The 71,302-nt window shown below is 34.7% G+C and overlaps 4 protein-coding genes across 12 annotated transcripts in view; 3 read left to right on the top strand and 1 right to left on the bottom strand.

The window, feature by feature from the left end:
- Window positions 1-691, top strand: part of LOC127799041 (TMV resistance protein N-like) — a 4,902-nt gene extending 4,211 nt beyond the window's left edge. For 3 of the 4 annotated variants that reach the window (XM_052332745.1, XM_052332744.1, XM_052332743.1), the window contains one exon: window positions 1-691. This exon is cut by the window's left edge and continues 94 nt beyond it. In XM_052332745.1, coding sequence (XP_052188705.1) covers window positions 1-620 — 620 coding nt within the window. In that variant the 3' untranslated portion in view covers window positions 621-691. The other variant, XM_052332746.1, reaches the window with a different exon arrangement.
- A 47,273-nt stretch (window positions 692-47,964) lies between these two features.
- On the top strand, window positions 47,965-53,146 carry LOC127799040 (disease resistance protein RPV1-like). Of its 5 annotated transcripts, none has more exons than XM_052332742.1 (5): window positions 47,965-48,619; window positions 49,094-50,198; window positions 50,601-50,876; window positions 50,985-51,672; window positions 51,765-51,992. In XM_052332742.1, exons 1-5 carry the CDS (start codon window positions 48,102-48,104, stop codon window positions 51,839-51,841), a joined length of 2,664 nt encoding a protein of 887 aa, XP_052188702.1. In that variant the 5' UTR covers window positions 47,965-48,101; the 3' UTR covers window positions 51,842-51,992. The 5 variants fall into 5 exon arrangements, with proteins under 5 accessions (XP_052188702.1, XP_052188699.1, XP_052188700.1 ...); XM_052332739.1 differs by adding an exon at window positions 52,095-52,378 and having other exon boundaries at window positions 47,966-48,619; window positions 50,985-52,043; XM_052332737.1 differs by adding an exon at window positions 52,236-53,146 and having other exon boundaries at window positions 47,968-48,619; window positions 50,985-52,043.
- Window positions 53,147-59,215: 6,069 nt separating this feature from the next.
- On the top strand, window positions 59,216-60,036 carry LOC127798931 (peamaclein-like). The gene is made up of 2 exons (XM_052332586.1): window positions 59,216-59,425; window positions 59,590-60,036. The coding sequence occupies exons 1-2, from the start codon at window positions 59,344-59,346 to the stop codon at window positions 59,772-59,774; spliced, it is 267 nt and encodes an 88-aa protein (XP_052188546.1). The 5' UTR covers window positions 59,216-59,343; the 3' UTR covers window positions 59,775-60,036.
- Window positions 60,037-63,548: 3,512 nt separating this feature from the next.
- On the bottom strand, window positions 63,549-71,084 carry LOC127800192 (pumilio homolog 12-like). 2 transcript variants are annotated; one of them, XM_052334665.1, is made up of 5 exons: window positions 70,106-71,084; window positions 69,837-69,999; window positions 65,680-65,843; window positions 65,338-65,596; window positions 63,549-64,032 (listed from the first exon to the last, which is right to left on the bottom strand). In XM_052334665.1, the coding sequence occupies exons 1-5, from the start codon at window positions 70,978-70,980 to the stop codon at window positions 63,913-63,915; spliced, it is 1,581 nt and encodes a 526-aa protein (XP_052190625.1). In that variant the 5' UTR covers window positions 70,981-71,084; the 3' UTR covers window positions 63,549-63,912. The 2 variants fall into 2 exon arrangements, with proteins under 2 accessions (XP_052190625.1, XP_052190626.1); XM_052334666.1 differs by lacking the exon at window positions 63,549-64,032 and adding an exon at window positions 64,726-64,793.
- Between the last annotated feature and the right edge of the window lie 218 nt (window positions 71,085-71,302).

Here is a 71,302-nt window from a genome sequence, read left to right as displayed (position 1 = left end):
GAATCCAACCGAAGGCAGATTGGTATCTAAGGCTCAAGGGCTTTGTTGTATGTGCTGTTTTTGAAGCAAAGGCTCCTCCAATTGAAGCCGAAGTCCGTGTGGAATGTTACGGGATGCGCAATGGTGATGTAGTCTATGCCACGGATATCCTCATTAGCCGCTTCCAATTTCAGTCCAATCACATACTTTTGGATTGCATAGCACTTGGAGAAGATATAAATCATTTGAAAGCTTGGACTGAGATCATCTTTTATTTTAAAAGTTGTAGTCCTGAAATGTTTGCCCCAGTAAAATGCGCTGTGCATATGGAATATGAGAATCACGAAAGTGTTGGATTGAGAAAGAGAAGTCATCGTGACTATGACAACAAGGCAGACACAAAAGAACAGTTGAACCCTAAAAGGCTAAGAGACGTTGCGGGCCAACGGAGAGACTCTCAGTTTGAGCTATCAGAAATTTCAATTCAAAATATACGAGATTCAGCAACTGAGTTGGGCATCATTCGCGATGTTTCAAGATCCAATCCTGAACTAGGGAGAAATTCATTCTGGCCAGTCTGGACTGATGGGAGGATGGAAGCTGTAGCATTCGATCATCCATGTTGTCGTACCATTTATTAAGTTGTATTTTGTATGCTTTATGTTTTGATAAAATATAATAATTATACAATCTTTTTAACATTTTAAATTAATATTTAACTCGAAAAAAAGAAGTTAAAACAATCACTAAATTCACATTTATTTTAATAAAAAATTTCATAAAACAAAACAATAACAATTTATAACATTTGACTTAATTTTTCTAATACAAAGTTATATCAAAATAATTTTATTGCCTAATGATAAATGAGAAATAATTAATATTATCTTTATTAATTATTAATATTTATAATTATTGTAAAAAATAAAATAAATGATATATAGTGAATTATAAGAGTTGGTTGAATTCTCATCGCCATGGCTTTCTAGTCCAAAATCTCCCTAGCCGAGTACATGGTCTATGTTGGTGTGACAATTTTTTAATTTTATTAAGAAAATTTTGTATAATTTTACAAAATAAAAATGAACAAAAATATTTATGCATAATATAATGAAAAATGTCATACAATATCAAATAGTTTGGTAGGAACATCAAACTATCATTATAAAATATAAAAGAAATAAAATTTTTATTTAATTATAATATAATTCATATTGTAATAAAAAATTATTTTTTATTTCTTAAAAATATTTGATAAATATTTTTAAATATATATATATATATAAGATGATTGAATATCAAAGTAGATATAATTGAAGCTAAGTGAAATACAAACAACAATGCAAGTGCGAGACAGCTAGAACTCCCTTGCACAACCTCAAGTGCAAGTGTTATAGTAGCAGTAACAATATCACTGCCTCTATCGAATATTTAATCTTGGAATGATTTCGAATTAAATCAAATTAAAATAGTTAGCGTCTCTCAATAGACTATGGACCACTCGTCTGATCAAAATTTAAATATTCTTACTTTCTATGTTTTGTTTTCATGTGAAAATAATTTTTTTACATATAAATTCCATAATTAGGAAATCAAGTAAAATGTGATATAATAATCATAATAAAATAGAGAGACTTGGAAAGTAACACATGTAAATGGAGATTGTAGAACTTAACCCCACAATGATGATTATGGTTGGAGTCAATCACCACTAATTTGTCCAAAATCGAGTGTCCACTTATTGTTCTTAAAGTCAAGCTTGTGCAAGACTTGCTTGACCTACAAGCACAATACTTGATTTCTCGATATATGGCTCGACGAAGTACTAAAGGTAGAGCAAAATAATTATATGAAAATGATGGCATACTTGTCTCTTAAAATTCGTGTATTTAGATAGTTGGATTTTGATATGAATATCTAGAACATGTGCTGAATCTAAAGAGCTTTAAGAAAGGGTATTTTTGTAATTTTTCCATAGTCACAATAGTCCTCATCATATAATTTATATTTTTAGGTAACGTTTGTTAAAATGAATAAGATAAGGTTGTATTTTGTTTGAGATTATTATTTTGACGTTAAAATCCATATTGATTGAGTTATATCTTTGAATTATGCTTTACTTATGAATGAAATAATTTGAAACCTATTCAATCTCTTATGCATTTCACAACATTTTTCTTCTACCACTATTTACAAATTCAAATTGTCAATATATTGTGTAGAATCAATGATTAGTTTTTTGATAAACCAAAACTTTGTACAACCACCAAATTTGTCTTACAATTTTCCATCAAGTATAAAAGAATTTTATATATTATTTTATATGAAATATTTGTTAATGATTGCTTGCATTTTTTATATAAATAAGAATTGCATTAAAAGAAAATATTACAAAAGCGTCTACTATTGTCTCATATTTTTTGATATATGAGAAAATGTGTTTGATGCAAAACCTATCTAAGAATGAAATATCTTGATTGTGAAAATTATATTTCAAAATAATCTTTGGCGCGAATGCTTAAGGATGCGTTCTCTTTACTTTTCAATTTTTAGTTTTGAGTTTTGAATTCATTTTCAGTTTTTTATTTTGGTAGTCTGTTTTTAGAAAATTGAAAACGCGTTCTCTTTGTCATTTTGAAAAAATATTTCTTAAAATAGAAAATTAGAAAACGCGTTCTCTTTAAAATTTTGAAAATAATTTTTTAATAATATTTTATTCAATAAATTTGATTATTCAGTAAATTAGAAATATTTAATGTTAATATATTATTAAAAAATATATACATTTTAAAGTTAATGAATTTTATAATATTTTTTTCATTACAATAATAAAATATGAATAAATAAATAAATAAATGTATTTTGAGTTTAGAGTTTGTTTTGGATGAAAACACTTAAAATAATTTCTTGTTGTTTTGAGTTTTCTTTACAATTTTTTTTTTTGTTTTCAAAAATACATTTTTAAAAACAACAAAAAGAACGCATTTTCATTATTTTAGAAAATCGAAAACTAAAAATGACTTGAAAACAACAAAGAGAATGCAGCCTAAATGTTTGAAAAAATCCAAGTTCATGTAATATGTTTCAAAACCAAGGTTCTATGTTTCAAAACACTGTTCTACTATGTTTCTATATATGTTTCGAAATACACCTTGTCTAAGCTTCAATGTTTGCTAAATCTGCATATCATATTTCGAAACCTATCTTGAGTTTAAGTAATATGTTTCGAAACCTGTCTTTGTTTGCAGAATATTTAAATGTTTTGAGTTGCATATGTTTTGAAAAATATTTTTGAAGTATGTTTCGAAACCTCATATCCATGTTTCGAAACCTCTGACTTTGTGATTAGTGGTTAATTTTGTAAAAATTTTGTTATAATTATACCCTTCTTTCGATCTTAAATATGGTTTAAATTAGATATTAATATATATTTTATGGTTATATGCAAGTTTAAATTGAAAGATAAATGAAATGAAGTTCTAAAGTAAATAATAATAATATATAAAATTATATATAATACATATACATCATTATATGCATGCATGTACTATATATATAATATAATCTAATATATATGTGTGCTATGTGTAATACATATATATAATATATAATTTATTAATAATATTAAATTATTTTTTTTATTTTTAGCCATAAAGCATTCAAGCCCATGAAGAATTCAAGTCCATGAAGAAATCAAATCCATGAAGAATTCAAATCCATGAAGAAATCAAACCCATGAAGAAATCAAGCCCATGAAAAATTAAAGTCCATGAAGAATTCAAATCCATGAAGAAATCAAACCCATGAAGAAATCAAGTCCATGAAGAATTCAAGCCCATGAAGAATTAAGGCCCAATTTGAGCAACCCATGGAAAATATTATTTGGAGAAGGCCCAAGGATTATTTTTAATCCTAATGAAGATTAAAAACCAATTTATAGAAATCTATTTTTATTTTTTATGTGAGAGCTTTATTAGGTGTGTTTTTTAGCTAAAATCCATTTAACTATTAGGTGGATATTATAGCTAAAATCCATTTAACTTTATGAGTGCTTTATTAGGTATGTATTTTAGCTAAAATCCATTTAATATTAGGTGTGTATTATAGCTAAAATCCATTTAACTTTAAGTGTGTGAGTGCCCATTAGATATAATTATGTCTAGTTGAATAATTGAAATTGTGTGGTTTGTATTGCATCTTGTGGCCTATAAATAGATCACTTGATTGCATTTGTAAGTGTGATTATTATTCTTGAATCAAAGTTTAGTTATTTCCTTAGAATTCTCTCTTTGAGAATTGCTTTTGTTCTCTCTCATTTTCTTTAGTATTTTCTCTTGTGATCTTACTTTCTTCCTTTCTTCCTTTCTTCTTTTAAATTCTTATGTCATTTATTATTACTTTATTATTCACCGCCTAAATGGACGGTTAGTTTATGCCTTTAAATTCTTGCAATTTTAATTCTTGTCATTTAATTGTTCACCGCCTAAATGGACGGTTAGTTTATGCCTTTAAATTCTTGCAATTTTAATTCTTGTATTTTAATTATCTACCGCCTAAATGGCCGGTTAGTTTCTTCTATTTTAATTCCTGTCATTTAAATTCTGTTATTTAAATTATGTCATTTAAATTGTTGTCAATTAATTTAATAGAGATGAGTAACTAAATCTAATCTTGGGTTAAGGCAAGGACAGTGTCTAACGCTAATGATTCCCAAAGAAAGCTACGCTTTAAATGAGTAACATTGGTTTAAACTTCAATATGAGTTTGTTTTGATTATTGAAAAATCACTAGGTTTGGATTGGAGCGTAAACCTAACTTAGAGCTTTCATGTCACGCATGAGAGTTATTAGAACTGGAAACGCTATCATACCCAAACTCGGATGATTAATTTAGTTGTTTTGTGTATTAATTGTAATTAAATTTATGGTAGTTTCTTAAATTAGAATCCCGCATATCATGTATGGGGATTGCTTAAACTAAAGCTATCATTATCTTTAATTGCACTTAATAACAAATCCTCATATCTGAAATTAAATTAATGTTGCTAATCTTTTATGCTAATATTTGGGAATCAACGGGTTGGCACTGAAATTGTCTTAACTCAAGTACTTTCCAATTTCATATTCTCACGTTTAGTATTTATTTCAACTTCTGTCTTGCTTTATTTTCTAGTATTTGTTATCTAAAAAAATTATAAAAAATCATGTTATCAATCCATCTAAATGCGTGTGCGTGTGTGTGACATTCTTTTTTTTCTTTTGCCATAAATAAATCTCTCAGTGGACGACCTGGACTTATCCAGAAAGTATAAATTTAAATTTGAACTACAACTGCACTCGTACACTGACGAGTATAAACCTCTCGCCTAAATAAATAAATAAAATATAAAATTTTTATTGTGTTTTGTTTTGTGTTTTAATTGCAGGGTGAGAGTGCAGTCAAATTTTGGCGCCGTTGCCGGGGAGATTGAGGCAAAAACAAAAAGGAAAAAAAAAATATGAGAATAAGCATCTCCTGATAAATTCGGTAACTCTGTTTCTTTTTACTTTATTTTTATTTGTGCATAGTGTATGATACTTAGGTCAGGTAAAACTGTAGAAAATCAGTCACTCATGTCTCAACATAATGAGAACATGCCACTTCCACAGAACATGTCTGCACGTGGTAGTGACCACGGTGACCCTGATCCCATTGATCAGGAGATGATCAGACCCCTTAGGGAGTATCTTCATCCTCCTAGGCAGACAACCCCCTCATGCATTATTCTTCCCATCAACCATCATAGGTTTAACTTCAAACCTGGCACAATCCAATTGTTACCAACTTTTCATGGCATGGATTCTGAAAATCCATATACTCATATGAAAGAATTTGAGGAAGTATGTAGCACTTGCATGGACCATACAGCAAATGAGGATGTCATAAGATTAAAACTCTTTCCATTCTCACTGAAAGATAAGGCAAAAATATGGTTAAGCACTCTCCCACCTAGATCTATAGGAACTTGGAGAGAAATGCAAACAACTTTCTTAAAAAAATACTTCCCTGCCAACAGAACTGCTACTCTTCAAAGACAAATCATGAACTTTGCCTGTAAACCAAATGAGAATTTTGCTCAAGCGTGGGAAAGGTTTAAAGACCTTCTTCACACTTGTCCGCACCATGCTTTTGAGCAATGGAGAGTGGTCAGTTTCTTTCATGATTCACTCACTCCCCAATTGAAAATGCTAGTTTCTACAATGTGCAATGGAGAATTCTATGAGAAGACTCCAGAAGAAGCTTTCCACTTCTTTGACACATTGGCTGAGAATACAAGGAACTGGGAAGTTGGTCCAACATCTGCTCTTGATTCAAGAGAAAATCCACAACCTAGAGGGAGATACCAACTGAGTGAGAGTGATGATTTAAATGCAAGACTAACTGCTTTAACAAAGAAAGTTGAAAACATGCAACCCAAAAAGGTGCAATCTGTTAATCAAGTGGAAGTAAAGTGTGTTGTGTGTGATGCAACAGATCATTCAACTGAAGAATGTCCTACCCTACCTGCTTTCAAGGAGGTATTGTATGGGCAGACTAATAATAATCATTCACACAACTTTGAGGGGAGACCAAATCAAAATCAGAGTGGAGCCTATTATGGGAATAATCAGAATTACAATTCATACCATCCCAATAATAGAAATCACCCCAATTTTTCTTGGAGAAATGATTCTGGAAATCATCCTCAACCTCCCTTCCCTACACAACAACACACCTTTCAACAAAATCAAGGTTCTTCATCCAATACTTACCAACCTCCTCATAGGAGATCTTTGGAAGATACCTTGCACCAGTTCATCCAAAGTCAAACAGGTATCAACAATCAGGTTGCTCAGCTTGTCAAAAATCAAGACCAAACAAATAGAGCCATAGAAGACATTAGGAGCCAGTTGACCAAGATAACACAAACATTGAGTGTGAGAGAACCCGGAAGGTTTCCATCCCAAACTAATCCTAACCCAATTAGGCAAACCAACCAGGTAGAAGCTTCAAATAGTGAAACCAACACTCATGAACAAGTGCAAGCAGTGACTGCCCTAAGAAGTGGAAGAATAATTGAGAAACCAACTGATCCTAGGATAAACCAACATGTTGATGAAGAAAAAGAACCAAAAGATCATGAATCCACCGTGGAGAAAAATGAAAAAAATGAGAAAAATGAAAAAAATAAAAAAAAATGAGAAAAATGAAAAACAAAAAGAAGATGAGAAAGAAATTCAATACAGGCCCAAACCACCTTTTCCACAAAGGTTGAATCATTTGAAAAAAGGGCAACAAAATGCAGATATATATGAAGTGTTTAAGCAAGTGAGAATCAACATCCCGCTGTTGGATGCAATCAAACAAACACCTTCATATGCAAAGTTTTTGAAAGATCTGTGCACTGTAAAAAGGAAAACAAATGTGCATGAAAAGGCATTCTTAACTGAACAAGTCAGCGCCATTCTCCAATTGAAAACTCCTCCCAAATACAAAGATCCAGGCTGTCCAACCATTACATGCATCATAGGAAGTCAAAAGGTTGATCGGGCACTCTTGGATTTAGGAGCTAGTGTCAATTTGTTGCCATACAGTGTGTATCAACAGTTGGGATTAGGTGAGCTTAAACCCACTAGAGTGACCCTTCAGCTGGCTGATCGATCAGTCAAAGTTCCACGAGGAATTGTGGAGGATGTTCTGGTACAAATCGATAAGTTCTACTTTCCAGTAGACTTCATCGTTTTGGACACCCAGCCACATCAGGGGCCTCAACCTCCTGTGCCAGTCATCTTAGGTCGACCATTCCTTGCCACATCAAATGCCATCATCAACTGTAGGAATGGTGTGTTAAAGCTATCTTTTGGGAACATGACTGTAGAAATGAATATCTTCAGGGTAGCCAAACATCAGGACACTGAGAGTGAAGTTGAGGAGGTAGACTTGATCCAAACACTGACCAATGACTGTTTTGAAGAGTTCATGAGAAGACCCAAAGAAGGAAATCAAGATCTTGAAGAAATAAAAGAAGTGGAAGTCATAAGCAAAGAAAGTGAGAAGCCTACATGGATGCCTGGTTTAGAGCCATTAAGAAACTTGGACAGTAAGCTCATGGCTCCTGATAGCCATCAGTCCACGCCTGAGAGAAAGCCATTGCCCAGTGATTTGAAGTATGTCTTTCTAGGAGAAGGGGAAGCATTCCCAGTGGTGATCTCTTCAAGTTTGACACCTCAGCAAGAGCAACAATTGATAGAAGTTCTAAAAGCACACAGGAAGTCATTAGGATGGACCATTTCAGATTTGCAAGGTATTAGCCCTTTGATATGTACTCATAAGATATTCTTGGAAGAAGGAGCAAAACCAGTTAGGCAAATGCAAAGGAGATTAAATCCCAACATGAAAGAAGTTGTCAGAAAAGAAGTGCTTAAGCTATTGGATGCTGGAATAATTTACCCAATCTCTGATTCTAAGTGGGTAAGTCCAACACAGGTAGTACCCAAAAAGTCTGGAGTCACTGTTGTAAAAAATGAGAACAATGAACTGATTCCCACGCGCATCCAGACAGGATGGCGTATGTGCATTGATTATAGAAAGCTCAATTCTGTGACAAGGAAAGATCATTTTCCTTTGCCTTTCTTGGATCAAGTTCTGGAGAGAATAGCAGGCCAAGCCTACTATTGTTTCTTAGATGGGTACTCAGGGTACAATCAGATAGAAATTGCACTAGAAGATCAAGAGAAGACAACTTTCACATGTCCATTTGGGACATTTGCATACAGGCGCATGCCATTTGGGTTATGCAATGCTCCAGCCACCTTTCAAAGGTGTATGATGAGCATTTTCAGTGAAATGGTTGAGCAAATTGTTGAAGTGTTTATGGATGACTTTTCTGTTTATGGAAGTAACTTTGAGGCCTGTTTGGAGAATCTGAAAAAGGTTTTAGCAAGATGTGAGGAAACAAATCTGATACTCAATTGGGAAAAATGTCACTTCATGGTGAAACAGGGCATAGTCTTGGGGCACATCGTTTCATCTAGGGGGATGGAGGTAGATAGGTCAAAAATTGAAACAATTCAAAAACTCCCCATCCTTAGGAATGTGAAAGACATCAGAAGTTTTTTGGGACATGCAGGGTTTTATAGGAGATTCATTGCTTCCTTTAGCACCATAACAAGACCCTTGTGCCATTTGTTGTCTCAAGATGTTCCGTTTGAATGGAGTCCTGCCTGTCAAAATGCTTTTGATAAATTGAAAGATGCACTCATTTCAGCACCTATCATTCAGTCCCCTGATTGGTCCCTCCCGTTTGAACTTATGTGTGATGCTAGTGATTATGCGGTAGGAGCTGTGTTAGGGCAGATGAAGGATAAAAAACCTCATGTGATATATTATGCTAGCAAAACTCTTAATGAGGCACAAAAGAATTACACCACTACAGAGAAAGAGTTACTAGCAGTTGTATTTGCCCTGGACAAGTTTCGATCTTACCTCGTAGGGTCACTAGTGATCATTTTTACTGATCACGCTGCTCTGAAGTATTTGTTCACAAAGCAAGATGCAAAACCCCGTCTGCTCCGATGGATCTTACTCCTGCAAGAGTTCAACATTGAAATCAGAGACAAGAAGGGAGTAGAAAATGTGGTGGCTGACCATTTGTCAAGGATTCCAAGTCAAGATCTCACACAATTTGATGAACCAATTCATGACAATTTCCCTGATGAGCAACTGTTTAAAGTGAATGTTATTCGTGCATCATCTGTTGTCCCTTGGTATGCCGACATTGCGAACTACCTGGCAACTGGTCTGATCCCAGACCATTGGAGTAAGCAAGATAGGCATAAATTCTTCAGAAAAGTCAGAACCTTCTTTTGGGATGAGCCCTACCTCTTCAAGTATTGTCCTGACCAAATCATCCGTAGATGCATACCCGATCATGAGCAACAAAGTGTTATCAATTTCAGTCATACTCTTGCATGTGGAGGCCATTTTTCTGTCAAGAAAACAGTTGCAAAAATTTTTCAGAGTGGATTTTATTGGCCGACACTGTTCAAGGATGTGTACAAGTTCTGTTCAAATTGTGATCGATGTCAAAGGTTAGGAAGTCTGTCAAGGAGAAACATGATGCCATTACATCCGATCCAAGTGTTAGAAGTTTTTGACTGTTGGGGTATGGATTTTATGGGCCCATTTGTCAATTCATTTGGTCATGAATACATCTTACTTGCTGTTGACTATGTGTCCAAATGGGTAGAAGCAATCCCGGCCAGAACAAATGACCATAGGACTGTCGTGAAATTTTTGAAAGAAAATATATTCAGTCGATTTGGGATGCCACGAGCAATCATCAGTGATGGGGGTTCCCATTTTTGTAATAAAGTTGTGGCAGGATTAATGAAGAAATATGGTGTACTGCATAAGGTTGCAACACCATACCATCCCCAAACCAATGGTCAAGCCGAGCTAGCCAATAGGGAGATTAAGCGCATATTGGAAAAGACTGTTGCTGCTAATCGTAAGGATTGGTCCTTAAGACTAGTAGACGCTCTTTGGGCGTACAGGACAGCTTACAAAACAATTTTGGGAATGTCTCCCTATAGGCTAGTATACGGTAAATCTTGTCATCTGCCGGTGGAAATTGAGCATAAAGCATATTGGGCAATTCATAAGATCAACAAGAGTCTAACTGAAGCAGGCTTATCCAGGAAGCTCCAATTGAATGAACTTGAAGAAATTCGGAATGAAGCATTTGAAAATGCAAGATTGGCCAAGGTTCGCATGAAAGAGTTACATGATCGGCACATCATTCGAAAAAGCTTTCAGGTAGGGCAACGGGTACTCTTGTATGATTCTCGATTGCATCTATTCCCAGGAAAATTGAAGTCTCGATGGGTCGGCCCCTTTGTAATCAAGTCCATCTCAGGATATGGGGCATTTGAGATAGAAAATCTGGAGTCAGGACAGCTTCTAACAGTCAATGGTCATAGGTTGAAACCATACCAGGGTAGTGTTGAGGAGAATGAAGGAGTTGTGGATTTAGATGATCCATCATCATCTGATGAGTAGGGAAAGTTTCCTATCGTCTGAGAATCTGACGTTAAAAGACCACCTTTCCATTTAGGTTAAATGGATGTTTATAGATCTAAAAAAAAAAAAAAAAAATTAAAAAAAAAAAAATAAAAAAAATAAATAAAAAAGAAAAAAAATAAAATAAAATAAAATAATAAAGAATTATATATATAAGTTGTTCATTTTCTGCATTACTTAATTAACTTTGATTCAAAGAGTGTTTCTCTGTGTGCAGTCTAAATAAAATTTTTTTGCATACAAGTTCATGCATTGAAGACCACCAGGTATGCCTATCTTCTATCCTTTTATTGTCGATCGAGGACAATGCGCAATTTAAGTTGGGGGGTAAGGTGTACTTGATTTTATTGGTGTTTGAAACTGATCCATTGTGCAAAAAAAAAAAAAAAAAAAAAAAATCAAAAAAAAAAATAATTAATAATAATAATAAGAATAAGAATAAAAAAATTAAAAAAAAAAACAATAAAATAATAATATAAAAAAAAAAAAATTTGAATTGAGAGACAGAATTGACGCTGGTGATAGCTATCTTTTCTTGGGCAGTGCAATCACACTGCCCTATAAAGGATAAGGCACACTGTCAAATGTTGAAAAATGAGGCACCAAGCGTTGAAAAAGAGACGCCAAGCCTGATCCTGTAATTATGGCATGCCTCGAGCCGAGTGTAAAATAGTGATGGTCATTGCTCTATAAGAGACTCCATATCTGTATAAGGCAAGCCACCCTTCTTGAGCTCAGTCTTCTCTCCTTTGTGTTATTCTCCGATCAGGTACTCTCATCCCTTTTGTAAAGTTTATAGTTCTTTACTTTCTTCTTAGTATAATTTTTTTTTTTTAAAAAAAAATGGATCTTTATCTCTCAAAAATTCACAAGTACTATCCATCTCTCCCGCAGAATGATTTGAAAAAAATTTATGTTGCTAGGTGTGAAAGACTTAGGTTGTTGATGCTTAATAACATCCCTGAAGATATTCGTTGGCTGATCGAAGCAAAAGTTCGATTAGCTGGTGAAACTTCACCTAGTTTTAAGCATTTTCCAGGCTTAGGGAAGAGTAGTTTTGCGAAGAAAAAGAAGAGCGAAAAGAGTGAATGGTTGTTACAAATGTGCTCGATGGACCTGTAACACACGATGCAAATCTGTGGGGTTTACGTCCATAAATCGAGAAGATAAAATTAGTTTCATAAAGGATGGACTGAGTAAGGAGTCTCTGGATGATATCCGATTGACTCTTGAGACGCATCCATGTGGAATAGTGCAAAGAGAACTTCTTGCTTTATAGACCCAGTTTAGAAGTGACCACCAACGCTATAGTCTTGGGAATCTGACTAAAAACGACCCTGTTTGCCAATCTATAAGAAAATTGGATGAGAAGCTTATCCCCGCTTCATAGAAAGTGTTTAAGCCGTTTCTGGACGTAAAACCAGAGGAAGATGTGAGCCACAATCACAACTACTTATACATACGCATGATTTTTGTTTGTATTTATTTCTTGTTGAATTGTTGTATAGCTACTTTTGATCGCCAAACTTCTTTTCAGGACATACAAAAGGAACAAACATGGAAGGCCAGTTAGTTCGTCGAATCAATACCATATGTGTACTTTGTGGCTCTCAACTTGGGAGCGATATTTGTTACGCACTTGCAGCGAGCGAACTTGGTAAAAAATTAGGAGAGAAAAAAATTAATTTGGTATATGGGGGGGGAGTCGTGGATTGAATGGTTCTGTTTCACAAGCTGTACATCTTGGAAATTCATCTGTGGTAGGTGTAATGCCAATCCCTTTAGCTAAACCACATATTTCCGGGATTACACGCGGTCAACTTATAGAAACGACTTCTATGTCTGAGCGCATGGCTTGTAAGATTTATCAGTCAGATGCCTTCATTGCTTTACCAGGAGGTTTTGGAACACTTGAAGAAATCTTTTGTATAATCTCCTGGGCCAAGAGTAATCTCCATACCAAACCCATTGGACTTTTAAATGTTAACCATTTTTTCGATGGGTTACTCTCTTTTCTTGATCAGGCTGTGGACCAACAGTTCATTTCTCGTTCAGCAAGAAAGATTCTCATTTCTGCATCCACCATTGATAAGCTGCTAGAGAAATTATATGCTTATGTTCCACAGTACGATCCTCATGAGCCTCGGATAGACTGGTCTAAGGCAATTAGTAACAAGCGCCAAAGGGGTCCGATTAATTTAGATTTATCACTGTGAGAAATGCTCTTTATTAAGATGGCTGAGTAAGGAGTACTTTTTGTACTCTTGAGACGCATCTAGTTATTGTACACCTTGCAGGATTTTTCTTAGTTGTTTCCTTAAAAAAAAAAAAAAAAAAAAAAAAAAAAACTGTGGAATGTTGTTAGCAAAGTCTTTGATAAGGTGGCTGAGTAAGGAGTATTTTTTGTACTCTTGAGATGCATTTTTTTATCTCATGACTTGCATCAATTTTTATTTTGGTATGAAAATATAAATATATATATATGGTGTGCTCATTTGTTGTTTAAGTTTTAGCAGTTCACAGCAAAATGAACTTGTGGAGTTACAGGTATTCCTAACAACCCTAATTTATTATTGCAATTCAAGTTGGGGGTGTAAGGTTTAGTTATGAATTATCTGGTTCATATTTAACTGTGAGTTTGCTATTGCTAGTTTGTAGTCTTGTGTGAATTGATTATCTTTATCTGCTCTTATTAAAAAAAAAAAAAAAATTGTGTTTCAAATAACGCTATTCCTAAAGTTTTGAAGTTATGCATTGATAGCCGGCTAAGTTTGCAATACGAAACATGGATGCATTGATTTCTTATTTGAAAACGTATGTGCATTAGAATAAGTAATTTGCATTCATCGGGGATTCAAAATTTAAAAATTGGTTATCGGTCATAAAGTCAAAGGTAGCAGTAATTAGCTGATTAGTACATTGTATGATCCCTCAACAGAAGTGGAGACTATTACCCAAGTGAGTGTTTGAGCCTAATAACCGTTAATTCTGAGTGAAATAACACTTACTCTAAATATGTTTTATTGTTTATCTTATCTTTTCAATGGCTTCAAAATATCAATTCGTTTTGAATGTCTAGTATGATAATGGATAAGTTTGACTGGTTTCAAACTCTGAATTAGATGACTGAGTATCATCGTTTTGTAGAAGCATGATAGAGGGATCAATTTCTTTCATTTTGAGCTTATTAAACCTTTTTCTTTCTTTAAATTAACCTCCTTTGCTATCCCATTTAAGCCATTTGTAGTACAATTTCTTTCGTTACCCTCGTTTGGTGTGATTTTGGGAATTAGTTTGTTTATCTATTTTCATATTTAAAGAGAAAAAAAAAGAAAAAAAAGAAAAAAAGAAAAAAAAAAGAAGAAAAAAAAAAGTGAAAAAAAGGGGAAAAATTTTCTTAGTTATTCAGCATAACTGTTTCAAAAGAAATGGTAAAAAAAAAAAAAAAAATCCTGACACACCCTTTGCACACTCTACCTTTTCTTTGACAACCCGTATTAACCTTATAGCCCCATTACAACCCATTCTGGTCCCTTTTTGATGCTATAAATCATGTGATCTCAGAATTCGAGTTTGGAGTAGGGAATCATGTTTAAATTCAGAAGTTACTCATCTAGAGCATTATTCCAATCATGAAGCTATGTCAATTTCCTTGTTCTTTCATGAAAATACGTTCCTTGTATTTGGGATGGCACCGAGTTTTGAACTTGTTCTGCATTTACTCTTATAAACGGTGCACCCCCTTGTGTGTACACCTGAGGAATCCTTTTTATTGGAGAGAAAATTCATAGTGAGATTTGAAGTCAAAACTTTAAGGGAGTAAGTCTGTGTGTTGGTTATCCTAATTTCTATTCCTGAGATTGTATGACCTTTAACCAAAAATCTGATTTAGAATGCTAAATTACTTATTCGATTTTATGCATTTTGGTTTCGAATTTGAAATTTTTACATTCATATAGTTATTGTGAATAAAGTTTGGCAGGTGTATAGTCTGATTGCTAAGGGACTAGCAATGTTTAAGTTGGGGGGTATGATTAGTGGTTAATTTTGTAAAAATTTTGTTATAATTATACCCTTCTTTCGATCTTAAATATGGTTTAAATTAGATATTAATATATATTTTATGGTTATATGCAAGTTTAAATTGAAAGATAAATGAAATGAAGTTCTAAAGTAAATAATAATAATATATAAAATTATATATAATACATATACATCATTATATGCATGCATGTACTATATATATAATATAATCTAATATATATGTGTGCTATGTGTAATACATATATATAATATATAATTTATTAATAATATTAAATTATTTTTTTTATTTTTAGCCATGAAGCATTCAAGCCCATGAAGAATTCAAGTCCATGAAGAAATCAAATCCATGAAGAATTCAAATCCATGAAGAAATCAAACCCATGAAGAAATCAAGCCCATGAAAAATTAAAGTCCATGAAGAATTCAAATCCATGAAGAAATCAAACCCATGAAGAAATCAAGTCCATGAAGAATTCAAGCCCATGAAGAATTAAGGCCCAATTTGAGCAACCCATGGAAAATATTATTTGGAGAAGGCCCAAGGATTATTTTTAATCCTAATGAAGATTAAAAACCAATTTATAGAAATCTATTTTTATTTTTTATGTGAGAGCTTTATTAGGTGTGTTTTTTAGCTAAAATCCATTTAACTATTAGGTGGATATTATAGCTAAAATCCATTTAACTTTATGAGTGCTTTATTAGGTATGTATTTTAGCTAAAATCCATTTAATATTAGGTGTGTATTATAGCTAAAATCCATTTAACTTTAAGTGTGTGAGTGCCCATTAGATATAATTATGTCTAGTTGAATAATTGAAATTGTGTGGTTTGTATTGCATCTTGTGGCCTATAAATAGATCACTTGATTGCATTTGTAAGTGTGATTATTATTCTTGAATCAAAGTTTAGTTATTTCCTTAGAATTCTCTCTTTGAGAATTGCTTTTGTTCTCTCTCATTTTCTTTAGTATTTTCTCTTGTGATCTTACTTTCTTCCTTTCTTCCTTTCTTCTTTTAAATTCTTATGTCATTTATTATTACTTTATTATTCACCGCCTAAATGGACGGTTAGTTTATGCCTTTAAATTCTTGCAATTTTAATTCTTGTCATTTAATTGTTCACCGCCTAAATGGACGGTTAGTTTATGCCTTTAAATTCTTGCAATTTTAATTCTTGTATTTTAATTATCTACCGCCTAAATGGCCGGTTAGTTTCTTCTATTTTAATTCCTGTCATTTAAATTCTGTTATTTAAATTATGTCATTTAAATTGTTGTCAATTAATTTAATAGAGATGAGTAGCTAAATCTAATCTTGGGTTAAGGCAAGGACAGTGTCTAACGCCAATGATTCCCAAAGAAAGCTACGCTTTAAATGAGTAACATTGGTTTAAACTTCAATATGAGTTTGTTTTGATTATTGAAAAATCACTAGGTTTGGATTGGAGCATAAACCTAACTTAGAGCTTTCATGTCACGCATGAGAGTTACTAGAACTGGAAACGCTATCATACCCAAACTCGGATGATTAATTTAGTTGTTTTGTGTATTAATTGTAATTAAATTTATGGTAGTTTCTTAAATTAGAATCCCGCATATCATGTATGGGGATTGCTTAAACTAAAGCTATCATTATCTTTAATTGCATTTAATAACAAATCCTCATATCTGAAATTAAATTAATGTTGCTAATCTTTTATGCTAATATTTGGGAATCAACGGGTTGGCACTGAAATTGTCTTAACTCAAGTACTTTCCAATTTCATATTCTCACGTTTAGTATTTATTTCAACTTCTGTCTTGCTTTATTTTCTAGTATTTGTTATCTAAAAAAATTATAAAAAATCATGTTATCAATCCATCTAAATGCGTGTGCGTGTGTGTGACATTCTTTTTTTTCTTTTGCCATAAATAAATCTCTCAGTGGACGACCTGGACTTATCCAGAAAGTATAAATTTAAATTTGAACTACAACTGCACTCGTACACTGACGAGTATAAACCTCTCGCCTAAATAAATAAATAAAATATAAAATTTTTATTGTGTTTTGTTTTGTGTTTTAATTGCAGGGTGAGAGTGCAGTCACTTTGTCAAAAGAATATTTTCAAAACCAATAAGCATGGGAGCTGAATGTTTGTTTAATCTAAAAATCTTTTAAAATCATTTTAAGAATGATTTAGCCATGCACTGCAAACTCATTTCTTAAATGGTTAAGTGGAGACCAATTTTTTATCTTAATGGTCATGCGATTCCTTAAGACTTTGTCTCCCACTTGTTTGTGTCTCTAAGTGCTAAGTCCAGCTGGAAGCCTAGATGTTTCGAAACCTGATGTGTATCTTTCGAAACCCTGGTCTATTCCTATGATGTTTTGAAACACAGTTTGCATGTTTCGAAACCTAGTTTTTCGATTCTGTCTCTAATGGCTATTTTCAGTCAGATCTTTGTTTCTTGATATATATAGCAGGTCTTTGAAAGTAAAACGACAACCACACATATACACAAGAACAAGAGAGAACAAGCACTTACTTGCGTATACATTCTCAAGAGACACAAGATACACTCAGAAACACGTGAAAGAAAACAGTTGACAAAACATTCAAAGAAGATCCATTTTATCCATTCCTAAGTGTGCAATGTGGTGTGAAAAAGGAGAAGCAAACTAAAGCATTCAAAGTCTCCTTCAACTGAGCTCTCTTATTCCCAAACCAAAGAGGTTTGTACAGCTATATTGGTAAGACGTTTTCATTACGTTAAATCTATTGGGCTGTAAAAGATAAACTTTATTTATCTTGTTTAAGTTGTAATGTTTGAGTTGAGCCTAAAACTCATTGTGGAAAGGTTTGAGTTGAACTTAAAACTCACATGTTTAAGGTTCAAGTTTAGCCCCAAAAACTCATTTGGTAAAGGTTTGAGTTAAGCCATAAAAACTCATTATGTAAGGTTTTAGGGTGAACCGTGGTAAAACACTTAATGTGTTTGATCACTAGTGAAAGTGATTGTGGTTGAAAATCCTTCAAGTGGGTAAGTTTGAAGGTAGTGGAGTAGGCGAGTGCCGAACCATTATAAATTTTTCTAGTTATTTTACTTGCTCTCTATTGTTGCCTATGCTTTCAAAAGAATCGTTTTTCAAAAGTTAAAGGAATTTCGAAATAAGCAATTCAGTGAGTAAGGTTTCGAAACATACTATAGTAGATTTCGAAACATACCTGACAATAAGTTTCATTTCGAAACATACTCGTCTATATTTCGTAACATACTTAACAGAAAAATTAATTTTGAAACATACTCCTTCAGGTTTCGAAACCTAGTGTCCTGCAAGCAAAAGTTTTTTAAGCTATCAAAAATTTACCCAAATCCCAATTCACCCATTCTTGGGATATATTTTCCATTATATAAAACTAACATCTACATATTAAAGTTAGGATATATCTTGAGCTTCACAATAAAAAGAATTAAGGTAGAAGATCTAAAAAAGAAATACTTGTATAGAACTTTTAATAGAAGAAAATATATATATATATATACATGTGTCAAGAGAAATCTTTAATCACACTATTGGATAGCCAATCAGCGAAAAGGCATATGCCTTAACCATAAATGCATAAATTGCAAAAATCTCTCAAGAATCAAACCACCGAAAAACAAAGAAAGCAACCCAAAGCAACAGAGATCGCTTGCATCTCTAATTTGGACCTCTTTATCTTAGAGGTTCCTTCGTGAGTTACTTCAAGCTTGTCCTAGATTTCCTTGGCGGTTTCATAGGCTAAAATTCGATTATACTCCTCTAGGCTGAGTGCACACTCTAGCATATTTTTGGCTAATGCATTTAACTTTATCTACTTTATGTCTTGCTCAGTCTAGTCTTTCTCTGGCTTTATGATGGTGTTGTTTCTCACTGTCGTTGTAGGCATTTGGAAGTTGGTAACTATAATCCTCCAAGCCTCCATGTCTCTTGAGTATGAAGGTCTTCATTCTGTTCTTCCAATAAGCATAGTTATTTCCATCAAAGAATGGTGGTTTGTTGCAGGATAGGCTTTCATGGAAAACATTGTTGGATGTGTTGGCCATTTAATCTTTTCTCCAATGTGGTTAAACCTACTTAAAAGAGACATGCTTTGATACCACTTGATACAAATATTAGCTTAAAATGGGGGTGGATTAAACCTTTTCACCTTTTTTTAAAATTGAACTTAAATAAATAGAATTCAAATAAGAATGCAGTAAATGAAAGAACAAAAACAGAATGCAGGGTATAAAGTGGTTTAGCCTCAATTGCTTAGTCCACTAGATTGGTTCACAATCAAGAATTTGGCAAACACACACAAAGTGTATTATATTACCTTGTAGTTTTTACAGGGTCAACTGTAAACTTTTACAGTTGGCCTTTTACAAATAGGCTTAGGCACAACCATTGTCTTTCAAGGATCAGGCGTAATCTATCATACTTTGGTTTTTTCATAAATAAGCTCAGCCACAACCACTGTCTTTCAAAGAATCAAGCATAATTTTTTTCAAGTTTCATATGCAGTATTTGTGAAATGATTTCTCAAAAGAAAAATATGAAATAGTGATTACAAGTATTCTCTTGAGCAAAAGAAAATTACAAGATATGAATGTAAAAGTACTCTGTTTGAGAATCTCACTAAAGATAGTATGTGTAAACTAGTGAGAAACAGGAAGTATTTGAAAAAAGATCACTTGATACTCTAGAAGTTTGTTTATGTATGCGTGTATAGTTCTTCTAACCTTCTTGAGGCAACTTCATCTCCTATTTATAGATTTTCTACATTGAATATTAGCTGACATAGTAGAATACAAATGGAATATTTCAATTGTCTCACAACTCCCACTTTTTATCTCTATAATTATTAAACAATAGATATAAATTCATAAAAGAATGCCCATGTTGTCTAAAATGCATTAAATAATCTAAAAAGTTGAAACCGTCAAGCATTCAATGTGTCCAATGGCTATATTTTTCAAAGTCTGATAAAAGTTACTCGACTAATATATGAGCTTACTCAACTGATATAGTACCTTACTCAATTGGACTTTTTATGTAATCGATTATGTAGAGATCTTACTTGAGTGTGATCAAGTCATTACTCGACTAATTCAGAAACTACAAAAAATTGCATTACTTACTCAATTACTAGGGTAAGATTACTTAACTAATATAAAACTTCACTAAGTATCAACATTGATTACTCGATTGCATTTAGATCCAGAGACTTAGTCAGAAACCAATCTATCTTCACTCGACTAATACATATATTTACTTGATTAATAAAATACTTTAGTCAATTGAGAAATAAGCTTCACTCGAGTAAAAAGATGCTTAGATTTATATAGCTTTAGAGATACTCAATTTTCATAAAAGCTCATTTGATTGATGAAAAGATCCTTACTCGATTTTTAAAAGCACTTTACCCGATTTGTCTTTATGAAAGCATAACTTTGCATAACATAATCGAGTAGGAACCTAAGATAGTCGATTGAATCAATTTATACACTCGATTGTTTTTGAAAGCATGCTGAGTAATACTCGATTGAGTTTTATGAAAAGGCTTTTTCATACTTAGTTGATTTTTCATAAGATTTTCTCACAAGCTTTATAACATACTCAACTAATACAAAAGTATAATCGATTATTTTGAAAAGATATATGAGTTTGAAATTATTAAACTCAAGAGAATTATAAAATGTTTTGAAAATCATCAATAAACCAAATTTGCTGAAAATATATTTTTCAAAAACTATTTTCTCAATAAATTAAAATACAAATTTCTCAACAAGTAGCTAGCATTAATCTGATGGAGTATGACCTATGATAAGGTTCTTTCATAGATAACTCATTACCATGATGACCTCTATTGGCTACTAGTCACAATTTGAAGGTCAATACATTTCCATCAAAAGTACCAATCTTCCTCTCATAAATCTATATACAACCTTTAGAAACCTTTCCTTAAGACAGATCCATTAAAGTATATACTAGTATGCAAAACTACTTGCCTTATCTTGGAACTGATATCACATATTGCTTACTTAAAACTGATAAGGTCATCAAAAGACCACTATCTCCATACAAAAACTCTTCCTATAGCTCCTCCATAATAGATCAACATCTTTCCAGAAGATGAGATATTTTACCAAAATTATAAGGACCTTGTGGGATGATTTAACTAGGACTAACGAATTTGTGATTGGCTTTTGATTAGGTTTGGTCTATGGTTATGAGGACACTTCCTCAAACTTTAGCTTCTCATCGCCATCATGTTCCTGAATAAACTCTTTTACCAAGAATATGTCATCTCTTTTGATCAAACTATTTGATCCATAAGAAAGTAGAAGTGGTGCCCTAAATTGGCTTTAGGATACTCCACAAACTTATCTTTGAGACACTTTGGTTCCAACTTAACTATCTCAACAACTCCAAATTTTAACTTGTTTAAGAATAGGTTGTCGTTTATACCATATCTCATATGACATCATCATGACAGATTCAGTTAGTGGCCTAAACAAGAGATATATATATATCATTAGAAGAGAGCATATTCCACATGGAAATGAGCAGATCGATTTAATCAATCATCAAGCGTACAATGTCAAACATGATATAGTCTTTACATTAGAAACCCCATTAAATTGTGGTTTAGTAGAAAACGACAACTCAGATATTACGCTATTGAGCTAGGGTAGTCATTAAACCCAGTACTCAAGTGTTCATCACCTAAATTTCATCAATGGATTTTAACACTTTTTCTAGTCTGGTTTCCTACTCTTGTCTTAACCTCCTTGAACTCTTTAGAGCTTCAAACTCGTACTTCAACAAGTACACACAACCACGTTTCGATATAACATCGGTAAAGGTTATGGAATAGTTATAACCACCTCAAAATATAATATTGAACGGCTCACATATATTACGTGAATTAATCCTGACAGTTTTGTAGTTGTCTCACTTTGTCCAACAAAGGGTAATTCTGTCATTTTTTGAGAAGGCATGACTCACTAATCAGCCCGGGGTCAAATCCCAAAGCATAAAAAATCCAAGACAATTCAACTTGCCAATCCTTCTCTCGTTAATATGACCTATTTTTGAGTGCCACAATTTGTTTTGGATTAATGTAACTACGAGAACACTTCTCACTAACAGTGGCTATAATACTTACATTAATATCTCATAAACCATCATGTAATTAAAGAGTGTAAAGACCATCCACTTGTACACCCATGCTAACAAATTCATTACAATAATAAATATTGCACATATTCCTTATAAAAGAAGATTCATAATCATCCATTACAATTTCCAAAGTAGACACTCCATTCCAAATGGCATTTGATACATATAAATGGTCCTAAAATTTATTACTTGCCTGGATAAGAATAGTACAAAAGTAATTCCTATAGCTAATGTGTCAACTCTTGGTCCATTTTCCACTGTGAAAAAACTCCTTGCTTCTCAAGCAATTACTATTCTCAAGATATTGTGTGCAAACACATACGTGAGATGCAACACACTAATAATTCATCCAAGAAATGTGGGAACAACCAATCATATTGATCATCTCTACAATGAACAAGGAAGAAGCATCTATGCCCTAAGACCCTATTCGCTTGACTTTTAGGCTTTGGAGACATTCGGGTCAATTCTTCTTCTAGTGTCCATCTCCTTAGACCCTAATATCTTCTAATAAGATTTAGATGAGTAGAGAATGGCTAGAACTCCTTGTTCACCTTTGCCTTCCCACTAGGCCTGTGCTATTGTTAACAAACTAGATAACGCATATTAAATTTCATTCATGTGGAAGTCCTCAACAATTGAGAAAAGTAATCTAGCAATAACAACAGAATAAAGACAATCTGGGGTTCACAGTCAATACAGGAATCAAATATTTCTATCTAATCAGTCAAATTGATCATTATCCCTAATGTTCGATCCTTCTACCATTTCAGTCCTAAATCGTTTTGATGTCTCATATCTAAGCAGTTTCACTTTGCACACCATTTAACCATCGTAGATTCACAATGTGTAGGCAATGTCAGCACTGTGGCCCTTTTTGACAAGACAAGCAATTGAATTGCACTTGCAATTTGTAAATTGCGTAGTGCCAATGTACAAAATTATAAGCTCAAATTCTTAGTAAATCTTACTTTACATGTGATGCTAAATTATCAAAATGTATATTGTGAGAATTGTGTATAATGTGAATAGTTTTATTATTTTAAAACTGATATTTGTCCCCAATATCTAGAATTGTTTTAAGTTACAAGATTGATCAAAATTAGGAAATCTACGTTGATGAAGCTGAAAATTCTTTTATATATAAAGCAATTTAGTGTTTAGAAAAAGAAAGCAAAGCTAAGTGTGTCTATCATTTTATTAGTTCTACTTTAACATCTATGTATAGTAGAATAATAGCTAGGTCTAGGAAACATTTTTTAGTGTTATTGATCATTTAAAAAAAATCAATAGAAAATTGCATCTCTTTCAAAAGTTATTTATATTTACATTTACTAGCGGCCAATAATAAAGTGTAAGATCTAAAAATTTTATCTTTTCTAAGATAGTGCCAAACATGGGTGAAGTTTTCAGACAACATAATTAAAATTTTTATTTTTATATTATTTAATAATACAAATTATCTAATAATCAGTAGTCAAAATTAGTATTTCTTTAGTATTTTTCTATGATTAAATTATCTGCATTAAGTATAATTACTTCAAATCTCATACGGCCAAACAGTCAATATTCTTTGACCTAATCAAGTAATTAATTAAGAAGTAAAATGAAAAATAAAAGAATTAAATATATTTTAATCAATAAAATGGATACTACTCTTAGATCAAAGGAGAATAAAAAAATAAATTCTCTCACTTGTTTGCCTATCTATATATATATATATATATATTATAACAAAAGAGCCGCCAAATCCTTTTCCCGATCATTTTTAGTTTCTATTTTGATATTTTATTATTTTTTTTATTTTTTTCTCACCCGAAATAGAATTTTTATAGGTCATTAATTAAGCCTAAATTTATGAAAAATGTGTAGTTCTTGAAACTTGTAGATAATTTTTTTCATGACTGAATAGTATTTGGAGAATGTGTAAACATGGTATATGAAAAGATAAGATCTAATCCATATTATTAATTCTTAAATTTTAACATAAAATTTTAATTGAAATAAATTACAAAAAAAATGAGACTTTTTTAAATTGAGAGAAATCTTGAGATATCAGGTATATACCAATTGCCAAGTATTTTTTTTTTTAAAAATAAATTTATTTTTCTATTTTATTTTCATAATTTATCTCTCATTCTCTCTCAATAAAGCCACCACTCAAAACTCTAAAACCCTTAATTAGTTTCAAAACCATGCAAAAAAAGTAAAAATCTTATATATGTTTATGTTATTACTTAATTTTGAAAAATAATTAATTTGTAGGTTATGTTAAATTAGTTATTTAGGTAAAATTAGATTATTTTAAATAAGTCACTTAAGTTATTTTGATAAAATTAGTATTTTGTATAGGTTATTTATATTTATCATATGTTGTCATATTTCTTTTGAAAATTTTATTATGTTTTATATTTTTATTATTTTTTATGTTACTAATTTATCATATGTTGTCGTATTATTTGTTATTTTATATAGACTATTTATATTTATCATATGTTATCACGTTTCTATTTCTATATATACTATAAGAAAATAGTCGCCAAATCCTTTTTCCGACCATTTTTAGTTTCTATTTCGATATTTTATTATTTTTTTTTTTTTTTGCTTACTTTTGTAGGTCATTAATTAAATCTATATTTGTAAAAAAAATGTAGTTCTTGGATCCTGTAGATGGTTTTTTTTATGGCTGAATAGTGCTTGGAGAATGTGTAAACATGTTGGTATATGAAGAGGCTTAATTAATAAATAGCATGCAGCTACCTTTTCAATTTTTACTGCACATTTGATTGTGCAGTGGGTTATCTCAAGTACTGCAATGATTAATAGTTGTCATATCTTGAAAATTTTATATAAATACCTAAAACATTTTAATAGTATTTCTTTTAATAGTATTTCTTTTGTCTACCTAAAACATTTTTGAAGATCATTGTGTTTACATTGTATTTATGTAATTTTTTTTTTCTTATCTACCTTTTCTCCAATTTTTCAAAATTTATAATTTTCTCGATATATATTAACTTTTTAAACAAATGTATCACATTACTATATTCATTTATTAAATTTTCATTATTATTGTGTTTATTTACACATATAAAAATTATGGTTATCAACTTTAAATAAATTCATAAGCTTTCGTACATCGCAGGGAGATGATCTAAGGGTGCGTTTGATTGAAGAATGAAAAATGGGGTGGAATTTCAATTCTATGGAATTCTAATTCTCACCCCACCCCCTAGGAATTACAATTCCTTGATTTCAAGGAAAATCTCCACTTTTTGAATTAAAATGGAATTCGAATTCCATGAAAAAAAAAATTATTAGATAGAATTTCTTGAAATTTCGGTGAAAAATAAATTCTACCCTCATTTTCTATGCCTATTAAACGCACCCTAATTTATTGTAAAAACCCCTCGATTCCGACCGACTCAGTGCACCATCGCTATTTTAAGGTAATTCACAGCTGCCGACGAGCGAATCCCTCGCCCGTTTGGCTGCCAAAATTTAGAAAATTGGTTTTCTTAATAAAATTACATTTCTATTTTTGACTAAAGAAATATATAAATATTAAAAGAATTGTTAGATAATTTAGTCAAACGTAAAATTATATTTAAGTAATTATTTTAAAATAAATATTTCATAACAACATCACATCACGCCACGTCCAGTGTACTATTACTTACAGAATTTGAAGGCGGCGTGGGGTAGGGTGATGCGGATTCCCGACCATGCCCCTTTGTACTGACAATTGTGTCACGTGACTTGCCACCTCTCCATGCGTCTTCACGTGCCTTGGCCAAAGTTCGTTGCTTTCCGGGTTGTAACGCAATAATATATTCCCTTTTAAGGTAGCTTGTCCCGGCGGAACATCAGGCTTTTGTCTTTAAATTTATACATTTTTCTCAGTTTTTTAGTATTTTTTTAATTATTATCTATGATATGTAAATTAAAAATATTATTAATTATGAAAACGTAATAAAAGATTATTGTTGCCTTTGACATCTTCGTAGAAGAGAAAATTTAAAATATTATTTATAAGTTTTTAAATATTATAAATTTAATTTTTATCTTTAATGTAACTTAGATAGTTTTACTATCAGATTTATCCAAAATTGAATATGCCCAATAGCAATTCTCGACCTTGAGTCTATTGAAGGTTTTCTCAATCTAAAAGGGCAGGACTTGATTCCCCAATATATTTTCTGACGATTGGGTTAGTTTCAATACCAAATATCGAGTAAAATAATTATATAAAAATGATGATCTCTATATCTCTTGAAATTCATACTTTTACGTAGTTTAGACATTGGTTTCAACATCCTGGGACATGTATTGACTCTAAAGATCTTCAAGAAAGATATTTTTTTTTTATTTTTTTCATAATTACAGTACTCTTCACCATATAATTATACTTTTAGTACATATAATTGGTAATTATGATTTAGAAAATATAATATATGTATAATTAAAAATTATATTTTCTTTTATATATTTTTAGTTTATATTTATATTTCTAAAAATATTAAATATATATAATAGAAAATGTAAATAGAAATTAAATAAAAAAATTAAAACAAAATCCCCACACTATAAATTTGAATTTTTTTTAAGCTTCATATCGAATCTAGAAATTGTGAAACTTTTCGTAGTTCATGCAATAAGTATAAAACTATTATATCTAATATTTATTTTTTGATAAAATTGTAATAAATCTGTTGATATTTGAGAAACCTTAGTAATTACCATTGCTATTAAAAAAGTATTAAATACCATTTTACTTTTTTTTTCTCTTGCTCATTATTCTCATTTAATTTTAAAAAGTAAAAATAAAAATAAAATAAAAATAATAAACAATCAATGACTGGCTAGTAGCCAATCGTCGAAGACTATTATAAGAGAGAAAAGATGATTCCAGACCAAATTTGGGTTCCATCACGATGAACCTAAATTAATTAGGTATAGAGAAAGATAATGAATGAATGTAGATAGTTTGTATAGAGAGAAAAAGAAAGTAATAAAAAATAAAAAAGAACATTAAGATAACATTAGATAAAAAGAGAAAAATGAGAACAAATTAATGAAAGAAAGAGAGAGGAAGAAGAAGAAGAAAAAGAAGAAGAAATAAAAAAAAGAGATGGTGAAATATTTCATCTCAAACTTAGATTTGGATTCAAAGGAAAGAGAGAGAAAGTGAAACCCAGGGTTGGATCCAATGAGCAGATGGGTTGTGGGTTATGTGGGGGTGGGCAGAGGGCAAAGAGTTGAAAATGGTGGGCAAAGAGCTACGGTGCATATATTTGTGTGTGTGTGTGTATTGATGTTTGGTCTAAGACTGGCACGGGCTAAAGCCCAGTCTAGCCTTTTCTTGGATCCGCTCTTAATGAAACCCTTTATCTAGAACCCAGATTTGGGTTTGAATAAAAGAAAGAAAGAAACGAGAAAAAGAAGAAGTCAACAAAAGAAAGAAAGAAAGTAAATGCTTTTACTTTAATTGTCACCAGATCATTGTGAACAAATATCATTGTTGTCGTTTGCCACCATCGTCGTTTCTCTCTTGATTCTAGTAAAATTGCAAGAACACTCTTTGTTAAGCTCAAAGGTCAATAAATAAGATTTAGATGATAACTCTTGTTGTCAAAATACAACAATCTATTTTTTTTTTTTTTATGGGAGATTACAATTGGTGTCCATGGTTGATCGCAGGAGTTTCGTTCAGGCATTGTGAGCGTTTTAAGAGTCTTGTCATCATTGTGCGCAGATAGTCTCACCACCAACATGCACTGAGATTCTTGTCACCACCGTGCGCTGAGAGTCTCTTTACTCACGTGCGTTGAGAGTCTCGTCACCAATGTGTGCTGAGAGCCTTAATGATCAGGTGGGTCTGATGATCTGGTGGGTTTGGATGATCGAGTGCCCTTTGATGACTGAGTGCCCTTGATAACCAAGCGCCCTTGATGACCGAGTGACTCATGATGACCGAGTGCCCTTGAGACCGAGTAGGTCTGATGAACAAGTGGCCCTTGATGATCGAGAGACCCTTAATAATCGAGTGGGTCTTGATAAGCGAGAGACCTAGAAGACGAACACACGGTTAGGGGCGCAAGTGGGTGTCCCCGTGAAGACCCTTCGATGCTTAAGTTAGTCCTTGAGAGCCAGAGCCCAAAAATGTATTCAAAGTGTGAGTGTGAGCATACATGAGGTAAGAGGTGTGGCCTTCTATTTATAGAGGATGGAGAGGGGGACACGTTGTAGCCATCCCAAGAGTCTCGCGGCCCATTCCGAGAGTTGTGGCCCATCCTGAGAGTCTCGCAGCCCATTTTGGACTCTCATCACATTTTGGACTCTAGGCACATTTTGGACTCTCGACGCATTTTGGAGTCTCAGGGCCATGAAGTACCTGCCCACTCTGTCATTTGATCGAGTGACTTGGTTTTTGCATGCATTTGGAGGATAAGAAAGAAAGAGAGGGGGATGAGACCCTTACCCACTCGGTCACTCATTCATATAACTGAGTGGGTCATACTCACTCGGTCATATAACTGAGTGAGTCTTCACTCGAGCAGTTCCCATGCCTTAACGTCAATAACGCATGTACCTCAAGTTCAAGCCAAATTTTTACCTTGATTCAGTCTGTATCTCTCAAAACTCAAAACATAAAAGTTATAGATAATTCTCTTAGATTTCCATAGGATGTTTAATCACCTCAATCGGACCTCGGACGAGAGGGTTATGTCCAAAAAACTAAAGGAGTATCGCACCCACTCGGTCATGATCGAATGGGTAAAAAGAGAGGGGGAATTGGTCCCCCACCTACTCGGTCATGACCGAGTGGGTCTTCATCCACTTGGCTTTGAGTGTCCCTTTTTCCTTTTGTCTTGCTTCGGACCCATCTTCGCTCCAATGCTTGACTATGCTCCTTAATAGTGCGGGTGCATCAACTTTGAGCCCAATTTCAACCTTGATTCAGCTAGTATCTCTCAAAACTCAAAACACAAAAGTTGTAGATAATTCTCTTGAATTTCTATAGAATTTTGAATCACCTCAATCAAAGCTCATACGAGAGAGTTATGCCCAAAAAACTAAAGTAGTGTCACACTCACTTGGTCATGACCGAGTGAGTCCTCCCCACTTGGTCCTAGCTCGACCTTTTGCTCCTTCAGCTTATTTTCTTGATCTCTTGCAACCCGTTTTCCCTTTGGGCTTCATGTCCATGTCTCGCTACTCTTTTACGTCCCGTGACTCTCCAATTTTGCAGGGCATATCAATTGTTCCCTACTCTTTCGACCGGGAGTTCCGAGTGGAAGAGTATCTTGTCCTGTAAATTTTTTAACATTATTTCTCTTTTAACCGCTTCATCTTCTACACATCCTTTCGAGTTTGTTCGCACACCGTGCCTTTGAATTTCTGGGCTCTTGTGCTTTTCCATTCATTTGTGAAAGTATGAGGTAGATATACTAATAAGTTCACTTTCCATAGATGTCGAACTATGCACCAAACAATGAGTTTGATTCTGCTCCCAGTTATTGCGTTATGTGTAGGACAATAGGCTTGCATTTGTTTTTTCCTTGTTGTTAGGCTGTGAGCAGGATAATGGGCTTGAGTTTATTTTCCCTCGTTGTTGAGCCATAAGCGAGATAATGGGCTTGTGTTGGGTTTTTCCCTCGTTGCCGAGATGTAAGCGAGACAACATGCTTGAATTTTTTTTCCCTCATTGTCGAGTTGTAAGTGAGACAATGGGTTTTAGATTTATCGTTCATTACCGGGCCATACGCGGGGCAATGAATATGGATTTTTCCCCCAGTTGTCGTGCTATGAGTAAGAAAACAAGATTGGTCTTATGCTTTCCCCGTTGTCTGGCTTTGAGTGGGATAAGGGGCCCAAGATCCTTTTTCCCTCATTGCTGGGCTATATGAGGGGCAATGGGCTTGAATATGTTTTTTTCTCGTTATCAGGCCATGAATGAGGCAATGAGCTTGAATTTATTTTTCCCTCGTTAACAGGCTGTAAGCGAGGCAACGGGCTTGAGTTTATTTTTCCCTCGTTGCCAAGTTGTAAGCGGGCCAACGAGTTTGAGTTCATTTTTCCCTCGTTGTCAGGTTGTAAGAGTGACAACAAGCTTGAGTTTGTTTTTCCCTCGTTGTCGGGCTGTAAGTGGGACAACGGGTTTGAGTTCATATTTCCCTCGTTATCGGGCTGTAAGTGGGACAACGGGCTTGAGTTTGTTTTTCCCTTATTGCTAGGCTGTAAGCGGGCAACGGGTTTGAGTTCTTTTTTCCCTCGTTGTCGGGCTGTAAGCGGGACAACACAACCCGACAATGGGCTTGAGGTTGTTTTTCCCTTGTTGTCGGGTTATAAGCAAAGCAACGAGTTTGAGTTTGTTTTTCCCTTGTTGTCAGGCTATAAGCGGGACAACGGGCTTGACTTTGTTTTTTCCTCATTGTCGGGCTATAAGTGGGGTAACGGGTTTGAGTTTGTTTTTCCCTCACTATTCGGCTATAAGCGGGATAACGGGCTTGAGTTTGTTTTTCCCTCGTTGTCAGGTTGTAAGAGGGATAATAGGGTTGAGTTTGTTTTTCTCTCGTTGTCGGGCTTTAAGCAGGACAACGGGCTTGCATTGACTTAGTTTTCTTTTCTGCAAGTGAGTTATGCAAGTATATACCTAACAAAATAAGAGCGTAAGTAGTGAACACATAACTATTTTTTAAGTAGTTCAGTCAATTGTGCTTGCGTCCACGACCCTAATTAAGGCTTATGTTATTTCAATATGATTTTTCAATTCTCTATAATGATCCGTAAAATGTCCTCGAGTCTTGTGGTACCTGTAATACTCTTCTTGATTTTTTTTTTCCCATGGGTTAATCAACTCTTCGAGACAAATTGAGAAGACCTGCCCCCTCTATTACTGTGAGTATGGCTGATCGAGGCTGTAGAAGCTTGGTGTAGTGATTAAACTAGGGTCTAGGTGCATCTACCTGTTAGAAAACATTGATCTGATCATACGCAGCGGAAAATAAAATCTGATTTTATTGGTATCACGTTTTTCAAACCTTACGGTTAAATCGAAGACATAAAACGAAAAGTTACCTCGAAGCGAAATCTGATTTCGTTGCCGATAACCCGCCTGATATCTCCCACGCGTGAGATACCGAGTCGGTCCACCCGAAATCGTCAAGACTTCAATAGACTTGAGAGAAAAAAAGGGACTCGGAAATTTTCTCTAAAATTTCCGTTTTGATTCAACTAATTGATTGATTGGATTTTGGGTTTAATGTTATATTTATAAACAAGAAACCCTAAAACCCTAAATGCTATTGGGCCGGGCTTTAGGTGCTAGCAAAAGGCCCAAACCAAATTAATAATTAAATAAATAATCATATTACTTATTTAATTATTCTTATTTCTTAAATAATTGCATTTATAATTTAGTAATTCCATAATTACTAAATTTGCCCCCTTTTTCTTTTAAAAACGATTTCTATTGGGTGGGACTTTCTGGGTTCACAATTAAACTGGCAACGAGAATTAATCAATTATTAATTCTCGTAAATCACGAGTGACATCTAGCAATATGTCATGATTACCCAATTTAATGTGAAGCGGGAATGTGAACCTTACATTACGGTGTCCTGCAATACAGTCCCTCTATCATACTATATCCCGACGAGATATGAGATCACGGTCAGTAGGTCAAATCTCTCGATCTCGTCGTATGACCAAATCCAATAATCACACTTGACTAATATGACACAACCTCTACGGAATCCAAATTCCGCCGTCATATTACCTCGGCCAAGGATTTATTGTCAAGTGACCACTGGATCGCATAGGATATCTTCCTCGTATATCTCGAGATGATAGATTCCATGTCTGATGCACACATACCTCGTGTGTCACTGAACTAGGCACATAGATACGTACGGTTATCCCTGATTAGGACAACCATATAATATCGCTGATATCCTAATCCACTAACACACAGATATCCATGTCATCTCAGGTCTAAGGACTAATGCAAATCCGTAGTTAATATTAAATCATTGACCCGTGAGATAAAACCCATGTGATTCAATATTAATAGTCCCGTTCAGTGAACTCGTTCCTATAACGAGCACCCACTCGTCTTTCTTCTGTATTTTATACAGAGTGGTACGAGACCCACCAATCTTGTCTTTTGGCATCTTATACCGAACAAGGAGGAAGACGATGTGCCAGCCTTTGCGAGTTACTAATTATCCAAGTTAGAAACTCTATGGCCAGGAACATATTTATAGTATAACGTATTGTGGATTAACCGTCTCGATTATTCTTAACAATTAAGAATGGTATCCACTCCTTATTATACTAAAGGATATTTGTATGTTCAATTTAAATCATATTGCAATTTCAATCAAACATAAAACTTGCCATTAAATAAGGTTTAAAGAATTACAAGATCAAGCCCTATTGTGTCACTAGAACTGGTCTTAAGGGCTTATATCTAACAATCTCCCACTAGCCCTAAGACCATTCTGAATGGTATCTCATACCCCATCTATCTAGATGAGAATCTAGTTGCTTCTGGTTCATGGCCTTGGTCAGCGGATCTGCTGCATTCTCTGATGTATCTACTCTCTGCACATTGACATCTCCTCTCCCAACAATCTCTCGAATGAGATGAAAGCGTCTCTCAATGTGTTTGGACTTTTGGTGAGACCTTGGTTCCTTGGCTTGCGCTATGGCCCCATTGTTGTCGCAAAACAAGGGCACGACAGACTCTATTGAGGGAACCACTCCAAGTTCTGTCACAAACTTCTTGATCCAGACAGCTTCCTTCGCAGCATCGGATGCCGCGATATACTCGGCTTCTGTAGTAGAATCGGCGGTAGTATCTTGTTTGGAACTTTTCCAACTAAATACTCCACCATTGCAAGTAAACACATAGCCTGAGATAGACTTTCTATCATCAATATCTGATTGGAAATCAGAATCTGTATAACCTTCCACTTTAAGTTCTCCCGTTCCATATGTGAGAATCAAATCCTTAGTTCTTCTCAAGTACTTAAGGATGTTCTTAACAGCAATCCAGTGTTGCTCACCTGGATTAGATTGATATCTGCTTGTAACACTTACAGCATGAGCGATATCAGGCCTAGTACATAACATTGCATACATTAGGCTTCCTATTGCCGAAGCATAAGGAATTCTAGACATGCGATCTCTCTCTTCTTGTGTTTTGGGACACATATCTCGAGAGAGGTGGATTCCATGTCTGAAGGGCAACAGGCCTCTCTTGGAATCCTCCATGTTGAACCTCTTCAACACTCTTTCTATGTACTTGGTTTGGGAGAGCCCTATCAATCTCTTGGTTCTATCCCTATAGATCCGAATGCCGAGAATGTAGGCAGCTTCTCCCAAATCTTTCATGGAGAACGTACTTGACAACCATGCTTTTATTTTTGATAGCAATCCTACATCATTCCCAATGAGTAGGATGTCATCAACATATAAGACCAAAAACGCAATCGCGCTCCCACTAACCTTTTTGTATACACAGGGCTCGTCAATGTTTTGAATGAACCCAAACAATTTGACTTCATTATCAAAACGAATGTTCCAACTCCTGGATGCTTGCTTAAGACCATAAATGGATCTCTTAAGCTTGCATACCTTTCCTGTTTGATCCTTGGGTGTGAAGCCTTCAGGTTGTTCCATATAGATATCTTGATCTATATAACCATTTAGAAAAGCTGTCTTCACATCCATTTGCCAAATCTCATAATCATAATGAGCGGCAATGGCTAGTAGAATCCTAATGGATTTAAGCATGACAACTGGAGAAAAGGTTTCCTCATAGTCAACACCTTGCCTTTGACGATAACCTTTTGCCACTAGTCTTGCTTTGTAGGTCTCTACCTTTCCATCCAAACCTATCTTCTTCTTGAAGACCCATTTACATCCAATAGGTACTATACCTCTTGGTGGATCTACAAGAGTCCAGACCTGGTTCGAATACATGGAATCCATTTCAGATTTCATAGCCTCTAGCCATCTTTGTGAGTCGATGTCTGACATCGCCTCTCGGTAAGTGGTAGGGTCATCTGAGTGATCATGGTCTCCTACTAAGAACAACTCTTGTTCACTTAGGAAACCATATCTCTCAGGTGGCCGAGGTATCCTCTCACTCCTCCTATTGGGAGGTGTAAGACTCAGCCTTGTCTCTTCACTTGGTAATTGGTCATCTTGTGGGATAGATTCAGGTTCGGCGAACTCTTCACCAAGTTCTATCTTCCTTTTTGTTCCACCTTCTTGAATAAACTCTTTTTCAAGAAAAATTGCGTTTCTGCTAACAACTACTTGTTGCAACTCAGGAATATAGAATTCATATCCTAAGGTATCCTTAGGATAACCTATGAAACTACCCTTTAAAGATCGAGTTTCAAGTTTTTCTGATTTAAGCTTTTTCACAAAAGCTGTACATCCCCAAATCTTAACATGTTTAAGACTTGGTTTCCTACCAAACCATATCTCATGTGGTGTTGTAGGAACTGACTTGGAAGGTACTCTATTTAGAAGGTATATTGCAGTAAGAAGGGCATGACCCCATAGGAACAATGGTAAGTCAGAATAACTTAACATGCTTCGGACCATATCTAATAGAGTCCGATTCCTCCTTTCTGAAACCCCGTTCAGTTGAGGTGTTCCTGGTGGAGTGCGTTGTGAAATAATACCCGAGACTTTAAGAAAATCTTCAAACTCGTGACTCAGATATTCGCCTCCACGATCTGATCGTAAGGCTTTTATCTTTTTACCAGTTTGATTTTCTACTTCAGCTTTAAAATCTTTAAACATTTCAAAAGATTCAGATTTATGTCTCATAAGATAAACATATCCGTATCTAGACATATCATCTGTAAAAGTTATGAAATATTGATAACCCCCTCGGGCCATTACATTAATTGGCCCACATACATCAGAATGTATGAGTCCCAACAATTCTGTAACTCTAACCCCTTGTCCAACAAAGGGTGATTTGGTCATTTTGCCTAGGATACAAGATTCACATGTTGGATAAGGTTCAGAACCCAATGGGCCAAGAAGCCCATCTTTCTCCAACCTAGTGATTCTATCATCCCCTATATGACCTAATCGATGATGCCACAGAATTTTGGGATTTGGGTTATCCCTTTGTCTCTTGTTATTATTCAATACACGCAGATTTTTATCATTATCAACAGTTACATTCAAAATGTATAGACCATTGACAAAATTACCAGAAGCAATCAATTTATTTCCAAAATAAATCTCACAAACATTATTTTTAAAAGAAAATTCATAATTCTCTTTCACTAAAGCAGGAATAGAAATAATGTTCTTAAAAGCTCCAGGTACACATAAACAATTGTTTAAAACTAAACTATGTCCATGCAATAAAGATAAAGTAACAGTGCCAATAGCCGTGGCTGCAACTCTTGCCCCGTTTGCCACCTTCAGCACGATCTCATCATCTGCGAGCCTTCTACTTTGCTCCAGATCCTGTACAGAAGCACAAACATGAGTTGTCGCTCCAGAATCTAGAATCCATAAAGTAGAACAATGAGCAATGGAAAAATACTCGTGAACTATCATCATACCTTCCGCTTCCTTCTTCAAGGAACTGAGGTAGTCTTTGCAGTTCCTCTTCCAGTGCCCGTCCTTGCCACAGTGGAAACATTTTCCTTTGGCAACAGCTTTTCCCTTCTTCTTACTTATTGTCTTGGCCCCCTGTGGTACTTGTGTGGCCTTTTTCTTGCCTTTCCCCTTCCTAGTCTTACTGGAAGAGGTAACAGCCATCACAGTACCCGTTTTCATGTTGTTTTGTGCCGTAATAAGCATGTTCATCAACTCAGCCGGAGTACACTCTATTTTATTCATATAGAAATTCGATATGAAATTTCCATACGAATCTGGCAAAGACTGAAGGATCAAATCAATTTGGAGGTGAGGATTCAACTCATCCCCCAAACCCTTCAACTTCTCTAACAGGGAGATCATTTTGAGAACGTGTTCTCCCACTGATCCTCCCAGAGACATCTTTGCCCTAAATAGTGCCTTAGATATCTCATATCTTGCACTCCGACTTTGTTCACCATACAACTCTTGTAGGCGTGTGATGATAGAGTACGCGTCAGGCATATTCGCATGTTGACGCTGTAATTCACTACTCATTGAAACAAGCATATAACTCCTAGCGGTGAGATCATCATCTCGCCACTTGGTAAGAGTATCTTGCTCCTCTTGAGTAATGTTTTGAGGAACACTTTCCCCTCCATCATCATTAGCAGGCACGGGTACAGGAGCATCCAATACATAAGTAATTTTTTCCAAGTTCAAAATCAGTTTCAAGTTTAAGAGCCAATCATTGAAATTTGGTCCAGTTAATTGGTGCTTGTCAAGATTTCTTGTAAGTGGGTGCAATGAAGCCATTTGATGTATCTGCAGAAAATAAATAGATTATTAGATATCTTGTTTTCCTTAACTATTTGACTTTGGTCTTTAAATCAAACAGTGCCTCCCACTAAGTTTATCAGATTCCTTACTCCCAATGAAGGAAAATGTGAATTCACGTTGGCATGAATTCCAGTGGGTATTTGGATTCTTATTAAACTTATTATTCCTCACATAATAGATTCTTGGAATAATAAATTCAATAAGTGGACAACTCTTGTCCAGTACATCTCATGTACGGCCCAAATATTATTTTGGCTCCCAGTCCAATGTACCTCACATAATAGTTTCTTGGCAATTGAACATGGTTAAATTATACCATCACGCTGACAAGTCTGCACAGTTGAATATCGATCCCCTCACATAATAGGTTCTTGGGTCTCAATATTTGTGCATTCCCGTCTCATCAAATGATAAATAGAAATTAAAAACATTTTAACCAGTGTGCAACCCCTATGTATCCATAGCCGGTCAACACACGAATCAAAATGCCCTAATCTCTACCGTGATGGAGAGCCCCGATTAAATTGCCTTAACTCTTAAGGTCTAATCGGTTACAATTTAATTTTATAAATATGGGAGATTTTCGGTCTAATTTTTAGGTCTCACTTTACACATGCAACGTTTTAATCATCATACATCAACTATGTAAAATAAACATTGCATAATATAGTCGATATAGTCATGGACTCAAACATGCATACTAAGCACGATTCCAGCCATTGGAAACGTGCAGTGCATACGTGGGTGCATAAAAGGAAAACTGCTTATAACTATTACAAGCATAACCCATTTACATAGGGTCTTCGTTTCTTCGATTGTTTCACCCTTGATGACTCCATTCCATGTCGTGCCTCCATTGATTGAATCATCGCTTTTACATTTACTATAAACTACTTTTACAATGGAATAAAAGCGAAAATAAAATTAAATAATTAATTTTACAACCGTTATCCAAAAACGGCAAATCTCGGCACGCAGGCCATCAAATAAAATAATCCATACATCCACACAACACATACATCATCTATGTAGTGTCCTAAGTCCATGACCAATACCGATATGCGACAAAGCATTCACAACATGCTATTTAACAATTAAAAGCATATTATAAAATTTATCTGATTGTCGGACATGTGTATAACATTTATACCTTAAGTGCTTTGAAAAATAATAATTTAAATTTTTTTTTTTTTAAATTAAATTTGCTGGAAAATATTTAAAATAAATTAAAAAAAAAAAACAAAAATGGAAAAGGGGGGTGGGGGCGCCGCACACGCGCGTGCAAGCGCGGCCGCGCGCCATGGGCGCACGCGCGTGCCCGCCCGCGCAAGGCACGCGGCCATGCAGGCCGCGTGCACGAGGCCAGTGGCCGGGCCCTTGGCCCAGCCCATGAGCGCGGCCAAGGCCGCGCTCGCGGGCCAGGCCCGCAGCCCAGCTAAGGGGACGCGGGCCCAGCCCACGTCGAGGGGGCACACGCCGCCCTAGGCGGCCGCGGGGCATGCCCGCGTCGTGCACCCCTCGCCACCGCCTTTAGGCGGTGGCCCCTCTTTCAGGTGGCTGCCCAGCAGCCACCTCCCACCCCTGCGGCCACCGTCGCCGACAGCGACGGCGGTCGCAGCAGCAGCCATGGCCGCGCTGCCCAGCAGCGCGGCCTTCGGCCATGGGCGCCGCTGGCGGCGCCGATCGCAGCATCTGGCGCCGACCAGCCTGCCGGCACAGCCCAGCGGTGCCGCGGCCATCAGCGCCGCCCAACGGCGGCGGCGGATCGAATCCGCCGCTTCCCTTTGCTGTTTCCTTCTTTGGTTTTCTGCAAGTATATAATATATATATATATATAGTTTGACGTCCCAGCAAACATTTTTAATAGAACATTTAAATAAAATAATCTTTGTTTTGTTCTTCCAGCAACATATACATATGTATATCTCATATACATAAGTTTATTTTTGATTCAAAACACAAAATAATATCCGACAAACAAATAAATTAAAACCATAAGTTTGGAAAAACGATGGCTCTGATACCACTGTTAGAAAACATTGATCTGATCATACGCAGCGAAAAATAAAATCTGATTTTATTGGTATCACGTTTTTCAAACCTTACGGTTAAATCGAAGACATAAAACGAAAAGTTACCTCGAAGCGAAATCTGATTTCGTTGCCGATAACCCGCCTGATATCTCCCACGCGTGAGATACCGAGTCGGTCCACCCGAAATCGTCAAGACTTCAATAGACTTGAGAGAAAAAAAGGGACTCGGAAATTTTCTCTAAAATTTCCGTTTTGATTCAACTAATTGATTGATTGGATTTTGGGTTTAATGTTATATTTATAAACAAGAAACCCTAAAACCCTAAATGCTATTGGGCCGGGCTTTAGGTGCTAGCAAAAGGCCCAAACCAAATTAATAATTAAATAAATAATCATATTACTTATTTAATTATTCTTATTTCTTAAATAATTGCATTTATAATTTAGTAATTCCATAATTACTAAATTTGCCCCCTTTTTCTTTTAAAAACGATTTCTATTGGGTGGGACTTTCTGGGTTCACAATTAAACTGGCAACGAGAATTAATCAATTATTAATTCTCGTAAATCACGAGTGACATCTAGCAATATGTCATGATTACCCAATTTAATGTGAAGCGGGAATGTGAACCTTACATTACGGTGTCCTGCAATACAGTCCCTCTATCATACTATATCCCGACGAGATATGAGATCACGGTCAGTAGGTCAAATCTCTCGATCTCGTCGTATGACCAAATCCAATAATCACACTTGACTAATATGACACAACCTCTACGGAATCCAAATTCCGCCGTCATATTACCTCGGCCAAGGATTTATCGTCAAGTGACCACTGGATCGCATAGGATATCTTCCTCGTATATCTCGAGATGATAGATTCCATGTCTGATGCACACATACCTCGTGTGTCACTGAACTAGGCACATAGATACGTACGGTTATCCCTGATTAGGACAACCATATAATATCGCTGATATCCTAATCCACTAACACACAGATATCCATGTCATCTCAGGTCTAAGGACTAATGCAAATCCGTAGTTAATATTAAATCATTGACCCGTGAGATAAAACCCATGTGATTCAATATTAATAGTCCCGTTCAGTGAACTCGTTCCTATAACGAGCACCCACTCGTCTTTCTTCTGTATTTTATACAGAGTGGTACGAGACCCACCAATCTTGTCTTTTGGCATCTTATACCGAACAAGGAGGAAGACGATGTGCCAGCCTTTGCGAGTTACTAATTATCCAAGTTAGAAACTCTATGGCCAGGAACATATTTATAGTATAACGTATTGTGGATTAACCGTCTCGATTATTCTTAACAATTAAGAATGGTATCCACTCCTTATTATACTAAAGGATATTTGTATGTTCAATTTAAATCATATTGCAATTTCAATCAAACATAAAACTTGCCATTAAATAAGGTTTAAAGAATTACAAGATCAAGCCATATTGTGTCACTAGAACTGGTCTTAAGGGCTTATATCTAACACTACCCTCCTAACCCTCTTCTATCATTGGACAGAGTCTTCTTTTCCTTTGCCTTCCTTTCTCTTTTGCTCCCTGTTTTCCTTTCTCCCCACATTTCTCATGATCTCCGTGTGGAGGATATATCTATCTACTCTGACAAACAAGTCTGCCAGGGACGCTGGAGGATCTAGGGAGAGCAACTCTTGGAGTGAGGCAAGTCATGTCCCTTGGAGCATGGCAGACACTATCACCCGGGCTAGCAAATCGGGAACTTCGAGAGTGGCGTTCTGAAATCTGTCCATGAACTAACGTAGAGTTTCTTTATTCCCCTGCCGAATACTAAGTATGTATGTGGCGTCCTTTTTCCTTCGACTATCAATCACAAATGTCTTAACAAATTTCGTTTTAAGCTGCCCAAATAAAGAGATAGTGTAAGACCTCATTTTGGCATAAGGCTGCCACGTAATTTTAGTGAGATTAAAATATCAAAAAGTGGGTTTAATAGTAAAATAAATTTTCGAATCAATTGCAGGGAATGCCCCGAAGTGTAATTGGTTATGGAAAATGATATAGTCTCGATGAGCGATCCAAAATATGATTTATGGATGTAAAAGAAATTTGAATTGAGATGATTTTTAGTACAGCTAAAATACAGTTTTGTATTAGGCTGAAATACCGAATTATCGTAGGAGACTTCCGAAAAATCAACAGAACCCTAGGGGGGCTTTGGTTTTTCATAACGATCAACCCTGAAGTAGTTTTAGGATGAAACAAAGGTCCAATGATGACGCATGGACGAAATTGTCCTTATCGAGTAAGTTTGAAATTATTAATTTAGAATTTAATGTATCGTGACGCAAATTAATTTATAATTTGAGGATATAATTGCAATTAGAAAATTGCTATGTGAAATAGAGCAGAAAAGTGAGATTTAGATGTATAATCTTTTTATAATGCAATTATATATATATATATGTACGCATTGTGTGTGTGTTGTGTGCGTGCTGTATGTGCGCAATAGGCATGCGAATGGAGGCAGGGGCAGCCGATGCTGTCTGCGTGCGTGTGTGCGGGTGGAATCCGTAAGAGATTTGGTAGGAGATTGATGTATAATTAATATATATATATATATATATATGGAAATGAAGAAGAAATGAAAACAGAGAGTTGCAGAGGGAGAGCCGTGAGGCTTGGCCGAGCGAAAGAATGGAAAAGGGAAATGCGAGAAAGAGAGCTTGGGCTGAGCCCAAAGAGAGCAAGATCAAGAGAGAGAGAGAGAGAGAACGGGCAATGGAGGACGGCCGAACTCGGCCATGGCTGCTCGGCCGCGAGCTGGTGGGCGAGGAGGAGGCGCGGGCTGCTCACGGTGGCGCTGTGCGTGCGTGCGGCGATAGCGGGAAGGCTCACGAGGTTGTCGGCATGGCCGGTAGCTTGAGATGCAGAAGCTGGGCATGGCGGGTGAATAGTAGCCATGCGTTGCAGTGAAGAAGAAGAAGAAGAAGAAGAAGAATAAGAAGAAGAAGAGAAGGAGGAGAAGAAGAAGAAGAAGAAGAAGAAGAAGAAAGAAGAAAAAGAAAGGAAAGAAAGAAGAAAAGGAATGCTGGGCATGTGCGTAGGAGTTGCAGGAAGAAAGCAGGGGAGGAAGAAGGTAAATAGTAGAAGAGAGAAAAGAAATAAAAGAAAAAGAAAAGAAAAGGAGAAAAAGGAAAAGAGATGGAGAAAAATTTCGAAAAATGTCAGAAAAATAGCAAAATGTAGATTTATGATTATTCTGAAGATTTTGGTGAGAAAAATGGTTCAATCACGCATTTCGAGATCGGGGTATGCATATCGAGGAAGCTTGAGAGGCTAAGATAAGGTAAGTAAAATTTTCTAAAAAATTCAAATAAATTAGGAAAGTTATTTTATGAATTGTTATAGTAAAATAATTGAGAAATATTTAGTTTGGATTTATTGAGAAAAAATAGAAAGAAATAGGAAAAAGACAAAGAAAATGCAAGAAATTATGAAAAATAGGTTTTAATACTTATTTAAATAAATATGATGATTAGGATGTTTTGAGGCTTAAGTTGAAGTGACTTGTGCGAATTTTGAGGTTGACACGCAAATCGAGATGATGCACATAAATCGAGGCAGTTACACACTTGAGGTTCAAAGCGCACTTCTCGAGGTTTAAGCAAGATTTTAAAGGTAAGCTAGTTTTCTCAAAACTTAATTTATTTATGAAAAGTATTTTCTGAAAACGTGCCCTATTGTTTGAAATGAAATGCCTATATGTTGAAATGATGTATGTTTCAAAGTATGTTTTGACATGTTGGCATGTTATGTTATGATGTGTTTGCACGTAGGTGCATTAACATGTTTCTGATAAGATGCATACATACATAAACGTTACCATCCATCATGCATTGCATATATTTGAGAGTACGAACAAGCAACATCGGCTCAGGCCAGTATGAAAGTTGTTAAAGGCTTGTCGGCTCAAACGGCCAAGTGGAAAGGACATTGTTGCATTTTGCATTCATGCATGTAAATTTTTAAATGAATGCTTACTTAGATGATTCATCATCTAACTTGGGCTTTGCCTCTGGAATATTCAAACGTTTCAAATGGAGATTGTAGTAGAAACGAAGATGAATAAAGCATGAAATGACACTTGGCAAAGTGCATGATGAAATGAATGTGAATGAAATGTATGATATGTAGCCCATGTATTTAAGTTCTGCTACTTTGTTCTCTGAATGTTTTGAAAGTCCATGATGTAAGATATGATTTATGATTGAAGTTTAAGGAATGATAATGTATAACCCTATTTAGGGTTAATGTTAGTTGAGAACTTATGTTATGTATTAAGTTATGTTGAGAACTTATGTCCCATTGATGAATAGCCTTGTATTGAGGATTGAGTTCGAAAAGCGATGATGTAAGAGTTGATTTATGATTATTGTTAAGATGTTAGGTTCGATTTTAACTTCCGCATTTGATGTATATGATGATTCTCTTTAAGATAAATGTATGAAAATTTTAGAATAGATAAGAGCAATTATATGGTTTAGTCGTAATTTTAAATAGAAAAAAAAATTATTATCCCAGAATTGTCCCAGTTTATAACGCGTCCGAAAAAGCGGGGCGTTACAGATAGAGGCCTCAAGTAAACTGTTGAACCATGTTCGGGCGTGTCTCGATAGAGTTAGGGAGAAGGCCCGGCATATTATGTCATTGTCCCATCCATACAATATCATCAACAATTCGTAGTTTTGAATATGATCATAAGGATCATTTTTGCCGGAATATAGGGTAATTTAGGGTATCTTGAATTTTTTGGGTAGTGGATTCTCTAATATATCTACAGTAAAGGGATATTTTTATGCGTTGTTGTTCATTTACGGCGGGGATTAGTTTCTTTCGTTCAAGTACTTCTTCGACTACCATTTTTATATCATCCCATATATTTGTTGTTGTTTGGTTATCCTGTCTTGTTGGTATACTGGCTGCATTTTCATGCTACCTCTGTCTTTGTGGGCTCCTAGCCTTGTTTTCCACTCCTGTGTTGAGAGTCTTGTCACCATCGTGGGCTGAGAGTCTCGTTACCAATGTGCGTTGAGAGTCTTGATGATCAGGTGGGTCTTGATGATTTAGTGGGTTTGGATGACCGAGTGACCCTTAATGACCGAGTGGCCCTTGATGACCGAGTGACCCTTGATGACCGAGTGGGTCTGATGAACGAATGGCCCTTGATAACCAAAAGGCCCTTAATGACCGAGTGGGTCTTGATGAGCGAGAGACCTGGAAAACAAACACACGGTTAGCGACGCGGGTGGGTGTCCCTGCGCAAACCCTCCGATACTTAAGTTAGTTCTCGAGAGCGAGAACACAAAAATGTATTCAAAGTGTAAGTGTGAGCATACCTGAGGTAAAGGGCGTGGCCTCTTATTTATAAAAGAGGGAGAGGGGGACACGTGGAAGCCATCCCAAGAGTCTTGCGGCCCATTTCGAGAGCTGCGGCCTATCTTGAGAGTCTCACGGCCCATTTTGGACTCTGGTCACAATTTGGACTCTCGGCGCAATTTGAACCCTCGACGCATTTTGGATTCTCGGCGCATTTTGGAATCTCGGCGTATGTTGGACTCTTGGCGTATTTTGGAGTCTCGGGGCCGTAAAATACCTGCCCACTCTGTCATTTGACTGAGTGACTTGGTTTTTGCATGCATTTGGAGGATAAGAGAGAGAGAAAGAGAGAGAGCGAGAATGGGGGGATAAGACCCCTACCCACTCGGTCATGACCGAGTGAGTTTTCACTTGAGCGGTTCCTATGCCTTAACGTCAACAACACATGTGCCTCAAGTTCAAGCCAAATTTTTACTTTGATGCAGATCGTATCTCTTAAAACGCAAAACAGAAAAGTTGTAGATAATTTTTTTAGCTTTCCATAGGATGTTTAATCATCTCAATTGGACCTTGGACAAGAGAGTTATGCTAAAAAAATCAAAGTAGTGTCGCACCCACTCGGTCATGATCGAGTGAGTGGGGACCAATTCCCCCTCTCTTTTTACCCACTCGGTCATGACCGATTGGGTCTTATCCACTTGGCTTTGAGTGCCCCTTTTGCCTTTTTGTCTTGGTTCGGATCCATTTTCGCTCCAATGCTTTACTCTGCTCCTTAATAGTGCGGGTGCATCAATTTTGAGCCTAATTTCAACCTTGATTTAGCTAGTATCTTTCAAAACTCAAAACACGAAAGTTGTAGATAATTCTCTTGGATTTCTATAGGATTTTAAATCCCCTTAATCGGAGCTTAGACTAGAGAGTTATACCCGAAAAACCAAAGTAGTGTCACACTCACTCGGTCATAACCAAGTGAGTCCTCCCCACTTGGTCCCGGCTCAACCTCTTGCTCCTTCAACTTGTTTCCTTGATCTCTTGCGACCCGTTTGACCTTTGGGTTTCATGTCCATGTCTCGTGACTCTTTTAGGTCCCGTGACTTTCCAAGTTTGCAAGGCATATCAATAACAAAAATAGTTTTATCAAATAAATATTTGTTATTAGTCTCTTGTGATATATTAGATTTATTTCTCATGTCTATATATCTTAAGTTGACTTTAAGTATAACAGAATAGTTATATCTTGTTGTATGCATCTTAAGTTGACTGAAGTTTTTCTTGAGTCAATCGAGGTGGGCCAGTATGGTTGGTCTGCATCTTAAGTTGACTAAAGTTTATCTTCGCTCGACCTAAGTTGGCCAGAATGTTTGGCATTTGTCTTAAGTCGAGTGATCCTTCAACTAAAGTTATGAATAAGGTTGCTAGACAATTTCAATCAACCGAAGTTGTGAGTTCAATCAACTGAAGTTCAACGGTTGTTTTTGTTTTTGCATCACTTTTTGTTGCACGCCCATAGATAGTTTTTTATATATGTTGTCACCTTGTTCCTCATTTTATGGCCTAGTTTTCTCATGCAAAAGTTATATTTGAATTAAAAGTAATTTGTCTTTAGATATGTCTCCTTATTTTAATCCTTTGTCTCAAAGAGCTTATGTTTAAATTTTCATATATTGATAAATGTATTTTGCTCGTGCAAATTTTTTTAATTAAAGATGGGTTGTTGGTTGACATATCTCTTTGTTTTGTTCCTTGTTATTTGTAAACAACCTAAAGATTCTTTGAATTTTAAACTTCATATTGACCATCTCTATAATAACTAGTTTTTGGAAGATGTATATATATATATATATGTGGTAAGTATGAAGGCCATAGTAGAACAAACTTAATAGAGCATTCAAACAAGAGTGAAAAGATTCAAAGTGCTGGAAGTGTGTTGGCTGGTGAAACTCTCAATCATTGGTGACTTGTTTGTAATTGTCTTTGGTTGTAAGTTTGTTGTTTTTATTCACTTGTTGTGTGAGAGATTTTATTTGCTAGCAATGTGATAGTGGTTCTTGCTTAGGCAAATGATTGTATATTAGTTCTACCTCCAATTGAAAATTAGTATTAATTCTACTTAGTGGAACCTCATGTTAAGTGTTGAGAGTCTCAGACTTAGTCTAAGTCTTGAGAGTTTTAGACTAAGTTTTAAGAGAGAGCATTAAACTCTTTAGACCTAAACCTCTATAAATATTCTCTTATTTTTTGTGGTTGTTTGATTTTATTGTGATTATCTATATTGCAATAACTTATTATTAAGATCACAAATTCAAAGGTTTTCAACAAAAGTTAAAATTATTAATTTTTGAAAAACTTAATTCACCACTCTCTTGGTTATTTTTTTGGGCAACACTCTTAAAATTTAGTAAAATTATAATAAATCCCTTGACATTTGAGAGATTACAATAATTACCCTTGTTATTAAAAAAACATAAATGACCATTTTACCTTTCTTCTATTTTTTCACTCATTTTATTTGATTTTAAAAATTAAAAATAAAAAAAACAAGTAATTTGTAACTAGCAACATTGTCAAAGACTATTTGAAGAGAGAGAAATGATGAGCTTAGATCATATTTGAGTTCATCATGATGACCTAGATTCATTATGTAGAGAGAGAGAGGCAGATGATAAACTTAGTCTATGTAGAGAGAAAAAGAAAGCAATAAGATGAATAAGAATAATAATGAGAAAAAAATTAGAGAGAGAAAGAAGAATAAGAAGAAAATGTTAGGGAGAGAGAAAGAAGAAAAAGAAGAAGGAGAAAGAGAGGGAGAAAAAGAAGAAAAAGATGTTGGAAAAAAAATTAGATAGAGAGAGATAGTGAAATCTTTCGAATTTAGATTCGAGAGAGAGAAAAAAAAATAAGAAGAAATCAAAAAGAGAGAAAAGGAATGTAACCCTTTATGTGAAGCTTATATTTGGGTTAAAAAAAACGAGACACGAAGAGAGGAAGGGGAGACGAAAAATAAATCAAAGAGAGAAAGAAAGAAAGAAAGAATATGCCTTTACTTTTATTGTCGTTGTAATCAACAAACCTCGATGTTGTTGTTTCTCTCTTGATTCTAGTCATTGTCATCATTCGTTCATTGTAGATAGATAGAGAAAACAAGAGATGAGATATAAAAGAGAGAGAAATGATAAGAAAATAGGAGAATAAATTTAAATATAAGTATATTTTTTGTTTTTTATAAAATTTAACAATAATTAATTGACAGTATAAGAGAATTAAACTTTAGGTATTCTTTTATATATTTTCAAACACCAAAAATATTTTTTACAATTACTCTAAACTTGAGTGCGTTCTCCATTCTTGTTCCTATGAATTGAATATATTTTTAAAATATTTGTTGAATTAAAAATATGAATTTATTTTGTATTCTAAGTTCATTATGTTTTTAATAAAAAACAAAATTTTGATGAAATGAGTTTTTAAATTTAAAAAATTCAACAACGATGGTTAAATTTATTACGTTGACAGTGATCTATTCAGTTTATATATTTTTTAAAATTGTATTAAAATTAATATAATAAATATATAATAAGTGATATATTTAATCTATTGACAGTGAGTTTTTGTTTGGTAAAAAGAATATGATTGTAATTTATAAGTTTGTTTATTCACACGTATTAATATCTATAATTTTATTATAATTAATTCAAATACTTTGAATGAAATTTCGAGAGATATCCATAGTGGAAGGGGTTCGCTTCTAGTTCACAGCCCACCGCCAATCCCATTTTTTTTAGTCCACAACGCAGTCGGACCTCATGGACTGGGCCCACCGCGTTTATGCTTTCGGGGTACATTCACTGAACCGGTGTCCCTTCGGCCTCTGTTGCTTCGCATAGACGATAGGTCGATCTGAGGGTTTCCGAGCAGCTGAACAATGGCTTCCACCAGAACCCAATTGCAGGACGCAGCTTTTCTCCCTTCTGGGTCTAGTTCCTGGAAATACGACGTCTTCTTGAGCTTCAGAGGCTCAGACACCCGCCACGGCTTCGTTGAACATCTCTATTCGGCTCTGCGTGAGATGGTCATTTTCCCGTACCAGGATGACCCGAAGTTGGAGAAAGGTGAATCGATTTCTACTGCGCTCCTGAAAGCCATCGAAGAGTCGAGGCTTGCCGTCGTTATTTTCTCCGAGAACTACGCTTCTTCCAAGTGGTGCTTGGAGGAACTCGTTAAGATCCTCGACTGCCAGAAGACGAGGGGACTCACCGTTTTACCCGTGTTCTATAAAGTAAATCCCTCGGATTTACAGAAACAAAGAGGAAGCGTTGGAGAAGCATTCGCCAGACACGAGCGAGATTCCAGTGAAGAGGAGGAGAAGCAGAAGGTGCGGAGATGGAGGAATGCTCTAATGGAAGCGGCCAGCATTTCTGGGTGGGATTCAAATACACACGGGTAACAACTACCTCTCAACAAGTCAAAATAGTTAAATTCCTTGTTAAAATAGTTAATACCATATTGGATTTGGTAATATCTAAGTGAAATTCAATAATAAATGGATCTTTTGCATTTGGCCCCTATTAGATCTAGATGGAATCTAAATACCAGGTAGTCGTTATTGAGGCTTCAAGGTTTGGCTTCAATTCCCTAGCAGAGGAGTCCCTTCTGTTTTAGCATTTTTAATTTGACAGATCTTTCCTATTTGCTGGCAGCTGGACTTTGCATGGATATTTCTATTCAATATTAATTCATTATAATGTGTTACTTCTGCTGCAATTACCTCACGTTAAAGAAAGAAAACTAAAAATAAAGGTTAAATTGAACCAAAACAATTGGATTATGTCTAGGTACATATTTTCTCAATCAATATGTTTCTGAGTCACCTAACTAAGATCTGTCTTTGGTTTCTTAAACTCATCTAATGGGCAGGCCTGAAGCAAAGCTTGTCCACGACATTGTCATTCATATTCTAAGTATACTGGGATATAATGGTTCAAGCATTCTTGAAGATGTTGTTGGATTGTATCCTCGTGTAGCAAAAGTGATATCACTATTAGAAATGGGATTGGAGTTGGATGATCCACGTATAGTAGGGATATGGGGAATGGGTGGTATAGGAAAGACTACTATTGCCAAGGCTGTCTATCACCAAATTCGTTCTCAGTTTCATGCCAGTTGCTACCTTCCGAATGTCAGAGAAGCTGCTGGTGTGCATGGCTTGGAGTCATTGCAAAAATCTCTTTTTAAAGACCTCTCGGTCTCAGACAATGATATAAAAATAAGAAATATTGATGAGCCTAGGACAATAATGAACAGGGTACGGTGTAAGAGGGTTCTTGTAGTCCTGGATGATGTAGACCATTCAGATCAGCTGGATGCCCTTGTTGGAAGACTTGATCGGTTTGATCCGGGAAGCAGAATTATAATAACAACCAGAGACCGTCATTTACTTGCCAGATATGGGAAGAGTAGTAGTGTCTACAGCGTTGAGGGACTAAATGATGAGGAAGCTTTTAAGCTATTTTGTTGTAAAGCATTCAGGAACAACCAGCCAACACCAGGTTTTGAGCATCTCATCAAACGTGCAGTTGATTACGCCAAAGGAGTTCCACTAGCTCTTAAAGTTTTGGGCTGTTTTCTAATTGGCAGAAAGGTAAACGAATGGCAGAGTGCAATCCATAGATTGGGACAAGAGCCTAATCCAGATATTCAGAAAGCGCTCATATTAAGCTATGAAGGACTGGCGCATGAGGAGCAGGAAATTTTCCTCGACATTGCCTGCTTCTTTAAACGGTATAGCGAGTACTACACAGTTGTGAATATACTGGATGCTTGTGGTTTTCACACGGATATTGGAATAAGGATTCTTGAAGACAAGGCACTTGTAACTATAAGAGACAATAAGATAGATGTGCATGATCTGATACAAGAAATGGGACGGCATATTGTTTATAAAGAATCCTCAAAAGAGCCTGGTAGAAGAAGCAGGTTGTGGAAGTACGAAGACATCTACGATACACTCACAAAAAAAACCGTAAGTGCAAGTGCTCTCATTTGAGAATGTGTTAAATTTGTCAATTATCTTCTCATCTAAGAGCCTAGGTTAGTCCAGTGAGGGGTATCTTTATTTTTTATATTTTTGTTTTTACTCTCAACAATTTCTTCTCATGCATGCTTGGCCAAACTTCATTATGTAATTGGACCAACAAAATCTTTGCCTGTTAAGTCATGAATCATCATGTCATCACAAAACTTAAACTAGTACATAGAAATATATATCTTGAACTTGTATAATATTATTTTTTGCTCCTAGTAGAATGGAACATATTTAAATAGATTATTTTGCACAGCATTCACTTTGTTTGATTAAGGATAAAAAAGCTGCATTTCCCTTTCGTTAAGATTCGGTTTCTTATTTTTACCGCTTGTTTGTTAGGGGACAAAAGCAGTGGAGACTATAGTTTTTGATTCTCATGAAACAAAAGAGGTATTCTTGAGTCCTGATACGTTTTCAAAGATGAGCAGATTGCGACTGCTCAAGCTTAGTAATGTTCAGCTTCCTGATGGTCTTGACTACCTCTCCAATGATTTACGCCTTCTTGATTGGCACGAATACCCTTTAAAATACCTGCCATCAAATTTTCAACCACACAGCCTTGTCAAACTAAAAATGTCGAGTAGCTGCCTGGAACGACCTTGGAATGGAACAATGGTACGAGTAAATTAAATCCTATTGCTTTTTTTTTTTTAAACTATACATGCTTGCGTTACTGAAATCCTATTTATTCTAATAAACTTTGTCTATTAATATCTATGGCAGTGCCTAGACAAGTTGAAATATGTTGACCTCAGTTATTCACTGTGCATGCCGAAGAATCTAGATTTTACACAGGTAACAAATCTTAAGGAATTAATTCTTGAAGGTGCGAACTTAGTTGAGATCGACCCATCCATTGAAGCCATAAAAAGGCTTACGTTCTTAAATTTGAGGGGCTGCAAATATCTTAAGGTTCTTCCTATGGGCTGGCAGCTTAAATCCCTTAAACAACTTGTTCTTTCTGGTTGTTCAGAACTAAAAAATGTTTCCAAAGTCTTAGCGTCTACAGAATGCTTAATTAAGCTTGATTTGGATGGGACTTGTGTAAAGGAACTGCCAGTTAAACATCTCAGCAATCTTCAATTTATTAGTCTGCGGGATTGCCAAGAACTTACAAGTCTTCCAAGTGGCATTTGTGGGTTGAAACTTCTTGCAAGTTTGAATGTTTCTGGCTGCTCAAAACTTAGCAAGTTGCCTAAGAACCTAGGAGGATTGGAGAGATTGCAGGAACTTCGTGCTGATTTTACTGCTATCAAGCAACCACCATTCTCAATTATACACCTGAAGGAACTTAGGGTTTTGTCATTTTTGGGATGCAAGGGAGGAGTAACATCAACACAATGGAAGTCACTGTTCTCATCATTTCAAATTCATCAAGATCCCATGGGTTTTGAGCTACCTGCTCTATCAGGCTTGCACTCTTTGCTTTTACTAGATCTCCGTAACTGCCACTTCTCAGAAGGATTTCTCCCAGATGACCTAGGCTCCTTATCCTCATTGCAGTGTTTATACCTGAGTGGTGCCAACATTATCACTTTGCCAACAAGCATCAGAGGTCTTTCTCAGCTTACCACTCTTGAATTGATGGATTGCAAGGAGCTTAAAAGGTTGCCCAATCTCCCGAAAAATATCGTTTCCATTAATGCAAGTGGATGCACATCATTAGAAACATTTCCTACTATATTGCCTAGAAAGCTTGCGGGGGTCAGTTTAATGCATTGTCATACACTATTAAAGAATAGGCCCAGCCTCCCCCTTGAACTTTTAAGAAATTATCTTGAGGTCCATCTCTCTCTCTCTCTCTCTCTCTCATGTCTTCATTTGTTGTAGCAGGGTTTTAATGATTTCCCAGAATTCGCTATTGTTGTTCCTGGAAGAGAGATTCCTCTCTCATGTCTTCATTTGTTGTAGCAGGGTTTTATTGATTTCCCAGTCTCACTCTCTCTCTCTCTCTCATGTCTTCATTTGTTGTAGCAGGGTTTTAATGATTTCCCAGAATTCACTATTATTGTTCCTGGAAGAGAGATTCCAAAGTGTTTCAGGTATCAAAATAATATGGGGCATCATGTTCGAATCCAGCTGCTGCCAGATTGGTATCAAAGGCTCAGGGGTTTTGTTGTATGTGCTGTTTTTGAAGCAAAGGCTCCTCCAATTGATGCCCAAGTCCATGTGGAATGCTACGGGATGCGCAATGATGATGTAATCTATGCCACGGATATCCTCATTGGCAGCTTTCAATTTCAGTCCGATCACTTACTTTTTGATTGCATGGCACTTGGTGAAGGTAGTTGGAAGGTGGGGGGATATGATTTGAAAACTTGGACTGAGATCATCTTTTATTTTAGTAGTTATAGTCCTGAAATGTTTGTCCCAGATAAATGTGCTGTTCATATAGTATATGAGAATGACAAAGAATGGCCAGATCCACATGCAAGTGTTCAACAATGGATGCAAGGTATTGTATTGAAAAAGGGAAGTCGACATATCTTTGACTACAAGATAGAGATAGGAGAACAGTCGAATCCTAAAAGACTGAGAGACACTGCTGACTCTCAGTCTGAGCTATCAGAAATTTCATTTCAAAGTATTGGTGATTCAGCAGCTGAGCTATCAGAAATTTCAATTCCAATTATTGGTGATTCAGGAGCTGAGCTACCAGAAATTTCAGTTCACAGTATTCGTGATTCAGCGGCTGAGTTGGACATCATCCATCGTGTTTCAAGAGGCAAATTTGAACCAGGTAGAAATTCATTCTGGCCCAGGTGGACCGATGGGAGGATTGAAGCAGTAGGATTCGATCATCCATGTTTCGGGGGTGGCATATGGTTCTCAGTGGCTAAGTCTCCGTGAATTTGTGAATTATATTGACGAGTGTTGTTATATCATTTGTTAAGTTATATATTTAATGTATTTTATTTTTAAATAAAATACAATAATTATACAATCTTTTTAACATTCTAAATTAATATTTAACTCTATAAAATAAATTAAACCATCACTAAATTCACATTTATTTTAATATTAAATGTCATAAAATAATACAATAACAATTTATAACATTCAACTTAATTTTTACTGTACAAACTTATATAAAAATAATTTTATTGACTAGATCCGTGCAAGGTTGCTGCTGATTTTCATGGATTACATATACTAGGTTGCTGTGTGATCCCCCGACAATAGGATAACCCAACCTTTTATGTTCATTAACTAACTCATATTTGCAGCACTCTGAAGTCCCAACCAAAATTCGACCTATTTTGGAGGGGTTAGGTTTGTTTAGTTCTTGTTATGATTGAGCTGGTTTTATGTTAAAATGATTGAATTTTACAATCACATTTAAAATAATTTTTGTTCACTAATATATGTACAGTAAGTATTATTAGTAAATTACGTTTGATGAAAAGTGGACAAACAAAGCATGAAAAGAAATATAATTGCGTATAAACTATGCATGGTAAATAGTTGCTACTTATTTTTAAGCTTGATGAAAAATAAAATTATATTTAAAAATGTAATTGTCGTTTTATCTAAATGTGATTATTTTTTAATAGTACTATAATCTGTCTCCAAGAAAATGTTTGGTTATGCTTTTTTGTCCATGTGTTAATAATTTAAGCACACTATTTAAATATGACAAATTTACTAATAATTATAATTTTAATTAACTATTTTAAATATTAATATAGTGACTCATATAAGTATGGTGGTCACTAAGAGTTTTTCACATTTCTCGTGTATGTTACTAATATACAAAATAGGATCATTTTCTTGTGTAATTAAATAAATATAATTATATATAATATTTCTTGATCCTTATTAAAAAGGAAACAAAGAATGCCTCTAATAATTTAAGATTTCTCTAAAATTTTTAATTTATAATATTTTTAAGTCGATAAATATTTGGATAAGATATGTTTAAAATACATTAGTTATATAATATGTGTTTGGTAAATAAAAAACTTATAAATTGTGAAAGTTATAAAATGAATAAATCTATTACTTACTTATTTTTATAAACAAATATATAAAAATAATTTTTAGGTAAAAAACTTAAGTATCTGTTGTGACAAAGGGAAATATACCATCAATTGTTAAACAATAAATTTGATATTTTATTAATAAATATCATTTAAACCTAAAAATATATTTTTATATACTGTAATTTAAACCTATTTTAATTTTAATAAAATAATATATAAAAATCTAAAAATATAGTTTTATACTATAGTTTGTGATATATATATATATATATGTAAAGAGAGAGAGAAGAGATAATGATCAGTAAATGATGGACGATGAATGATAAACAATAACAGTTGTGATCGTAGTTGTGAACGGCGACAACGGTGGCTGACACTATTATCAATTAAAAAATTAAAGAAATAACAAATGAATTTTAGGAAAGAAAGGTTGGGAAAGAAATGAATTTAGGAATTTAAACACTGCAAAAGAAAAAATTGGTCTCGAAGTAGCTTTTCAAAAATAATAAATCTATTTGGATAGATTATAACTTTTGAATTTTTTATAAGGTTAATTATCTTTTTGTTTTGTTAAATATTATTAAAATAATATAAAACAAAAATTAAATAACTTTTTATCTGAATAGATTTTAGTCATTTAGCAAAATTCAAAAACAATAAATCTTTCAAAAATACGAATGATGGCATTTAAGCTACACGCAATCAAACCTCGCAGCGGAAGACTTTTAACTGAAAAACAAGGAAATAAAATAGCCTTGTCAATAACCTTCAAAATTGAATCCATTTACCGTTTGTCGGTTGGGCAGTGCATTTTATTTTAGGCTATGTTTGGGAGTTTTGAAGGATCAAAAATGAAGAGTTTATAAAAGAAAAGAAAAGAAAAGAAAAGGAGGAGGAAGAAAAAGTAATTAGTTTTATTTTGTGTCCCATCCTATACCTTTCCCCTTTCTTTTCAAATTTCTTTTAAATTGTCTTCTTTTTTTCTTTTAAATTTATATTGGTGATATCTTAACAAAAATAAATTTAAATTTAAAAATATTTTTATCTTTTGTAATAATAAATTCTCCTCATAACCTTTAAAGATGAAAATGGGGAGGGTATGGGTTACCTTTTGTTCGTCTTTTCGTATCTTTATTCTCATATTATTTAATTTTTTTTTCATTTTTATTTTTCAACTCTACACTTATAAAGTAACGGATACTTGATGAGTATAATAAATTAAGGTGATATGCAAGCGAGATTATAATTAGATTAGTTTTCAAGTTTGAGAGGACATGTTTGATTTTTTTTTTAATCTATTTATGTATTATAATATATAATTAGATAAGATAATCTACATATATGTATGTGTGTATATATATATATGTATGCATATATTAAGTAAGTTAGGATATGGATAAACACTATTTTTATTTATTTGAATTATATTAAAAGAAAATATCGTAAAACATCTACAACTTATAAGCTATGCCATAGTCTGAGCCCATAACGAATACAAAGAAGATAAAACAACCAAACAACTAAAAAAACCCTTTGAACTAAGGTACAATAAACAAATCTTATGTATAATAATATATAATTGTCAGAAGAGACTTCAAAAGATTAACATCAAGAAGGCACGATCCCCACACCTGGTGACGAGCACTAGTAGGGAACCAACAAATAGGAAAAAATTGTTAACTCATAAATTTGTACCTTTGCACGAGATGTTGGTGTAGGAACATTCTATCAACCCCCAATCATTCTCCAGACAATGAGGTAATTGCCATTTTATTTGAAGGTTAATGCAAGAATATGTCCAATATACTAAGAAGCACGATTCAATAGAGCAAGGACGATTAGTTTGTTAGAAACGGTGCGACTCTAAAGAGTATGGGAGAAGGGGATGGTGATCAACTGTGTTCTGTGCTCAAATAACACACTGAATTTGATGTGCTAATTGAGAGACGAGTAACACCCTTTATCTTGAAAGTACTTATTATTCTACTCTCTCCAAATAAAATAGACCATTGCCTGCAAAACCAAACAATTAGTTATTTGCTAAGAATTCTTATCATTCCATCTAATTGCAACTCATATACCTTACTTAGGCTATTCTTATGATTCTTTTCTTAATACTTAAATCTTTCTCACTAAAAGGATAATTTTAATAAATATTCACAAAATAAAATATCCATTATCATTTGTACTCGCTCCTACAACTTTTTGGGAGTACAATCACCACTAGGAGATGCCACTGATAATCAACCATATGGCACAATCATATTTGGGCTTGGTTGGGTCAATAAGTTGTTCAATCCATTATTTAAGAAAAACTAAAATGGTCATTCACATGTAAAGTTTTTAAAATATTAGGAGAAACTCATATTAAGTTTCATTCAAGACAATGTCATTAGATTTTTTTACCTTTAAACATAAAAATCACATTACAAGCAGTCATTTAAATAGTTGAGGAATTCATTACTGGAACTTGAAATTTCAAGTTTTAACAGTATAATTAAGTAATACAAAGGTATTCTATTTCTTTTTTTTTAGAGCACATTCTCATTTTTACATTGGTTTATTTTGGGGGTTATTTTTTAACCATTACATTTAGCAATATTTATGAGTTCAGATAAATTTATAATCCAAACCAAACTAATTAAGGTAATTTTGAGGTGGTTTAATTATTTAATTTACTCTATAAAATTGGTCCTGATTTAAGTCTAAAGAGACAAACTCGATAGAATTAGTTTGATTTAGTTTTGACACTTGAATTTATGGGAATGAACTCGCCCAATGAGGATGCGTAAAAGTAAACCTATAATAAAAAACACAAAACATCTTTACCTTTTTCAATGAACTCGCCCAATGAGTATGTTTACTAATAATAATAATGAACCCTAGATAATTAAATAATACATGATTTTATTACACTTTTTCATTATTTCTGTTACTTGATTTTTTGAGTTGCATTTTCTTTTCTTTTTTTATTAAAATATCTAATTTCTTTCCTTTTTACCTTTTTTTCACTTTTTTTTTTTGGTTCAAAACATCTCTGAAAGCGTATATATGTTTTTTTTTTTGTTGCTAAAATGGAAGTGTATATTTTAACCTAGGAAAAACACAAAAAAAAAAGAGTATATTTTTTGACCCTAAGACTCACTCTTTATTTCAAGTTTTTTAAATAAAAATAATTATCAATGTTCATAATAAAAAGTTAAAATTCATAGTCTCATGTTTGTCAGCAAATATTAATTAATACTTAAGTTAATGTCCAACCAAAACTTTCAATATCATTTACTTATCTTTGGACAAAAGATTCAACCAAATTGGGTTGACTTTAATCAGGCTTTTTTTTGTTCTATTTTTGTTATGATTGGATTGATATTAAGTTTAAAATTATGAACTTTTGATTGGGTTGGACTTAAATTTTAATTAAACTTAAAATAAGCTAATTCATGAACATTTTTAATGATGTTGTCATTTTCTTACACATAATTTTTATTATCATTAATTTTTGTTTAATTTTGAAAGGTGCATTCTAAATCATTTGGGTCAGGTTCGGACATCGGGTGTTACTTCTCATGAATCTTCCTACCAAAGAGAAATCAATTTGGGTGTGGCCGGATTGGATGGATTAAATTGAGGTAAAAGCCAGCTAATAATTAAAATAAAATAGAAAAAGAGTTACAAATTAACTATATTTATTGTTTACTTTAAATAAAATTATTATTAATTATTTTTATAATATGAGCAAACTGTTACAAATTTTGGATAAAATTATTATAAAGTATTAAATTTTATGATTTTTTTTATATAAGCAGACTTATTCTTAACTTTAAATAAAAATATTATAATTTGTTTCTAATATAAATAAATTTATTATTAATTGTATGTATATCCGTGAGAGATTTTTTTTTTGTGAACACAGCGTTACTCATGAAAGTGGGGTGGGGCCTCGTTTCTCTTTTCCGTACTAAATGTTTGCCCTCCCATTCATTACAGCAAGCAATGCGTTGCAGGCTGGCCTTCCCCACGTACCCAAATCCCAATGCTACGTCTTTGTCACAGTGATATGTTTTAGGCCAATTGCTAAATAAATAATTATCTTTGATTAGTTTTATTAATTTTAATTTTACAATCATCTTTTATTTTTATAAAAATTTATTACAGTTGCTTTAAGTCTATAACATTGCTAGTCTCGGTCATTTTAAATTGTTAATTTAGTGAGTTATATAATTTCAGGGAGGTACGTAGGTAGGTAATAGTTATAATTTGACTAATTAATCTACATAATTAAGTAAAGTCGCTCAAAAATTAAATTTATCTTTAATAATAAAATTCAACACTTGATTTTAGTCAGCTAGGTTCAACGCACTTGACCACTGCACGCATCGCACTGGGACCGAGAGCACACCGTGCACGATAAAACCTCTCTTCCAGACTTCTCCAAAACCATCCACATTTTAAACTTTATTTTTTTACCTAACTTAATAAGTTTTTGTACTTACTAATTTTTTTAATAATTTTCGTAAAAACAAAAATAATTATTAAAATAAAATAATATTATTTAATCTAAAAAGAACCCAATTGGTGAACAAAATAACTCAAAAATTCATTTTATTTTTACATTAACACAGACTTAAAACTTAAAATGAGATGTAAATATAAAATGTGCTTTTCTCCTTCTACTAATTCGATTCACCTTTCTAACAAAAAAACACAAATACAAATGATAATATACCATGAGACGAAGGGACGACCACCGAGGTAGAGAGGGGTACTGGGCGCAATATGATTGGGCATTGATATGGCCTGAAAGAGACGGATCTGCCACACACTTCCCGTGTGATACAAAGGTCGTGAAGTACCTGGATGCTTTGCCACCGACGAAGCCCATCAATCTGACAGTCTGTATGCCACTCACTATTTATTTCAATTAATTCCTTCGCTCCCCATCTAACTACTCCCCTCTCTTTCCCGATATAAATACCCCCTCTTGTGCTCTATGCGTCACCGCGTCGCTCCACATCCATACCCAAGAAGTCGTCCTCCTCTTTCATATGCGTTTGACCTGAATCTTTAATTTGTCCAGAGAGAGCTATAACAGGGAAACGATGAAGCTCGGCCTTGCGGTTTTCCTTCTTGTCTCGCTGGTCCTCGCCTCTTCTCTCCTCCAGACAACAATGGCCGGTTCAAGTGCGTCCTCTAATTAACCAACATTAATTTTCTCCCATTTTAATTAATTTCTATATCAACTGGGTTTTCTTTAGCTTTCTGTTTCCATACAGTTTCTTTCTTCCGAGAAAATGGAATTAATTTGTTGGAAATACTTTGTTCCATTTGATGCTTGCTTTCATTAGGTTTCTGTGATGGCAAGTGTGGGGAGAGGTGTAAGGTGGCGGGGATGAAGGAGCGGTGCCTCAAGTACTGCGGGATATGCTGCGAGGAGTGCAAGTGCGTGCCTTCGGGCACTTACGGCAACAAGCACGAGTGCCCTTGCTACCGCGACAAGAAGAATTCCAAGGGCAAGCCCAAGTGCCCTTGAACTTTCTTTCGTATAATATTATCAAACCACCCCCCCCCCCCCAAAAAAAAAAAAAAAAAAACAGATGACGTATAGAGCACCTGATGAGAAAACATATATATGTCCATGTCATGCTGTATCATATGATGGTCATGTTGGTATGGGTCATGGCTCTTTTGGTGTGTTATGAATGGGAATAATGGTAATGGGTCCTCTCCTGTATGTCATGGTCCCTCTCATTTTGTTTTGTAATAAAAGTTGATATATGTTTAAGGTTACAGAATTGTTTTAAGGTTACAAGATGGATCAAAATTACAAAATCTACTGTCGTTGATGAAGCTGAAAATTCTTTTAAATATAAAGCTAGCAATTTAGTGTTTAGAAAAAGAAAGCATAGCTGAGCGTGTATCTATCATTTTATTAATTTTACTTTAGCGTCTATCTATATATTACAATAATAATAGCTAAGTCTAGAAAATATTGTTTACTGTGATTAGTGGAAAGATATCAACAAAATTTTACATCTCTTTAACAATTGTTTGTATTTACTGGTGACTAATAATAAGGTGTAAGATCTACAAATTTAATCTTTTTTAAGATAGTGGCTAGCATGGGTTAAGTTTTCCACAGAACATAATTAAATTTTATATTTCTATATATAATTTAAAAATACAAATTATCTAACAATCAGACGTAAAAATTAGTGTTTCTTTAGTATTTTTTCTATTATTAAATTATGTAAATCTCATACCGCCAAACAGTCAATATTCTTTGACCTAGTCAAGTAATTAATTAAGAAGTAAAAAAAATTAAACATATTTTAATCAATAAACTGGATACTATTCTTAGATCAAAGGAAAATAAAAAAAAATAAATTATCTTTTCTAAGGCAGTTTCGCTTGTTTGTCTATTTATAGTAAAAACCCCTCGATTGCTCCGTCGCTATTTTAAGATAATAATTTACAGCTGGCGACGAGCGAATCCCTCCCCCCGTTTGGCAGCCAAAATTTAGAAAATTGTTTTTCTTAATAAAATTACATTTTTACTTTTGACTAAAGAAATATATAAATATTAAAAGTATTGTTAGATAATTTAGTCAAAACACAAAATTATATTTAAGTAATTTTTGTTAAAAATATATTTCATAGCAGTATCACATCACATCACGTGCAAATGTACTATTACTTACCGAATTTGAAGTAGGTGGGGAAATGGGGGATTCCCGAAGACCACGTCGTGCCTTTGTACTAACAATTGTATGTCACGTGACTTTGCCTCCCGACACCCCGATCGTTCTTCATGTGCCTTGTAAGCCAAAGCTCACGGTATCCAGGTTGTAATGCAATAATTTTAGAATCATGTTATATTTATATTTATTTTGTATATTTTAAGTTATATAAAGATATATTATGACTAAAATATCTTACGTCTCATATAAGTCTTTATGTGCTTATAAGACAATTTTTTTGTTATTAATACACCTTTACGTAGTTTAAGATACACACAAAGATGTATCAATAACATTTTTTATAATTCTATCCCATTTTAAGAGAGGTAGGTAGCTTACCACCACATCGGTCTCTTGTTTTCAAATTTCTATGTTTTCCTCAGTTTTTAAATATTTTTCTTGATTATTATCCATAATATTTAAATTAAAAATATTATTAGTTACCAACTCGATCGTAATAAAAGGCATATTGCTGGCTACACATTAATATATTGTGATTGAAATATATAAAATATTTTACATGATCCTGAGTCCTAAAACTCATTGACAATATCGCATTCAATATTGATTTGGGTTTATTACTCTTTTTAACAAAATAAAACATTCAAGGAATTAAGGTGAAAATAATTATTCTTTTTAGGTGGTTTGCAATAAACTCGTAATTATTACTTTTGACAATTTGAGTTAAGGTTTGCTTGAAATTAGGATTTAGCCTGAAGGTCCATATATATGTATGTATACTTCCTAATAGATGTGGCTCCAACGTCCATTTGTTCCATTAAAAGGAACAAAAGGTTAAAAGAATAAATTAAAAAGGGCTACTTACTTGCAAATAAAATATTTTTTAATTTTTTCTTTCCATTTTTCTACTCAAGAATTTCTTTTTTATTAAAATTTTGAAGAATGCAAGCACGCACTGTCAAATATGAAAATATATTTTAATATCTTAAAAATTGAAAATATGTTTTAAATATTTTATAAAACATTTTTCAGCTGTTATATAATGAAATATGCCGTTATTAATAATACTAAAATTCTAAATATTATTGTCATTTTAAAATTAATAATTTGAATAGAATAATTATGATATTGCTGATATTATTCTTTTAATTGTAATAGTTTAGTTTTTTTGGGCTAAATAATGATAATATTTTATTAATATAACCATTTACCATGAAATAACTTTTCTATTAACGGATACTATTGATATTTTTTATTATAAAATTAATATATATATATATATGTATGTGTGTGTGTGTGAGCACGCATGCGCAAATTGAGTAAGGTTAATCATTGCTCTTAATACAATGGTGAAATAATAAAAACATATTTTATTTTCAGACATGATATATTTATTATATTTTATTTTTAAAAATTATAAAATTTTGTTAGTTGATTAAATAGTTTAAAATATAGTATATTTATCATTAACAAGTAAAATTATTTAATTATTAAAAATAAAATACAATAAATACAGTTTGTTATTGAATGATTGAATTTTCAACAAGAAAATAAAAAAACTCAACTTTTAGTTTTTCAACTTTATACTATGAATTAATTAAAAAATATATATGTTTTGATATTTTCTAAATTTTTTGAAAATGCTTCCTATGACTTTTGAACATAAGATCTCAGAAAATTTTCAATTATTATAAAATTAAAATTATAAATTTAAAAACATTTCTGAAACAACTAATTAGTTGTAAAAAATAAACCCGATATTTTGAAAAATTACACTATATAGAAAATGGAAAATTAAAAAAACAATTTCAAATACCCAAAATTATTATTATTATTATTTTTTTTTGGGCATTTGGAAAGCATCTTCAAGTTCCTGTTTTCTGTATAAAAATGTTTCCAAAAACATAGCCTATTGTCCATTTACCGCACAACCCCTACAAGTTCCCATGGACAAGATGGAAGAAACGAAGAAAAAGCCCTCCTTTTCGATTTTCTTTTCTATAGAAAGCAAACAATTATAAGCATTATATGTCATTTTCTTTCTTTCTTTCTTTCTTCTTTGTCGTGTTATGGCTTAAATCGAGACATAGCACAAATATGAAGCACATCAACTTGAAAGAGATGTGCCTTTCTGTTCTTTGGAAGAGATCAGTTGACATGATCTGGCAAGAGGAGAAAGAAAGAGATCTACTACTACTAGCCAGATGGAGCACTACTTCCCGTGTCTGTAACCTCAGGCCACTAGACTTGAATTTTCAGCAATCAATAGACATACATACACCCACAATGAACCAACTGCACGAGATTGCCAACAAGAAACGTGCTAAGCTCACACATTTTCAGCAGGAATTTTCCAGCACCATGTGCAAATAGTGTGCCGACAGAGATGAAAATGCTTGCTTTTAACCCAGTTGACACACTGGCTCGGTGTAAAGATCATTATCCTACTGCTAATAATGGGACCTCAAGAAAGCAACAGCATCTCACCTGTTTTAACCATCGGACTTGAGAACTAACCCACAAAATCCACTGACAGAAGAAAGTAACTAATTTTAGCCCTCTTATATCTAGGAAGCCACTGGCTGGACAAAAACCTGATTTCAGAGAACAAGTTCAAATAGTAATTATTAAAATTTATGAAACTATGTTATAACAAGGAACAACACATATCCCCCAGATTTCTACAGTTAGACAGCACAACACACACTACCACTCTAATCCCCACAAGAAGCTCGCGCGGAGAACTTTTTATGAGCTTCTATGCGGCTACCATTTATTCTAACCTCATTTCTTCTCGCTCTTTCAGTTCAATGTCTATTAACAGACTGCAAACTACAAGTTTCCAAGGAGATGCTACATAATTAGCATTGCAAAGGACGGTTACAAGTACAACTTAACAAGGCCTTAACACCTTGAAGAGACTGAAGCAGCAATGACCAAGGTGGCAGCCTGACAAGAGTTGAGAATTGGCTATGCCTTTTGCAGCTTCATCTTCTCGAAACAGGCAAGGACTTTCTTCCCATAAAGATTGGTGCGCAGGGAGGGAGCATTCGCCCAGATTAGGTTGAGCAAGGCATTGCGGATGAGCCCCTGCTTTGAGAAAAAATAAGAAACGAGTCAGAGCTGAAATACAAGAATGTGGAAAAACATAGTGCTGAATCCACAAGTATAGTACGCAGAGCACAAAATGTGCAATCAATTTCTTTTGGTCCGGGATGTCTTTTTCTTCAACTTTGGAGGACCATAGTTGTAACCAACATGACGGAAATCATCTGGTTGTAAGGAAGCAGCCCAATAGAAGTCCTTCCTGTTTCGCATCAATCATATATAGGGTTGCACAGATGGTTCAGACCGTATAGAAATTCAAACATATCATTAATCTTCACAATGTCTAATGACAAAGTTTGGTTGCAAGGAGCTTCTAAGCAGAGCCTCAATCAATTACTGCAAGGTTAAAGGAAGGATGAATTTGTGATTTCTATCACTCATCATAGTTTCGACTCTAGTTTTCTTAACTTCAATGGCTTCAATTGAACAACCAAACATGACATCAGTGCAATAAATATCAAGTGCCCCTCGAGAATAAGGGTTATAACACTTGAGCTGGCAGTTAGATTAATTTTGCTTGGGCACCTTAAAGACTACCTGCCACTCTATAAAACGGTTCACCAAGATGCAATCGGCCACCTTGTCAGCTTTTTAAGTTCCCCCTTCATACTATATATGTGCACATTCATACATACATCAAAAGTACTTGACATGGAAACAATGTGTTCAAGTGGCTGTAAGCTAAATTGGTTTCTAGAGTCATCATCCCTGATAATTTGACCTTCAGCACCTTCAATTCAGCCCTGTTAGCTCCAAATAAAACCATAATCATCATAACTGATTCTTTGGTCCAAGCAGAGTATTCAACTGGTAATATAACATCATACTCATTATACTTACATTTAGTATCCATCCATTTAACATAAAAGAGTACAAGGATTAATTAGCCTGGCTCAAAATATTCACTCCTAAAAATGTACCTACAACCAAATATCAAGCCTTCCCCATAACTTTTTTGAATAGGTTCCTTTTGTTTAAAGGGAAGATGCACCGTCACTAGGCATAGGAGTAGAACTTTGAAGTAATTTATTGGGATACACTGTTAAATTTCCAACATTTACTGGACTCAAATGCTCGGATTCAAATATTCAATCACAATTTTGTTACCAAGCAGGAGTTTCCAAACTTTAGTTTGAAAGGTCTGCTATTTCAGACACACGGTATAAGAGCTTCAAGGATATTAGCCAGTTCAAATCAATTTAGATAGCCATGTGAGAACCAACATAACTTTGGTACATACGATAAGAAAGGGAATAAATGCTGTTGATATTGAACCAATGAGCTTACCTTAGACACTGATAAAGCTGACTGAATGACAAAGTTTCCAAAAGGATCCACTAGAAGCATAGAGACGTTCCAACTGCTAAGAAGGTCTATGATGATCCATGAGGATTGCTCTTCTCCTGATTCAATCAAACATTTCTCTACAACATTACTGGCATACTTGTTACAGGACAGAGATGCATAATTCCCTTCAAGCTGTCTCAGAAGATTCTCTGTCGCTTCAGGTATCTTGAGATCCAGTACTTGTTGCACCACATAATTTCTATATATAAAGAGAAGAAGCACGTTAATCTTGAAATTCAATGGAGCTAGATGAAATATGAAAAAGGAAATGTAGAAACAGACCCATAAGGATCTTCAGATAGGTGAAGAGCATTTGCAATTATCTCAGCCACAAGACGGTCTCTCTGTTCTCCCTCAGAATGCTCCAAACATGACTGCAGCACGCAGCATCCACTTTTGTTGGTTGCAATTTCAAAGCAGTTAGCTGCTATTTCATTGAGAAGATACTGCAAAGACAGTGCAGTTTTCAGATGAGTTGTTGGGCAGAAGCAACATCACAAGTTTTGTGCTATATTAGGAAAGGCAAGGATTCAAGAGAACACCCACCGGAATGGTGAGATAAGCACAAGCAGATCCAAAAAGTGTTGAAAGTGAAGGGCCTCCTCATTATTGTTTCTTTCAAGTTTTCCTTTTCAAGTTTTTCACAATGGCAACAAGTAACTTTGAAAAGACAATAATCTTCGTTTCCATTTACTTGCAAAAGCTAATTTCTGAAACCTTCTTGATTCAAAGGAGTTCCCCTACAATTGGCTAATCAAAGGAGACTTTATTTAACCGTTTACCCTTCATAGTTCTCATTTAAATTTCCTCTGTTTCTCATAAAGAAATGGTGCTCGTGAAATATACCAATGTCGTGTGGAGAGTTCTCCAAAATAAAGGAATGTATCAATGGAAGTGTCTTGGGAAAAACACTTTCATTGAATGTCATGTGGTTACAAGTTATATTATACAAAGATGTACCCTTAAGGGCCAAAACAAGAGTGCTATTGGCATACTACTTTCCATTATTCTATTTTCTGCTCAAACAAGTAAAGCTCATCTAGATATGACATAATAATGAACACAACTAATGCAACATGTGGCTATTTCTTTCATATGCCTGTATGGAAGGAAAGCACATAACACTTGACGTTAACTATATACATAGATATATTTGCATAAACATAGAGTTAGTACATTTAGTTTATACAAGACTAAAGAAGCAAAATAGACTGTTTTCCAGCAGAATCACAATTCTGATTCCACCGGCTCTACAGCAAATCAAACAACCAAAAGTGGAAAGAAGCCCTTCGTTCACTAGAATCATTTCTCAATACCTTTTCCTGCTTAAGTTACATTTCAAACTAACTTGTAATTATCCTACATTTTAACATGTTCACTTACAACCCAAAAAGTTCTTTGTGAAAACTCAATTAAAAAAAAAAAAATTGGCAGAGTAACAGTCGTGGTTGCACAGCATTGTAGTAAAGGTCAGGCTATTGTACTAACCATCTAATTTTAAAATGATTCCATTAGGGTGAACACTCAATTAAAAGCCATTTTGTAACATAGTGTGCATGGGAGATCAATGTTAGACCAAATTATACTAGGTACACAGAAAGGTTGGAAACATCCTGAAGTTAACAATAACATTTGTACATGAAAATCCCACCTGAATGAAGATATCACTTGAAAAATCATATATATATACATTTGCTCACAAGTCAAAAATCAAAAACTCTTGGAAGATTACAAAAATGTCCATGCATCAAAAAGGAAGAAAAATTATGAACATCAATGTGAAAGATGGTAGATTCTGAAAAGCAGCTAGGAATAGTGAAAGAAATTGATATATTCCATCCACCAAATAACCACACGAACCATGTTCCTTCAATTCTTTTGGTAAGCAAAACTATTCAACACAATCCCTAAGTCAAAGAAGATGATTGAGGAATGGAGAAAGAGTAGTCTAGTACCTATCTACAAAAATGAAGGCAATCTTCAAAGTTTTGGAAATTATAGAAGGATCTATAAATGAGTCGTGCAATAAAAACTTTGCAAGTGAGAGGTTAAGCTAAGGTTAAGTTGGGCAAAAACACAAACGTCTTTGAAAATCAATTTAGTTTTATTCCTAGAAGGTTAAAAATGAAAACAACTTGCTTGTTGAAGCATCTAATGGAAAGGTCTAGAGATAAATATAAAATTTACATATCATATTTGTGGACTTAGAAAACTCTTATGATAAATGTCCCAAAAAAAGTCCCGTGAAGAATTTAGATAAGAAACGAATAAATATTTTTTAAGGTACCAGATATTATTATATTGTTATTATTATTATTGCTAAACAAACTTCCATTTTAGAGAAAAAAAACAGAACAAGAAGGAGCTGTATCGTGGCAAGGTGCAGCTCTAACTCACTCAGATATATCTGCAACTGCTAGAGGGAGAGACAATCACTTAAAGATATGTTATACAAAAAAGAAACCAAGCATTTTTCAATGACGATTAAATTACATCAAGAATCTCCATTAGGCCTTTATTCTTTAGTCTTGTGAGGGATAACCTCACTGATTACATCCAATAAAAGGTGCTCTGGTGTATAGTATTTGCAAATGCGTAAAAGAATGCATGGATACTAAAACTTGAATTTCTGAGGGACACTTTAGAATTCAAAAGTTGAACAGGTTTAAACTGGAATAGATCAGATGTAAGTTTAGTAAAAATAACAGTACAGATAACGTTGTATTGAGTCTTGAAGATCAAGTTATTATCAAAAGATCTCAAAGCAATTGCTTAAGAAAATACAGAGATTATTGCAAATGTTACTCGCATAACCAACACAGAATAGTTAAAAGAGGAGAAGTGGTTTCAGCATTTTATGTGGTTGTAAAATCCCTTCAAGCCTAGAAGAGAAGTTTTGGCAAATGGTTACAAAACTAAATCCATTACAAGGCACGGAATATTAAGTAGTTAAGCACCAACATGACAAGACAAAATATGAGAGTGAGTTAAAGATATTGACGACGTGTAACCATACAAGAAAATGCAGATTTAAAAATAAGTTTGAAGTTGCCTCTATTAGTGATACGTGTTTAAGATGATTTGAATATATAAGAAAAAAATTAATAGACATATTTATGAAGAGGTAGGATGAAAGGGAAGCACTATGTAGCAAAAGAATTTGAGAAAAATCAAGAAAACTTAGTGAGAGATTACTAAATATAACATGAGATAAAATAATCTCACAAAAAATATAATCACAAAAAGATATAATTAGCTGAAAACATAATAAGAATAAGACTTAGTGTTATTGTTGTGTTTTGGTAAGCAAAAATGTTAATTAGTAGAGGGAAAAGTCTTGAGAGCTAGAGAGAGTGATCGACGCGGTTACCGAAAGGGGGCAAAATGACAAAATTGTCCCCACCCACTTTGTAAATTTACAAAGTAGGCTACCGCCTTGCTCACTCGCCTCCTCTCCCATGGCCGCTGCCTTCGGTCTCCATCACGCCTCGCTGCCATCGCCTCGCCGACCATCTTTGCATCTTGAAGAGAGACGACGGAGACTAGGCGAGGCAGCGAGGCGCGGCGGCGAGAGAAGGTAGCGGCAGCCATGGGAGGGAGGGGAGGCGAGCGAGCAGGCAGTCGCCCACTTTGCAATTTTGGAAAGTGGGCAGGGGCAATTTTGTCATTTTGCTCCCTTTCGATAACCGCATCGGTCACCCTCTTTAGTCCTGTAGAATGACTCATAGTAGAATAATGTTAAATGGGTCAACAGGGCCGACCGCCACTGCAGGCCAAGCGGCATAAGATCCTAGTTTCGCCCTTGCATTGGTAATGTGAGACAGTTTCGCCCTTGCCAATGCAAGGGGAAAGTGGGATTTTATCCCACTCGGCCGACCCTGTTGGCCCATTTAGCAATGTCCTAATTGATATACCTATTAATTGCACCTACTAAGAAAAGGAATAGACATAAATCCCAGTGACTACACACTATGACATATTCCATAAGCGATTCAAAAATACCTTATTTTGAATAACCTTTTTATGGCAATCAATTGCCATCATCCAAACATGCACCTAGTTGTTCACAAACAAAGATTTTTCTTTGTTTAGTTTATTCAAAAGGCAAAAGAAAAAAAATATGTACTTCTAGTATTTTGTTTTCAATCAACTAATCAAGCTTTAAGACTTTGTTTAGGAGAGTGCCGGGTAGGTAGAAGATAGGACGGTACATAATGGGATTGAACGAAAAGATAAGGAAAATAATGTAATAGAATTTACTCTTCCGTTGTTCAGAAAGTATGAAACCGTAAAATTACTTATTAGCTGAACTATATTAAACCATCAATTAATAACTAGCACAGAATGCAATTGATGTGAACAAGACTACAGCATTATGCATGTAAACAGAAAAACCAGTAACTTCATTGGCACATCAATCACCAGGGTGTGAAAATTACCTTATTATCTTCACTAGAGAAACAAATCAAACATTGCTGGATCACATGATGACCAATTGGGTCAGTGGACAGTGCCACAGCACCAGGGGCTAGAGCTGAGACGATAAAAGCAATCGTCCCTTCGCTAGTAACATGCTGCAACAATTTCTGCACAGCTCGGCTTCTGTAACAAGTAATACACAGAAGTTAAAGGGAAAAAAAGGCTACTTTGGTTGAAGATAAATTAAGTACTAACAAAGAATGGCAAACCCGGAAACGTACGTACGTACCCGTGAGGGTTGAGACAGATACTGAAGAGTTGAAATGGGGTCCTGGTGATTGAAAGAATAATTCTACTTCTCTGTTTTTCGTTCCCCACTTTCATAAGCTTCTGAATAAGGTAATTTCCAAATTGGTCCCGAATTAACTCACCTGTATGACTCACCACTTCTGACACTGCCATCTCAATTTCATCTTCTTTTGGGTTCTCGAATTTTTTCTGCAATAGTCTACAACCAAATTGATCTTTCGCCAAATTCACCACTTGGCCCTGCAAATCTTTCAAAGACAAGCAATCCCAAGACAGATAAAGGTTAGGCCTAAAAAACTTGGGAGTTTTCGACGATAATCCGTCGAAATGGCCCTCATAATTAGTGAAGAATCGGCTTTTGGTGGAAAAGGGCAGAATTGGGAATCGGCAATTGGGTTGATTTCCCGATTGTTTCTTGCGCTGCAAGAAAGACCCAAAAGATTCCACGGCGCCGCCTCTTAGCCACGGCTGGCTCGCCGCCGCCGAGTAAGAGCCAGTGCGGAAACCCGCCCAACTCTTGGCCCACACCACTCGATCACTGTGGGCCCCACCAAAACCCATGGCGCCATCGTCCACTGCATTCATACTGAGGTTCGCCGTCGATAGACGTGATAACTCCCCGCCGCCAGCGCAGTAGTCCGCCGCGGTGAAATCGGCTCCGGGATCTCTCGCCGGCGGGGAGGAGAGGCTGAGGTGGGCCAAAGCAGCTTCCACGGAGTGATCGGGACTCTTCGGGAAAGTCCCGTCGTCGAGGAGTGGGTAGCCGGAAAAGGCGCGGTCATGATTCTCCGGCGTCGAAAGGGACCGATAAATCAGATTCGGAAAGGTTGTTCGATTTCCCAGCCGGTTCTCCATATATATTGATCGGTGTATGCAGAGAGAGAGAGACAGAGAGAGAGAGAGAGAGATGAGTGAAGAGAGAGCGAGAGAGAAAGAGTCTGAAGAGAGAAGAGAAGAAATAGGAGGGGGGGGGGGGGGGATGCATTTGGTTTTGCATGCAATTTATGGAAACTCCATTATATGCGGAAACAGGTAGCTGAGTCCACTCGGCGGCGTCTGCCACCAGTCACCCCCCCACCTGCTTCCCGTTACACTCTCAGCCAATATTTTATATATGTTCTTCCCAAAAATAACAAAATCTTAACATTAAACTTTTTTTTATATATTTTAAATTAAA

This window comes from Diospyros lotus, chromosome 4, assembly GCF_014633365.1.
Source record: "Diospyros lotus cultivar Yz01 chromosome 4, ASM1463336v1, whole genome shotgun sequence".
Lineage (NCBI taxonomy): Eukaryota > Viridiplantae > Streptophyta > Magnoliopsida > Ericales > Ebenaceae > Diospyros > Diospyros lotus.
The sequence above is the reverse complement of the archived record's forward strand: the minus strand, read 5'-3'. Positions and strand labels throughout refer to the sequence as shown.

Coding starts and splice junctions, on each gene's coding strand:
- LOC127799040 (XM_052332737.1), top strand. CDS start 48,102: ATGGCTTCCACCAGAACCCAATTGCAGGACGCAGCTTTTCTCCCTTCT. Junction 50,199..50,600: donor ATACACTCACAAAAAAAACC/GTAAGTGCAAGT, acceptor CTTGTTTGTTAG/GGGACAAAAGCAGTGGAGAC. Junction 50,877..50,984: donor GACCTTGGAATGGAACAATG/GTACGAGTAAAT, acceptor TATCTATGGCAG/TGCCTAGACAAGTTGAAATA.
- LOC127798931 (XM_052332586.1), top strand. CDS start 59,344: ATGAAGCTCGGCCTTGCGGTTTTCCTTCTTGTCTCGCTGGTCCTCGCC. Junction 59,426..59,589: donor GACAACAATGGCCGGTTCAA/GTGCGTCCTCTA, acceptor TGCTTTCATTAG/GTTTCTGTGATGGCAAGTGT.
- LOC127800192 (XM_052334665.1), bottom strand. CDS start 70,980: ATGGAGAACCGGCTGGGAAATCGAACAACCTTTCCGAATCTGATTTAT. Junction 65,844..69,836: donor TCTCTAGTGAAGATAATAAG/GTAATTTTCACA, acceptor CTGTCTTTGCAG/TATCTTCTCAATGAAATAGC. Junction 64,033..65,337: donor CAGCTTTATCAGTGTCTAAG/GTAAGCTCATTG, acceptor TTCTCAAAGCAG/GGGCTCATCCGCAATGCCTT.